The 72089-nt window shown below is 41.8% G+C and overlaps 5 protein-coding genes and 2 pseudogenes across 5 annotated transcripts; all 7 read right to left on the bottom strand.

The window, feature by feature from the left end:
- Positions 1-3761: 3761 nt before the first annotated feature.
- LOC6644965 lies at positions 3762-3934 on the bottom strand (annotated as a pseudogene).
- Positions 3935-14955: 11021 nt separating this feature from the next.
- LOC6644963 lies at positions 14956-17550 on the bottom strand (annotated as a pseudogene).
- Positions 17551-39138: 21588 nt separating this feature from the next.
- On the bottom strand, positions 39139-39858 carry LOC6651361 (serine/threonine-protein kinase DCLK1). Its single transcript, XM_002073393.3, has one exon. The coding sequence runs from the start codon at positions 39856-39858 to the stop codon at positions 39139-39141; it is 720 nt and encodes a 239-aa protein (XP_002073429.3).
- A 1501-nt stretch (positions 39859-41359) lies between these two features.
- LOC6651362 lies at positions 41360-43806 on the bottom strand. The gene is given in 8 exon segments (XM_002073394.3): positions 41360-41450; positions 41452-41584; positions 41643-41937; positions 41996-42173; positions 42214-42252; positions 43139-43268; positions 43334-43682; positions 43684-43806. Coding segments are annotated over 8 exon segments (1338 nt in total).
- A 2458-nt stretch (positions 43807-46264) lies between these two features.
- On the bottom strand, positions 46265-47173 carry LOC26529861. The gene is made up of 4 exons (XM_047013307.1): positions 46978-47173; positions 46644-46883; positions 46430-46592; positions 46265-46361 (listed from the first exon to the last, which is right to left on the bottom strand). Exons 1-4 carry the CDS (start codon positions 47171-47173, stop codon positions 46265-46267), a joined length of 696 nt encoding a protein of 231 aa, XP_046869263.1.
- Positions 47174-52717: 5544 nt separating this feature from the next.
- On the bottom strand, positions 52718-53578 carry LOC124461856 (serine/threonine-protein kinase DCLK1). Its single transcript, XM_047013306.1, has one exon. The coding sequence runs from the start codon at positions 53576-53578 to the stop codon at positions 52718-52720; it is 861 nt and encodes a 286-aa protein (XP_046869262.1).
- Positions 53579-54950: 1372 nt separating this feature from the next.
- On the bottom strand, positions 54951-56020 carry LOC6637670. Its single transcript, XM_023179101.2, has 4 exons — positions 55944-56020; positions 55703-55880; positions 55350-55644; positions 54951-55291 (listed from the first exon to the last, which is right to left on the bottom strand). Exons 1-4 carry the CDS (start codon positions 56018-56020, stop codon positions 54951-54953), a joined length of 891 nt encoding a protein of 296 aa, XP_023034869.2.
- Positions 56021-72089: the final 16069 nt, after the last annotated feature.

Here is a 72089-nt window from a genome sequence, read left to right as displayed (position 1 = left end):
TCTCAAATGCTTTGGGTATGGCAGACAATTTAGAAATACCCCTATAATTGGAGGCTTCGGACTTCTTCCACTTTTTATGAAGAGGAATAATATATGATTCCTTCCAGATAGGCGGGAAGGCGGAAGATGTGATGGACAGTGTAAACAACTTAAGTATTGGCTTACATAGGGCCTCCGCGCAAAACCTTAATACGCAGCCTGGTATTCCATCAGGGCCAGGTGCATATATTGGTTTGACGGAACTGAGCACGCTAAGAACCGAACTTTCATCAAACACAGGGTCTAAAATGCAATTAGACGATTGCAAGTGATGAGGATAAGGAGGATTTGCTTGATAAATCGAAGAGGAATAAGTTGTTTTGAAAAAATCAGCAAACATGTCGGCAATTGCCTGATCATTGTCAGCTTTATTATTTTCGAAAGACAAGTAAGACGGGTGCACTGATGTCTTACGTTTAACATTTACAAATTTATAAAATGGCTTAGGATCGCGGGAAAACCTGAGTTTACATCGCTGAAGACAATCCTTATAGCAATGTGAATTCAGCCCCATAAAATTTGATCGAGCAACTACATATAGGGAATCTAAGGAATGACCGTCTGTCACAATCTGAACGTCTATCACATAAATGTGATTCTGTCGGATTCCCACCAGGTCCTCCGGTTTATTTTTAAGCCCGAGTCGCATTGCAGACTTGGTTCGACATGGACAACGCAGCCTTTCCGTTCAAGTCCCCGCTTGACGGCATTTACTACGCTGTTGTGTCTAGCTACCCGCCTCCCGTGCGTACGATAGCATTTTTGCAAGATGTGAAAGAGAGTCATAGTTACTCCCGCCGTTGACCCGCGCTTACTTGAATTTCTTCACTTTGACATTCAGAGCACTGGGCAGAAATCACATTGTGTCATCACCCGCTAGGGCCATCACAATCCTTTGTTTTAATTAGACAGTCGGATTCCCCAAGTCCGTGCCAGTTCTGAATTGATTGTTAATTGATAATCGTTATAATTTAAAAGAACTAATTAAAAATTAGTATTCTTAAAAATTTTAGCAAGAAAGTTCCACAATTGGCTACGTAACTAACTATCCGGGGAACAAATAACTATCATAAATGATAGAAACTCTGTTTACCCAGAACGAGCACATAAACCATGTTATTGTTTCCCAATCAAGCCCGACTATCTCAATCTTCAGAGCCAATCCTCATCCCGAAGTTACGGGACTAATTTGCCAACTTTCCTTACCTACATTATTCTATCGACTAGAGACTCTTCACCTTGGAGACCAGCTGCGGATATTGGTACGGCCTGTTGAGAAGTTTGCGTATCCCCACCATAAATTTTCAAGGTCCGAGGAGAAAATATCGACACAAAAGTATATGTCATGCTCTTCTAGCCCATCTACCATATCTCTCTGCGAAAGACTTCCATGGTAGTAGGGCTATAAAACAGAAAAGAAAACTCTTCCGATACCTCTCGACGGCTTCTTTATGGTCGTTCCTGTTGCCAGGATGAGGACGAGGCCCATATTTAATAACAAACGGATACTCAACAGGTTACGGAATTGGAACCGTATTCCCTTTCGTTCAAAATTATTGAAGTGTTTTATTATTTATTATTTCATTTGACATTTTTAAAACTTGAAAATTTTCGGCTTTCGCCTTGAACTTAGGACCGACTAACTCGTGATCAACCACTGTTCACACGAAACCCTTCTCCACTTCAGTCCTCCAAGGTCTCATTCGATTATTTGCCACTACCACCAAGATCTGTACCAATGGCGGCTCCATGCAGGCTTACGCCAAACACTTCTAAGCACACCATTGTACCTTCCTACTCACTAAAGTTTCAAAATTTATATTATAAATAATATAAATCATCTACTTTAGCGGTAATTTATAGGTATACAACTTAAGCGCCATCCATTTTAAGGGCTAGTTGCTTCGGCAGGTGAGTTGTTACACACTCCTTAGCGGATTTCGACTTCCATGATCACCGTCCTGCTGTTTTAAGCAACCAACTCCTTTCATGGTTTCTGTATGAGTTGTTAATTTGGGCACCGTAACATTACGTTTGGTTCATCCCACAGCGCCAGTTCTGCTTACCAAAAGTGGCCCACTGGGCACAATATATCATAACCTTAAACTTCATATCAAGAAAGTTAAGGTTCTTACCCATTTAAAGTTTGAGAATAGGTTAAGATCGTTTCGACCCTAAGGCCTCTAATCATTCGCTTTACTCGATAAGATTATTTTATATAACATTTAAATGCACCAGCTATCCTGAGGGAAACTTCGGAAGGAAGTTGGCTACTAGATGGTTCGATTGGTCTTTCGCCCCTATACTCAATTCTGACAATCGATTTGCACGTCAGAACTGTTTCGGTCTTCCATCAGGGTTTCCCCTGACTTCAACCTGATCAAGTATAGTTCACCATCTTTCGGGTCACAGCATATATGCTCAAGGTACGTTCCAGTTAGAGGTATAAATAATATAAATATCATTATACATAACTATATAGAACGCCCCGGGATTGTGTTAATTATCTATAAATAGTTAAAAAACTAATCCCATTATTAGTCAAGTTAATTATGCTATTAGGTTTATATCCCAATAACTTGCACATATGTTAGACTCCTTGGTCCGTGTTTCAAGACGGGTCCCGAAGGTATCCTGACTCTTTCGCATTGTTAATCATACAAGTGCATATAATAAACACAGAAAATCAATAATAATCATGCTATTATATAATTCCGAAAAATTAACGCACTGTATTCATATAAATCTACCAACACTTTATCAAATTAATGACATTTATTCTATGTTAAAATGCAAGCAAAATAATTTAAATAAACTATAAGTCATATTTTATGATCAATTTGGTTTATGTTAATAGATTACAATGTCCTTATATGGAAAAAATGCACACTATTATTATAATATTATTAAAATATTAAAACTCTAATGATGAATTTTCCATAATGGATATTCAGGTTCATCGGGTTTAACCTCTAAGCAGTTTCACGTACTATTTAACTCTCTATTCAGAGTTCTTTTTAACTTTCCGTCACGGTACTTGTTTACTATCGGTCTCATGGTTATATTTAGTTTTAGATGGAGTTTACCACCCACTTAGTGCTGCACTATCAAGCAACACGACTCTTTAAAAACACCATCTAGTAATCATTAACGTTATACGGGCCTGGCACCCTCTATGGGTAAATGGCATCATCTAAGAAGGGCTTAAATCGTTAATTTCTCATACTAGAATATTGAAGCTCCATACACTGCATCTCACATTTGCCATAAAGACAAAGTGACCTAGTGAACTATTTTCTTTTCGCTCGCCGCTACTAAGAAAATCCTTGTTAGTTTCTTTTCCTCCCCTAATTAATATGCTTTAATTAAGGGGGTAGTCCCATATGAATTGAGATTGTATATACACACAAATATATTATTTAATATATTAAAACCATTGTATACTTTAAGTGAAGAATAATATTATGACACAATTATTTTTTCATTTCATATCATTAATAAGAGGCAATTCTAGATTAAAATTTAATATTTTTTATGCTAGACATTCCTCAGTATCATTTGATTTGAAAAAGAAAATTATACATCTTCGTTTTTCTCATACATATGTGAGCCAATGTGTTTCAATTATTATTAATATTATGAATATACATATATATCCAATAATATACCATATGCTTTAATATTTCGTAAAATATTAAAACAACTTATTTAGCATAGTCTTACAACCCTCAACCATATGTAGTCCAAGCCGCACTCTAAAATTAATTAAAGTACCATAACAGCATGGACTGCGATATGCGTTCAAAATGTCGATGTTCATGCAGTTCACACGATGACGCACAGTTTGCTGCGTTCTTCATCGACCCATGAGCCGAGTGATCCACCGCTTAGACTGATTATTAAATTGTTTGTTTATTTCATTACGTCAATAATATTTTATTGAAAGAAATTAAAAATACACCATTTTACTGGCATATATCAATTCCTTCAATAAAATCTTAACCCAAACGAATGCTGCGAAATGTCTTAGTTAACATAAGTGATTGAATACTGGACTTGATTTAAAAACTTGAAATTTAAACTATCAATTTATGTAAAACGTTAACCTTAAATGCAGGTACAACATTTTACATTTGGGATGTTGCTTTAACCAATGTATGCCCAAACCAACAATACACTACGCAACGCCTGTATATTATGGTACATATACACGCAGATAAATAAAGATATACAAAAATCATTTTCAATCTCCGATCGGAATACATAATTTAAGAAGAGTTCATATATTTTTTTCTACCGTCTATTGTTATATATGTGGGATTCAGCTTTTTCCCGGACGAGCCTCGCAAGCTGTGGATTTTCAACCTTCAACAAGTCGAAGAGATTTAATTCGCACACACTGGGTTTTATTTTCATCAGCTTTATTGTACTTTTGTATTATTAGTTTATTAGCTTAGAAGTAAAATTATTAATTACTTCACAATGTTTCTCTTTATTTTTTTGATTTCACTGCTGACACTTTGAGACGCAACTTTACCGTCTCACTCTATTCGACTGACTCTCTTCGGACTGACTGACCACTCCTCACCATCGTATATCGTTTTTAATCGATATTACATTGATACCCGTTCTCACTTGAAATCACCTCTACCATACCGCGATCCTACATTCGGCCATCCGACCTCCACATTCGCCCCGAATGATGGACACCATTTTTTCATATACTCTGCCACGGTGGTAGTACCTTTCGGACCTTCTCCATCTCCTACTTTCTCAACCGCATAGCGACCATGCCTCATTTTCCTAACAACCCGATAAGGTCCCAAATATTTGCCCTTGAGCTTAAGGCCAGAACCAAACTGCGTCCGCTTGACAGCCACCAACTCGTCAACCTCATATTCACTTGCAGATTTTCGACATTTATTAAACGTTTTACGGTTCTCTTCTTGCATTTTACTTATGTTCCTTTTCGCTGTGTCACGTATTTCGGGCTTATTGTTTTGTAACTCAATTAATAACTCTTCTTCCAACATACTCTTTAGTTCTAAATCGTAGCTAGTCCTCATCTCAGTACCAGTTAATATCTTAAAGGATGATATTTTCGTGCTTCTAGGTGGTGACGAGTTTATAAACTGTTGCACCCTACCTACGTGCTTATACCATGCTCCGGGATCATTGGCACACAGTTTCGTCAACAATGCTATAACAATCCGATTAACTCGCTCTACTTGCCCGTTTCCTCTCGGAACTCCTGTCGCAATCACTAAATGTTGTATCTTTTGCGACTCGCAATACTCTTCAAAAATGTGAGACGTAAAAGCGCTACCTCGATCACTAACGATCCTCTTTGGATTCCCGAACAACTCAGACTGTTTCTGCAATCTCTCAACAACCTCTTCCGAACCTGTACTTTTCGTCGGATATAACCATACCAATACCAATATGTGGTTATATCGTTTCTTGGTTAACTCCATCGGCCCGACATGGTCTACATGAAAAATCACTAAGGGCTCATCTCCTTTATCAATAACATTCAAGAAACCTTCCTTTCGACCCTGTTTCGATTCGCTCACGATACATTCCATACACGACCTCACTACTACCTCTACTTTGCTCCACAGACTAGGTATGTAATACTCTCTTTCCACTAGATCAACCGTTTTTTTACTCCGAAGTGCCCTTGTCGATGAGCAACCAATATTATCTCTTGCTCCATGCTAGTAGGTATTACAATAAGCTCCTTAACGGGATTTTTATACAATATTCCGTACTGCACGTAATAGTCGGCGTGCGCTCCCTTTTCTAACACTTTCAGAATCGTGCTGATCCATTCATCTTTTCTCTGTGCAAATTGTATTTTACTCTTCAAAGAATCTCCTGACAGTAAGCAATGTACTTTACTTAATGCGTCGACATGTTTCATCTTTACCCCTGATCTATGCTCAATTTCGAAATAAAATCTTGCAAGAATATAGCCCATCGGGCCACCCTTAGCGGAACGTCACGTTTCTTTATCGTCATCGCAAAAGCATTACAATCGGTTACTATCTTTATCTTGATGCCCATCACATATATTCTTCACTTCTTTAATGCTTGAATTATAGCCAGTACCTCTAACTCGTACGAGTGATATTTTTCCTCAGCTGGGGTAGTTCGTCTGCTCATGTACTCTACCGGATGGTATTGTTGATCCTCCGAATCTTTTTGAAGTAAAATCGCGCCGTACCCATACATACTCGCGTCACAATGAACTTCTGTCACACTTCTAGGATTAAAAAGGCGCAAAACCGGTGGATTACTCAATCCCGCTTTTAACTGTTCAAAAGAAGCTAGCTCTTCTATGCCCATTTTAAAAGGTACGTCAGCTCTCAACAAATTTGTCAACGGCCTAGCTATCGTAGCGAAATCCTTCATAAACCTGCGAAAATATGAAGTAAGACCCAAATAACGTTGGAGTCCTTTCACATCCCGAGGAACTGGAAAATTCTCAACGACACTTGTCTTCTCTTTTGACGGTTTGATGGTGCCATTTTCTATGATGTATCCCAAAAAATTTACCTTACGCTGAAGAAATTGACATTTTTTCCATTTTATCTTTAATCCCGACTCTTCTGCCAAACTTATAACTCTTTTCAATCTCTCAATACCCTCAAACTCATTTTTTGCTGGAATAATAATATCATCCATGTACAACATCAATATGCAAAAATATATCTAGTAAACACAGCTGCTGAATTATTAATGCCGAACGGTACAAAATTGAATTCGAATTGCCCATTTTGAGTAACGAACGAAGTAAGTTTCTTTGAGTTTTCTTCAACTGGCACATGGAAATAGCCATTACACAAATCAAGAGTTGTAAACACTCTACCTTCTTGTAGCTTATGTAATACATCATCAATCACTGCCGTCGGAAAATTATCTCTTATAATTTTCTGATTTACTCTTCTATAATCGCAACATAATCTCTTTTCTCCATCTTTCTTCGGTACTAATACAATTGGAGAAGAATACTCAGATACACTATGGCGGATTATTCCTTCTTCTAACCACTCTTTGACCTGTTGATCGACTCTTTTATGATCTTCATACGATAAGCGTCTTGGTTTGTGATATACCGGTACTTCATCAGTAAGTATAATCTTCATTTTCACTGGACAGTTAGCTGGTTTGACCGGAGTATAATCCGAAATGATTTCTAGGACTTTAGACTTCAACTCAATGCTCAAATGGGAAAGCTCTATCTCTGACGTTTTCGACTCTCGTAGTCAATATCTGGCCGAACGTGTTTTGCAACTCTTCTATGGGACTTACATCGCGTACTGGGGGTGGATCTTGTGGATTACCGTAACGAGTAATAACTTGATTTCCTCCAAATGATCGATTATTCCCGTAAAACACTAATCCTTGTTTTCCCATTGTAGCATTTACGACCTCAAATACGTAATTTCCGATTACCCCATCATATAATGTATCTCTATCTCTCACTACATGGAAACACATCTTAATAGGAACACCATCTAAAGCCGTATCTAACTCAAAAGATCCTTTGGTATAGATTTTCTTACTTCCTATTCCCAATAACTCTTTCACATCCGAACTCAAGGGAACTGCGTAAACTCGTTTGTACGCGCTCTCACTTATAGTCGAGATATCACTACCTGAATCAAAAAACGCTGATATAACCTCATTGCCAAAACGAACATCTTTAAAGACACGATTATATAATTTCTGAGTAAGTTGCTGCACTTTATGACTATCTTTTTCGAACATTTTTCCCTGCATGCTACACTGATTTGCCTTATGACCTGGCTTGTTCCATTTAAAACACTTAAACTCGCTCTCTTTACAGTTTTTCGCTATGTGATTTCTTCCTCCGCACTTGTAGCATCTTGGCTCATTTAAAGCAATATCCTGTTGCATCTTCTCGAATTTTGATGATCTAGACCATTTTGACTCTTTCTCAGTAGATATTTTCTCGTACATTTTCATGTTTTCTCGTAATTCTCTAAAATTCCTGGCTTGATACAACACAATCTTGTTTTGCTTCGAATCTGGTATACCCTCTATTATATATTCTATAACACTTTCTTCATCTAATGTGCTCTTTTCGCCAAACTTTTCATTTCATAAAAATATTCGATCAAACTTACACTCTGTTTTTTCTTTTTATTCTCGAGTAGCTTATGTACTTGTTTTGCGGACAACTTCTCCGAAAATTCTCTCTCTAAAGCTGACTTTAGACTAATCCAATCGGTAAGACCGTCTTCGCTACTGACAAACAATTTCGCAGCCTCTTTTAACAATTGTCTACTATAAATGAATTTCTGTAAATCGTTCCATTTGACTGTCTCTGCACAGTTCTCAAAATCTGCAAGCCAATTGTCGACATCTTGCTGCTGGCTGCCATCGAATACAGTTAACGAATCTTGTATATCTCTTAGTGTAAACGCCATTATACTCTGTACCTCTAGTTGATCGTTTACTACTTGTAAGCTACGCTCTAGTGAGTCCTCGTAGAAGGATGCTTCCTCAACTCCTGATTCGAAAAAAGATATTAGTCTTACTTGTAACTCTGCCTTGTTTCCCTTAATACTCAAGTTATTTTCTTTCAACTTTTCTTTAAGCTCAGATACCGTGAGTTGCAAGATTTCGTCGTGTAGCATAATTTAAATTCAAACAAATTATATAACAAATTTTGAACATGTATCTTAAGCTAACGTTAGTGAGTTAAGTTAATTGATATCAATCTACAATGTTATACAAATGTTTTGCTCTTTGGTTATGGCCCTTTCTTGCTCAGTTAATACTTGCTCTTGTATCTCGACTCTATACTACGCCTCTGTACTCACGTACGTCACACACACTTTTGGGGTTGATGCCGCCGGTGTGAGCGTTGCTCTCTGGAAACTCTTTGTCGTCGTTTGTATGAATACTGCTCTCTGGATACTCTTTGTGTCTTGTCGGCCTCAATAACGTACTCTACGTTTTACTACTTCCACTTGCGATGGTTGATGCCGTCGTCTGTGTGAGTGCTGCTCTCTTGAACACTCTTTGTGTCTTGCTGCCTCGTCACTGCTCTGCTCTCGATCGTCGCGTCACACACACTCTTGGGGTTGATGCCGCCGTCGGTGTGAGCGTCGCTCTCTCGTCTCGGTTTTGCACTCTGTGTGCCTCGTCGTTCGCACAGTCTGTAACTCGTTGTTCACACTCTCTGTGCCTCGTTGCCTCCTCTCTTAGGTTTTTCTCTTGTTGCTTCTTCGTTTTCCTGCTCTTCTCATCACGTCACGCACACTTCTGGGGATGATGCCGCCGTCGCTGAATTTCACAATTTTTCCCATGGATTTAACGTTTTTTGTACAACAATTTAATGACTGATGTACAATAACGAATCTCAGACTGCAACAATTTGATGATTGATGAATAGTGGGATTCAGCTTTTTCCCGGACGAGCCTCGCAAGCTGTGGATTTTCAACCTTCACCAAGTCGAAGAGATTTAATTCGCACACACTGGGTTTAATTTTCATCAGCTTTATTGTACTTTTGTATTTTTAGTTTATTAGCTTAGTAGTAAAATTATTAATTACTTCACAATGTTTCTCTTTATTTTTTTGATTTCACTGCTCACACTTTGAGACGCAACTTTACCGTCTCACTCTATTCGACTGACTCTCTTCGGACTGACTGACCACTCCTCACCATCGTATATCGTTTTTAATCGATATTACATCGATACCCGTTCTCACTCGAAATCACCTCTACCATACCGCGATTCTACATATATTTATACTCATTTTACTTTATTTAAATTTAATTTAATTTAATTTTTCAAATCAAATATTGTATTAAATCGACTTCCCCTGATCAGATTTAATAATAATAATAATAAATTTCATTTTCATTTTATGCTCTCATCTTCAATTTCATTTTCATTTTATATATCTTTATATTAATTTGGTATTTATTTATTTTAGTAACGGTTGGAAAATAAAATAATGATCCATCCGCAGGTTCACCTACGGAAACCTTGTTACGACTTTTACTTCCTCTAGGAACTGAGAACGGCTATTTACCACCACCCATAGATTCGAGAAAGAGCTATCAATCTGTCTTACACACTTATGTTCGGACCTGGTAAGTTTTCCCGTGTTGAGTCAAATTAAACCGCAGGCTCCACTCCTGGTGGTGCCCTTCCGTCAATTCCTTTAAGTTTCAGCTTTGAAACCATACTTCCCCCGGAGCCCAAAAGCTTTGGTTTCCCGGGAAGCGACTGAGGGAGCCATAAAAGTAGCTACACCCAATTGCTAGCTGGCATCGTTTAAAAATTTTTATAAATACTTTCAAATTTCATTATAATAAATAAATAAATAGACATTGCCGATTATAAATGCATAAGACATATGTATTTAAGAATTTTACCAATATTACATTTGACTGACCATGCTCGACATCGCACCGCCTAAGTAGGTTTTGTGCCACTCTAGAAATGGACCATTTATATATGAAGGTACCACTAAACAATAAATTTTCATATGTATTTTTAGAAATACCATCAAATTTCATAATAATAAATAAATAAATAGACATTGCCGATTATAAATGCATAAGACATATGTATATGAGAAATGTACCGATATTACATATGACTGACCATGCTCGATATCACACCACCTAAGTAGGTTTTGTGTCACATACTCTCGAAATGGACCATTTATATATGAACCACTAATTGACTAAACCACTTAGTGGCATCTAATGGCACTCCCCGCCCAACTCACTTACTCACCTGCAACTAGGCTGACGCTGGAAGGCTTTGCCATTTGTTGAGCTCAGGCCATAGAAACTGGTGAGACGATTTGACACTATGGTGATGGGATATGACTTTGGATTACTGACCACACTATCCAAAGAATCGGGATCTGTTTCGTTTGGCGGCCTCTTCAGAGGCTGTGTTGATGTGTCAGTGGGCGAGGCCACAGTTGTTGTTCCCATTGTTGTTGCTGTTGTCGGTGTTGGCGTTAAATTGAAATGCATCTGTGAATTGTCAGTGTGTGTCAGGAGGAGGCTCACTTGAATTACTCTACTTAAGGCTAAAATTGTATCTAAGCGGCCACTTGGCGTCAGCACAAACTTGTGATAAGTGCAACCCAAGTGCGAAAAAAATCTTCTATGTTTCTAATTTTGTTTTGTTTTCGTTTATAATAAACAAGCTATGAGAATTTATAGTTTCTCTTACACTAGGAGTATTCATTATTCATTATCAAAAGGTTTAAAATGAGTTTGAAAGATTTGGGAAAATAAACACTTTTCTTCAAGGTTTGAAATTTCATTCGTTAAATTGATTTTAGCAGCTTTTGCAATGACTTTTATCAGCTTATAAAAGTAAATCATAAATCCTTAATTAAGTAATTAACTTTCAAGTTTATCGAAAAGGTTTCTATTTGAACTTTCACTCAGTGAAAAAATTGGAAAAATATCGCTAGTCCTTCAATATTAAAGGATTAATTTGCCTATTAAAATTTTTATCGATGTGGACACAAGGAATTGAGAAATCGGACATAAAGGTACTCGTACTTGACTGAATTAGTGGCATTAAAAATTACATTTTAATTTTAATGGCCAGCCACAACGTTTCAATAACAAATGAAATGAAATTATAGTTATTTAATTTGTATAGATAAATCAATATTGTACATTCGCCTTTCTCATTTTAGCTACTGTTTGTTGCTTCATTGTTGTTATCTAATTTAAAGTCAAATTTAAACCCAATAAGCCAGTTAAAAATACATAAATAAAAACACCAACAACATCGTGGAGAAGAAGAAAAAAAAAACCAATCACACGCACCATTAAAGCCGAAAATCAATTTTTTTTGTCCACGTTTCAGATGAAAAAAAGTAATTTTTTAGCACCTTTTTATGAGCACTCAGATATCTTCAATTAATTGACACCTTAAAAATCCAAACATTTGTTTGTCGATTTTCTCGCTTTTATTTATTTGTTGTATGCAAAAACTAAAAGAACGATAACTTTAGCATATGTTTAACAATCTAAATAGTCATTTCGTTATATTTTTGTTTTGTATTTTTTTTTTCGGAAATAAATACAATTTATGTGAATATCATTTTACGAGAACTCGTGGAACATTATTGGCTTGGTTTTTGAATGCGCGTCGGATCAAAACTGAGACGACTGGCCGAGAGATCACAGGTCAAAATGATGCGAAAATGCCGACACAGAGTCCACACCGATGACACTTGCCACTCGAATGTCGACGATGGCACAGAAGTCAGTCAGACGCGGATCAAATGACCGCCGCTGAATCGAGTTCCTTGACAGCAAGAAAATACTTTTCAAACTAAGCAAAATGGGGAAAAATATGGAAAATAGTGAACAAGAAATAAAGGCGCTGCTGTAAATGAGCTCAGTTACACTCGGAGACACACAAACACACAATGGCAACTTTTGCCACATTGGCAGAGCTGCAGATTCTCACTCTCTCCCTTTCTCTCTCTCTCTATATATCTCTCGTGGCAGATACAAATTACAGTTACGCATACATTTATCTACTAATGCAATACAAATACAGATACAAAATATACAGATGCAGATCCAAGCTGAGCAGATAAAAATTGTTCAATTGAAATGATTTTTAAATTGAAAATAAAGCGGAAGATAAGCGCGATAAGCTGAGGAGCTGTTGTTTATCTGAACTTAATGCCTATATCACTTTTTTTTTTTTTTTTTTGATGTGGACACAAAGAATTGGGGAACCAGGCAGACTCTTTAAATGCAGGCGACCTTGAGTCTTTGTCAATATACAAGGGTGGCGTATACGTAATAAATAATATATGTAGGTGGTGTTTGTGTGTGTGTTGTGATTGAATGTGTGGGTGTGTGTTAAGGTCAGACTGTTTCAGTACGCTGATGAAATTTCTTTTGTTTGATAATAAAACAACGACAAAAAGATTTATTTATAGGAAGAATAATTTAATTATCATGTGTAAATGAGTATTTAAACTTTATTTTATCTTTTTTTATAGTATGTGGCCAGGCCAAAATCAGATATTTTCACCGCCGATATTTCAGGGCAAGTGCCATCAGAAGCTGATTTTTTCAATTGAACTACCAAATTCTCGGGCTTAATGTTACGATGAATAATTTTCGCGCGATGTAAATGCATCAGACCTGAGGTTACATCTCTTACGATCTGACGAGCCACTTTCTCCGTAAATGGTCCGTATTGTGACATTAGTTTCGAGACATCGGTATCCAGACACTCTTTAATTATATAGGCTTGCTTTGGTTGCTCAACGCTATAAATCAGTTGAACAATATTCGCATGACCCTGCAATTGACGTATTATCTGAAGCTCTTTGAACTCGCCGCTTCTTATCTGGTCCATATTGTGCTTCTCAACCATTTTTATCAAATACTTTTTGTCTCGCTTGACCTTGCCTTGGCCCTTGAATACGGTTGAATATCTCGTTCGCGATATTGGCTTACTTACATCGATAAAGAGGCGAATAGCCTGTGGTAAATTCTTTGGCCAATTGAGTTTGCCTGCTTAATATCTGTCCCAGCATTCTTAAATAGTTTTTATTCACCTTGTAGTTAATATTCATAAAAGCTTCATACATACAACAGCAGACAATGATGTCGCCGTTCTGAAAGTCGTTAGTAGTTGAAATCGAAGTGCCATCGGTACGAAAGAGATGGGTAATCCCCGAACTAAGTGGCACATGTGGCCACAAAGCATTCGTCAGAGCCTCTAACATAATATCATGAGTAGGATAAAAGGTGTTCGATACTGTCAGACAGACACCTTCAGAAAGGATATTACCATTACGTAATATACAGATGCGCACACATTGCTTGGATTGTTGCCCTTCAGTTGCATCCTTGGATATTGCCTTGGCACATTTAGTATATGGTGGTTTTTTGATTACACTCTTATTAAATTTAGGCATTGTTGTAAATAATTACTAAAAACTATGTAGTAACACGTGTAAATAGTAAAAGTGTGTATCTCAAAATAATGATAAGCAAATGAGCTATGAAGTGAGCTACTGAACTCTCAGCCTACTGTGGGTTCCTATGCGGTAGTATTTGCTACTTCTCTTCCGTCATACTTTTTGTAAGGGGTCACCAGCAAGATCATAATTTATGACGCACTCAATTGTGAATGACAGTGTGGCGGCTGCCAAAAGTAGCTGAGGTAATTGAATAATCGGCTCCAGTTGCTTCAGCTCGCTAGCCCGTGGACAATGTTGTGCGATCCATTCAGATACACAGAGCTGAATATTTATTATATACTAAATATCATCAAGACTGCTGCCGTCCCTGCTGGCCGTCAAGTGCAAATTTGTAGGCAATCATGAACCACTTTGTGTACCCGACACCACCTCAATCTTCCGGCTGGTGGGGTTTTGGGGTGTTAATTTGTTTTCAAATCAATTGATGCGTCTATTCTTATCATTCTAAATGATTTACTTTAGTAGTTAGCTTCTTAATGAGACTTTTATATGTTTTTTACTAAAATTAGGCAGAAACAAAAGCCTAACATATGTTTTATAAATCCTCTCGAGAATCTCATGGAATCTACATCATTTTGCCGAATTTGGAGTTTAAACAGGAACTTAGTGTGGAAGTTAGTCCTCCTCTTCACAGATGTTCATGGAAAGAGTCTTAGCTAGTTATGTATACAAACCGATTAAGAAATGAACCCGCTTTGATTTCAAATTGCAAAACATAAATTATCGACACAATATCTACGTGTATTTTACATGTTGTCTACGTATCTACACGAAAGCTTTAAAAAGCTTATTTTCAATTTAATTAAATAATCTAACGATTCAAATCAGAATTTATCTTGTTAATGGAAAACTAAATTAAGTCCTATTTTTGAAAAGTTTTTAATTAAACTGCACATTATTTTGCACAAGTTGCAGGAGCTGCTCTTCTGGGGCATTCCATTTGCAACGAGGATATTTATCCTGACAGTGTTGCTGTTTGGGGACTTTGCCTGCCTGTATCGCTTCACCTATGGGTGATTGCTCCAACCAGGCTAACAACCACGACCAATTGGTGGCTCCATCCAGAACATGCTCCACATCGGTAGCCAATCCCTTGCGCACCTGATTCCCAGCCTTGTAGGTCAACGAGTAAATAGCCTTGAGCATACAGACGAAAAGGTTTACATCATTTTCGGATAGAGTCTGCTCCACTGTATTCAAAGCACTCGGCAGACTGAGTTCTGCCAGGATGGAATTGAAATTAAGGATTAATTACTATTAAAAAGTGTCTAAATTTACCCATTCTTTGGCCAGTGTTATTGCGATAAACCAATTTAACTTGATCGAAGAGTTTGAAAAAGTTTTGTTCTTGGTCAAAAGAGCCACGAGTTGTCTCTGTCTCTGTTGTTGACAACATTTCTTCAGCAGACTGTGGTCTAGTAGTATTTCCATTCATATTGTTCATATGTTGTGGTGGTTTATCTGGTACAATGGACTCCAAGCCCATGCTTCGGATTAGATGACCCACCAAAAGATCACCGGCAGCAACCAAACCACAGCTTACCAAGGCAGCAGAGTTAATGACAAGTAAAGGCTTCGAATATTACAATAACTAATAAAGTCCATCTTTATATTCCTATTGGTTGACTTACCCTGGGAGGAGCATTGCGTTTGCGTTTGATGGGCACCTCAAGAAACGGCACTAGATAATCCAAACCCAGGGCTATATCTTTGTTAACCGCATCGAAGGATACCAATTTGAATCCTTGATTGTGATGATGTTGCTGAGGTCGCTGATGATGCTGTTGTTGTTGGTATTGCTGCTGGAGGCTAAGTCGCTGCCTCGAAGTTTTCAAAGATTCCTCTTCATACTCACCAGAGGCTGATTCTGACATCGATTCCTCTCCACTGGCTGCCCAAATCACAACACTACTGGCAAAAAGTGCACTCATCACATACAACAGCTTCATGTTTCCGCATTAACTGGTTGTTGTGCTTCGCTTTGAAGTTGACAAACATTTGAAATTTCTTTTTCACTGACTCAAATTTGTCACTTACTTCTGTCGCTTGGCGACGCTTGGCGACGCTTGGCTGCCTTTTGGCAATGATAATTTTTCTTCTTCTCTCGTGTAGTACAAAAAGGTAGCAAAATGTTGGCATGACATAACTAAATTCAGTCAGTCTTTTCTTTTGAAAGGTGTGAAAATAATGAAGTTAAAACAGACAGTTGAGTAAACAATGTAAAAAGGTGCAAGATCATTTTAATGACAAATTATCTAGCAGTTCCGGTAGTTTAAAAAGAAAGAGATCTAAATTCTTGGAGTGAAAGATAACTAATTGAATTTTCCGATAAAAGGTCATTAAAAGGTCTTTGTGCAATCTCAGCTGAAGAAGGAACTAAAAGTAGACCTTATCTAGTTGTTTTAGCCAACTGCGAATCTGAAATTTATTAAGAAAATTCACCGCAATTTATATGTTATTTGTTTATTTAATAAAAGTAGATACTTAATATAAGCCAATAAATAAATATGCATAGATGTAGTGACTGATAGCAATAACATAGTACTTAATTAACCATTAGAATATTCCAGAAAATGTGGCCACAATGATTTTAGCCAACTTCTCTCTTTCATCGTGTGGATTGCCATGGATGACCAGCGACAACTTCGATATATATAATCAGAATTTAGATTGCCTTGGGCCACCTTGATGGCATTATAAACAGCCGTGCCATTCATATAGACATTTAACCATTGTGAGCTGGATAAAAATATATTATGTAAGTCGATTTAAATTGTGTTTGAATCAAGAAAGAAAGTTGAACTCACTTGGCCAATACATGTATAAGCCTTACAGGAGTGGAGGATGAACTACTCTCTATATAACGCTGCATACAAGCTGTCATATCAATATTGTGCTCTTCCAACTGGGATTCCACTGCATCCGTCAAGCCTCGCACTGCAAAAAAATGAATACTTTTACTTTGCTGATTCGTGTAAAGGAATCATTCTCTATGTACTCACTTCCCTTTTGATAGTTTTATCCGATTTGAAGATATAGCCACCATTATTTAGAGAGGTAATCACCAGTGGAGCCAAAATCAAGCGTACTACTGCAGTTATGATGGCTCCTGCTGCCACAATAACTGCGGTATTAATAATAGCTCCAGTTCGGAGATTTAGTATACTTTGGAAAGCATTTCGGGCGAAATTCATGCTGCGCTTAACTGGGACTCTGAAGAATGGCACAATAAATTCCAGTTCCACACTAACATCCTGGCCACTAGCATGGAAATGGAATCCACGACCCTCACGCTCCTCACGGACTAATTGACGTTCGCTTTGATAGCGTGGCTCAAAATCACGAAAACCATTCAATGAGCTTCATGCTCGCATTGCCAAAATAATAGTCACTGTGGTTGGGACTCTCGCTTTCACCGCCATTTCCTAGTAGCAACAAAATGGCCAAAGAGCCAAAAATGTGCACGGAACACATGTTGCCGGCTGTACGATCGGATTGCGTCTGAGCGCGATGCCGACAATTGTCAAGTGCTTTGTAGCGTCTGGAGGCGGCATTGTGTGAATTACATACTCGATGCGTCTGCAATCAAGATATGATATTCATTTAATCAAAAAGCACTGAACACAACATAAGCACGACTTTAACGCTTCGCAAAATTCGACTGGGAAACAAATTGATTGAATTGTAACATACGAATCTACGCAAAAACCGCATTGGACCAACAGGATGTGTTCACTGAATCCTGTCTGAAGCGATGCAAAAATTACAATAAGGCCAAGTCAGCGGACCAAGACGAATGTCGTATTAGAAAAACATTTCCCAACGTCTGTGGCCCGTAAAATGTGCATATTTTTCTTGGAGAATTGGAGTGAGGTTTAGGTTATATCATCGTAGTTAACCAAAGTACTAAGGTTAGATAAACAAACAAGCCGGCAAAGTGACAAACATGAATTGAGTAATAAAGCTAGAGACATGCATATGGGAAACATCATGAAACTGGTTGGAAAATTTACGGCATTTATTAAAATATTCTAATTTTATGATATAGTCCATAAATAGGACTATGGAAGTTCATTCGAGTTGAACGAGTTGGCGGCAGCGAACCTAACTTGTCTCTGCTTTTGATGGCGTTGTGGATCAGTGGGTGGGTAAGCAGCTTGATCCAAACGTCTCATGCGTTCCTCACTTAGGGGATAATCGGAATGTGTGTCACAAACCAATGACACGCCTTTGGGAACGTCGTAAGCCACTGGTTGAAACTTCTCTGGCGAAACCACCTGCTTGACGTGCAGCCATCTTTTTCGATTCTTTCTTTTTCGGTTTGTTGCGCATCGGTCGAAGCTTTGGTTCCTCGTGTACGTTACACTTGCCATAGATCCAGTTGAATGGCTTGTTCCGCTCTCCAACCACTGTAAGGGTGCGCTGTTTCAAACATTAAATTATATATGTAAATCTGCTAGCTAGACGAATATATTTGGCATACACTATTTCTAAGGCGAATTGACCTTGAGCTTTTTTTTTTGAACCGAGCTTACACGATCCACTTCCATAGAAAAGCTCATACAAGACAAGTGCCCAAAAATTGAGCTTGAATAGTGTGCAGAGAGTCTAGAATGGTCTGAGCTAGAGTGCAGTTGTGCGAATAGGAGGAGGGAGAACGCGAAAAAAAACCGCAAGTGCAAGCAATGCACGTGGAGTGGACATACATACGTCCACGCCTCTTTTTTTCGAGTTCCAATTTTAATTAAGGAACGAAAATAAATCGCCACTGCCAGCGCTGCCTTGCCTCAATTAAATGCAAGCGCGTACTCATTGTGTTAGCCACCATACGGCAGAAGACGACCCCATCCATGGTTTCATGTCGGACTTTTGGGACTACGACCAAATAAATGTCGGCCCAGTCCATGAACTGACCATAGAATAAATTGTTGGAGAGCGTTTTGGCCATAAGTGCGCACACATATTGTTGTGTGGAGCGTACCCAGCCAGCCTAATTCCTAGGCGAACCCTCGTTGGAGTGGATGTTTCACCTTAGGACACGGGATAGCCCCTCGCAACAAAGACCGGAGATTACTGCTGGGAAGACGTTGCCGCAGATTCAAAAACCAGCTTTGATGACCCCAACCTCACCCCCAGGCCCTCAAACAGCCGTTTTTCTTTTTCTTTAAGTATAGTACAAACATGTGTTCAAATTTATAAGTATAATATTTAATATGAAATTTCTATATAGCAGGATCTGAAAATCAAAACGTTGGTAAAGAGAAGCAAGTTATATTTTTGTGCCCTTCTTAATAATTTGAACAGCCTCTAGTGCTCCACCCATCATCAGGCCTGCTGACTGGATTGGACTCTACAAACTGTAAGTACGGCATAGCCGCATAAAATCTATTGGCAAAATTAACTGCTTGCCGCGACCACAGAGTTAGTTTCTTTTATTTTTGAAATTGAAAATTGAAATAAATGCTTAACGTAAAATTTAGTTTAGATCAAAAAATTTGAATCCATGATTCGTGTTTACGAAATAGAATCGTCAAATTATCTTTAGTTGTTTTGTATCTTTCGTGATTACAAAAAATTGATACTTACCTTTAGTTTTCCAAAGTTTTTTTTAGTTTTAGTTTTGTTAAAGTATGGCCGTAAGACGAAGCCTAGACAACTTGGCTTCTGCTATGCCAAGTGAAAAAGCACTCGTATGCGTAATTTGCAATGATACCAGTGGACAGACAGAGATTGTAGAGACCCCATGTCGGCACACGTTTCATAAACATTGTCTCAAGATTTGGCTCGAGACCAATGAATCATGTCCAAATTGTAGGCAACCTTGTTTTAAAAGTCTATTAGTTAGCGATGATAGATTGACTACTAATGTTCAACCTCCACGAGCTTCTCTTGGAGCAGACAACTCTGCAGCCTCAGGAGCAATACCAAAAAGACCAAATACACGAGCAAATACTCGTGCCAATCCAAATCAGAATCCAAGAACTGGGGGACTACCGCGACATGAACAACCACGAAATTCAATTGTAAACCAGCCACCAGTAGTGTCACAAGAACGCATTCAACAACTTATTTCCAATTCATTAGAAACTTATCGAGTTAATATGGCATCGGTAATTACCGAGGAAATTCGTAACGCCATGAGAAATTAAGCATCACGGAGTTCGTGCGGAATCACTGATGAACCTCAATTAGAGTGGGACTTCCAACTCTCGACTCTCGTTAGAACTCGACCATTTAATATTCGGAGTAATCCAAATGCAATTGACCAAGAGATAGTACCAGAACGACCCGATCGAGTATCTAGTATAATTTTTAACTGGCATATACGATTCACAGGGTCCTCCAAAGATATAACTGTAGAAGATTTCATTTATCGAGTAAATTGTTTAACAACCCAAAGTTTGAATGGAGACTTTAACTTGCTTTATAAATTCGCTAATCTGCTCTTCTCGGGACCAGCCCTAACATTTTTCTGGCGATGTCATCGAACCTCGAACGAAATGAACTGGTTCGATCGATGCATTCGTTTAAGAGATAGGTATAAAGACCAAAGATCAGACAGAGACATTATGGATGCCCTTCGCAGACGCAAGCACGCCTCCAACGAAAATTTTGATGAATTTCTCGATTCTATGTTGGCTATTACAGATGCTTTGCGAGAACCTTTAAACGATTCAGAATTCATAGCTGAAGTGCGAAACAATTTAAGACCCGACTTATTTCATGAAATTTTGCATGTAGAGACACCAAACTTAGCCGCCTTGCGTAGGGAATGTCATAAGCATGAAGAATTTTTCCGCAGCTTTCGGTCAAGACAGCTAACGCGTCAAATAGGCAGTAAACATATGGTGAATGTGTTGTTGCATGATGAACCAGTAGTTGAACAGCTAGATGACGAAACAGATGACCCTATGGATGTGTGCGCATTGCGTGCACCAGAGAAAATAAAATGGAATGAAATGGAATTGTGACGAATTAGGACATGGTTATCAGAACTGTTTGCAACAACGTCGCATATTTTGTTATGGGTGTGGACTAGTAGATGTGTATAAACCAAATTATTTAAAATGTAATCCTCGTACGGGAAACCAGTCGCAGGATATCTGCCGATTAGTGAAGGGGGATGTCCGCCCGTAGTCTTGGATAAACCAAAGAATTTAATAATCAACTCAGACGTGACCTTACTTAATAACTCTGACTTACCTAATACTAAACAGTTCAAACCATATCAGGAGTATACCAAGCGAAGATCTGAAATATTTGACAAAGCGATGCCGCACTCGCGATCTAAGCGACGATTGCGAGCGTTCTGGACTAATAGACACAAGCTAAAGAAACTTACCATATCAACCATAATCAACCTGGATAACGACCTTTTATTGATTTATCAATAGATGGACAAATTTACACTGCTTTACTAGACAGCGGAGCTAACAAAAGTGTAGTAGGTGGAGAATTAGCAACAAAACTTATGACCACCAAGCAATATTGCCCCAAAACGCGCGGTAACGTTAGGACAGCCGATGGGCAATCGCAATAGGTGGTTGGTACGATTACAAGCAATCTCACTTATAACTCGAAAAGCGCCAATTTAGAATTTCTCATAGTACCGACTATTACTCAAAAGATAATTTGTGGCATGGACTTCTGGAGAACATTTGGTCTTTCAATTTCTCATATCCAATCAGACCCTAAAATTTCTGAAGTTTCTGTTGAGGAGGATAAATTTCCATTAACAGCTAGTCAGCATAGTCAATTACAAACTGTAATAACTGGATTTCCAACTTTTGAAAGAGATGGCTTAGGTTTTACGAGCCTTATAGAACATATTATTAACACCGAAAACGCCAAGCCAATTAAACAAAAATTTTACCCAATATCACCAGCGAAGGAAAACTTATTATGTCTGGAGATAGACAAAATGTTAAAGCTAGGAGTGATAGAAGAAGCGCCCGCGTCCTCGTGGTCTTCCCCTTGCGTCTTGTTAGTCAAACCAGGTAAGGTAAGATTCTGCCTTGATTCTCGAAAATTAAATGCGGTTACAGTAAAAGACGCATATCCAATACCTAATCTAGAAGGTCTATTAAGTAGACTTCCCCTGTACATTGTATTTCCAAAATTTATCTTAAAGATGCCTTTTGGCAAATCGGTATGGAAGAATCATCGAAAGGGAAAACAGCGTTTACAGTTCCCAATCGCCCATTGTATCAATTTAGGAGAATGCCTTTCGGACTGTGTAATGCCCCCCAAACGATGTGTCGTTTAATGGACCAAGTTATTCCGTATCAAAACTCAAGTATCAGTTTACCTTGACGACCTATTGATATTATCAAATCATTTCGATGAACATCTTGCTCATCTTAGTGAGGTATCTGCCCGTCTGAAGCAGGCAGGGCTAACCATTAACATCCAGAAGAGTCAATTTTGTCTGCGAAAATTAGAGTACCTAGGATATATAGTCGGAGAGGGCACGTTAAGAGTTAACCCAGACAAGGATAAAGCCATATCCGAGTTCCCAGTGCCGAAAACCAAGCGACAGCTTAAGAGATTTTTAGGAATGAGAACATCAAGTCTAAACTTAGCACTGCTCCGTTTTTAGCACACCCAAATTATAAGAAACCGTTTATAGTGCAATGTGATGCAAGCATGCTTGAGTAGGTGCGCTTTTAGCCCAGTTGATGAGTTCGGATTCGAACGACCATCACGTTTATGTCTAAAAACTTAACAAGCACAACGAAATATTCGGTCACCGACTCGAATGTCTTGCGGTAGTAGGTATATCGAAGCATGAGTTTAAAGTCGTGACTGATCACGCTAGTTTGCGGTGGCTTATGAACCAACAAGAACTAAGCGGTCGATTAGCCCGCTGGTCAATGAAGCTGCAGGGGTATAACTTCCAGATAGAACACCGGAAAGGTAGTGAAAATGTTGTTGCTGACGCTTTGTCGCGATCATTTGAAAATGAAATAGCTTCCCTGGAAATGGAATTATCTCCTGAAATCGACTTGTCCTCGTCGGCATTTGAATCCGAAGAATATAGATCTCTGAGAGACAAATATGTAAAGGCAAATCTTCCGGATTTTCAAGTTATTAATCAATATATATATCATCGCACTGACTTTATGACTGGGAATTCAGCGGATAACGATAAGATGTGGAAATTGCTGGTGCCCCAAGAACTCCGTGATAGTGTTATTAGAGCAGCCCACGATCCTCCCAACTCAGCCCATTGCGGCATAGCAAAATGTTTAGAGCGTATTCGGCGTAACTTTTTCTGGCCAGGACTAGTTGTAGACGTTAGGAAGTACATTCAACAGTGTGAGATATGTCAAACCTGCAAATACCCAACATGTAAACTAAAACCGCCTATGGGAAACCAAACCATAAGCGAACGACCAATCCAAAGACTATATGTGGATTTTATCGGTCCTTTCCCTCGCTCCAAACAGGGAAATATCGGAATTTTTATCATTCATTTTTATCATATCAAGTGATCTAACTTTAGTAAATTTACCTTCTTAAAACCTGTAAAGAAATTTAACTCGAATGTAATAATATCTATCTTAAGGGATGATATCTTTAGCTGCTTTGGTGTGCCACAGTGTATAGTCAGTGATAATGGCACTCAGTTTAAAAGCCAGGAGTTCACAACATTTATTAGGAATTACGGAGTGCAGCACGTATTTACCGCTGCGTATTCTCCACAGGCCAATGCGGCTGAAAGAGTAAACCGATCAATTAATGCGGCCTTACGGTCCTATCTCCGTTCGGATCAATGTCACTGGGATAAATTTCTCAGTAGTATAAACAGTGCCTTACGAAATCATATTCATCAATCAATTGGAATTTCACCCTATGTAGCGGTGTTTGGCCAAAACATGATAACCCACGGAAAAGACTACAAACTATTGACCAACCTCAATCTACTGAATGAAGCTACGGTTCGGCTAGATAGACTAGACAATTTCGTACGGATTAGATCTGATATTCAAAAATATTTAGATAAAGCTTATGATACAAATCAACGGACATATAACTTGAGGAGTAAAATACGCAAATTCGAAGTGGGCCAAACAGTCACTAAGCGTAACTTTAAACTCAGCAAGCTAGCCAATAATTTTAATGCTAAATTAGCACCAGTCGGAGTTAAAGTCAAGATCAAGAAAAAACTCGGAAATCATTTGTATGTAGTTGAAAACCTTTCAGGAAAAGAGCTTGGAACCTTCGATGCCAAGGACCTTTGGTAATCAGCTTAGCACCCTTTGATTTTTTTTCAGCTTTGATCCTCCTTGTCATTCAAATCTGTGGTGTAAGGGTGCGCTGTTTCAAACATTAAATTATATATGTAAATCTGCTAGCTAGACGAATATATTTGGCATACATGGACATACATACCCTCATGGACATACATAAGTCCACGCCTCTTTTTTTCGAGTTCCAATTTTAATTAAGGAACGAAAATAAATCGCCACTGCCAGCGCTGCCTTGCCTCAATTAAATGCAAGCGCGTACTCATTGTGTTAGCCACCATACGGCAGAAGACGACCCCATCCATGGTTTCATGTCGGACTTTTGGGACTACGACCAAATAAATGTCGGCCCAGTCCATGAACTGACCATAGGATAAATAAATTGAAAATATTGTTGTGTGGAGCGTACCCAGCCAGCCTAATTCCTAGGCGAACCCTCGTTGGAGTGGATGTTTCACCTTAGGACACGGGATAGCCCCTCGCAACAAAGACCGGAGATTTCTGCTGGGAAAACGTTGCCGCAGATTCAAAAACCAGCTTTGATGACCCCAACCTCACCCCCAAGCCCTCAAACAGCCGTTTTTCTTTTTCTTTAAGTATCGTACAAACATGTGTTCAAATTTATAAGTATAATATTTAATATGAAATTTCTATATAGCAGGATCTGAAAATCAAACGTTGGTAACGAGAAGCAAGTTATATTTTTGTGCCCTTCTTAATAATTTGAACAGCCTCTAGTGGACTCTAGGACTCTACAAACTGTAAGTACGGCATAGCCGCATAAAATCTATTGGCAAAATATAACCGCTTGCCGCGACCACAGAGTTAGTTTCTTTTATTTTTGAAATTGAAAATTGAAATAAATGCTTCACGTAAAATTTAGTTTAATCAAATTTATACATACAAAAGACATACATATAAAAGAACCCACATTTTTGTACGATTCCTCTCACCGAATTAGTTAGGAATTATCTATATTTGAAATTATTGTTAATGCTCCTATTATCCAAGTGGGATACGAAATCCGATGTTATCTTCTTATCTTAATGGCATATGCCAATTTTTTCTTTGAATTTGAATATATGTATGAAATGATGAATTGCTGAGTTAGTTTATTTGGGCACCTGACGTAAAAGATTTAACAGCCACAATATGGGTAATACTGAGTTTTCTTAGGTATTTCAAGGTTGGGTGGGTAAAGAGAAGGCAATGACATCTAGGTCCTTCGAATAATACCCATCACCTCTGCATAAAAATCCCTATTTAGGTGTAGTCGTTTATTCCTTATCTCTGTCTTCATTTTACTTATGTAGCGCATGTTTTGGGAGAGCACAAGAACCACCCCATTTTCCCTGAGCTCAGCCGAACCACTTGTTAGTAAGACAGAGAGTGCACTCCGACACCCGCGTGTTCGTTACACCACACAGTCTCCATACTGCATAAAGCGATTGGGTGGATGCGGAAACATCGACGGCGTAATCCAGTCATTCTCGTCGTATTGAGTAGCAGCGTTGCCAGCTGGCGGTGTCACACCGAATTCAAACTCAGCCTCACTGTCCGAGGTATCGGAGAGTACGAGTGCATTCTCGTCGCTTTCCATTTCCCGTTGCTCGCACTTTTCTTGCAGTTCATCAATCAATTGCTTCTTCTCAATGAAACTACGACAGAAGCACGCAATGACAGGCCTGTGGCAAGTGCATTTCTTGAAACCCATACCTTTCAGACAACGCTTCAGATCGCGAATTTCCTTTATCAACGGATTCTTAATAATACGGAACTGCATAGGTTTCATGTTCACATATGGATGAAGCGTGATGATATATTCATCATGTTTCTTCTCGATATACAGCGTCGGCTTCTGGACAAGCTCCTCTGCCTTCTCCTTAATGTCCGATGGAGGAGGCTGCTTTTGCTTATAGTATGATATGTATCTTGAAACTGGTATGGTGTCCATAGGGAAATCTCTAAAAAAGTAGCGCATCAGCTCCCAGGTGGAACGACATATGGACCCGGGACTTTTTTTGGCCAAGGGATTCGAAGTCCATAGCCAACCCATATGGGCTGGCACGGTGGGGCCATCAAAGTTAAGCTCATGATTGTTTTTGGAACATCTACCCGACCGGGGGATCATGGCATACACTTTCCATTTGAAATTTGGTTTTTTGCGCTGTCTTCTTTGTTTCTTTTTGTGCACAGAAGTCTCGCTTTGGGCGTGAGTCTTTGATCCTTTTTTCTGATGTGTCTTAGAGGAAAATTGTTGGCCTTGGCAAATTTCTTGTATCTTAGCCTGTGCGTCACCATCTTTTAGCTTAAACATATTTTTTAGTTCTGTAAAAACAGCAGCCATATTCTGTTGTTCTGCAGGTGCAGTCGGTCCCTTTTTAGAAGAGCTGGTAGTGGCATGAGGCTTCTTTTGCTCTCCATTCTCAGCCCTTTTAATACTCTGCTTAAGATGTTCATAGTTTCGCAATAAGTTCTGTAAAGCCTCTGAAGAATTGACTTCATGCATCGGATGTCCATGCACAGAGTCAGAGCTTAAGGCTCCTTCGCTTTGTTGTTGTTCTAAGCAGATATGCAATAGATCGTCGGCAGTTGCATTTTTATCATAAGGCTTCTCTTTGAACAGGGGCACCGGCTTGTAGCCGCAATGAGGACAAGCTGCTATCTGGAGGATGTCTCTTCCTCCTTACAGACATGACAGAAGCGACTCGTATTTACGCAAGTCTGTTTTAGTTGAGGCACCGATATTGTTTGATGCATCCGATTGGGTGAAAACTGTTGACTAGCTTCCATGGCCAGACATCCATCATCGGCATTTTGTGGTTCGTAATAACCATATGGCCCAGCCATATCCACAAGGTTATCAGGTTGTACCTATGAGAATGGTTTTAACTTAAAATTCAAAGAAAATGGAATGGAATGCTTAGATTTTCTGTATCAAAGTTGTCCCCCCTTCCAAAATCTCCAAATAATTCTTGACAACCGCTATCCGACCCCTCGGAGATAAAGTCCTCTTCGTTGGCCATGTAACCGCACACGGTCCGTTGATGAAGAAGGAAAGCTCATTGAGTACATGCATAGGTCCATGCCGCCTCGAACGAATCTCGGTCAACTCTTTTACTCTATTGATTTCAGGTGCTACCGCACTTAGGCAGCGGCATTCGAGCTCCATTATTGGCGATACTTACAATTTAAGTTCTTGACACCGCATATGGAGGCCAAGGTGGACAGTGCACTTGCCCACGGTGCATCCATGGCACGTGAGCTCCACATTGGCAGTATGAGTAACCTCACCAAGCGTATTCATTAACCGTAGTATACAGTATTCGGGTAGAACGAAAACAGAGGTAGAAGTAACGAGTAATAATGTCAGAAATGTTATGCTTACCAATCTCCCTGTTCCGGTAGATGACTGTCAACAAGATGCCCTCTTCAAGACGTTGTTGTAGACACTCGGCCTCCATTGCAAAACATTTGCTTGGCTCCTGGGGCAGGCAATTCACATTGATACGATCTGCCTTCAAAACGGGCTTGCAACCCTTGCAAATCGATTGCTGATCGATTTCAGTATAAACGAAGCCAACGTCAGAGCGAATAAAGTTTGAAGTTGTAATTAGAGCTAAACTAGCTAAATAATAACAATAACTTATTGACTAAACCACTTAGTGGCATCTAATGGCACTCCCCGTCCAACTCACTTACTCACCTGCAACTAGGCTGACGCTGGAAGGCTTTGCCATTTGTTGAGCTCAAGCCATAGAAACTGGTGGGACGATTTGGCACTATGGTGATGGGATATGACTTTGAATTACTGATCACACTATCCAAAGAATCGGGATCTGTTTCGATTGGCGGCCTCTTCAGAGGCTGTGTTGATGTGTCAGTGGGCGAGGCCACAGTTGTTGTTTCCATTGTTGTTGCTGTTGTCGGTGTTGGCGTTAAATTGAAATGCATCTGTGAATTGTCAGTGTGTGTCAGGAGGAGGCTCACTTGAATTACTCTACTTAAGGCTAAAATTGTATCTAAGCGGCCACTTGGCGTCAGCACAAACTTGTGATAAGTGCAACACAAGTGCGAAATAAAATCTTCTATGTTTCTAATTTTGTTTTGTTTTCGTTTATAATAAACAAGCTATGAGAATTTATAGTTTCTCTTACACTAGGAGTATATTCATTATCAAAAGGTTTAAAATGAGTTTGAAAGATTTGGGAAAATAAACACTTTTCTTCAAGGTTTGAAATTTCATTCGTTAAATTGATTTTAACAGCTTTTGCAATGACTTTTATCAGCTTATAAAAGTAAATCATAGATCCATAATTAAGTAATTAACTTTCAAGTTTATCGAAAAGGTTTCTATTTGAACTTTCACTCAGTGAAAAAATTGGAAAAATATCACTAGTCCTTCAATATTAAGGGATTAATTTGCCTATTAAAATTTTTATCGATGTGGACACAAGGATTGAGAAATCGGACATAAGGTACTCGTACTTGACTGAATTAGTGGCATTAAAAATTACATTTTAATTTTAATGGCCAGCCACAACGTTTCAATAACAAATGAAATGAAATTATAGTTATTTAATTTGTATAGATAAATCAATATTGTACATTCGCCTTTCTCATTTTAGCTACTGTTGGTGTTTAGATTATATAAAATAAGCTAACATTAAGCCAATTATAATATAGAACGAATGGAAATGTATGTCAATATTAAGTATGTAACCCGATTTAGATATCGATGGCTCATCAGTCATAAGTAGATCTGATATGGTCAGCAGTAAACAATAAAGACCTAGTTAATCAATAAAAACGTACTTTGCTGACCTAACACTATGCACTGGTGAGCTCGCTATTTTGTACTATAAAAGAAATGCATTATTCTTAGTAAGATCAGATACCAATTGTAGCTACATCGGGTGTGCATCGCTGTGTCTTTGGCCCCCATCTCTACCTTTGTAATCTCACTCCGAGGTCCACCCAATTTATGTGTTGGTTGCGACAACCTTTAGTCACTGGTTTATGTGCTAGTGCCTAGATATATATATAAATAAATAAACATTTAATAACGTCAAGAAACACTAACGTCTTTCATTGAACATTTTGGTGACCCCGACATTGGCGGCTCCAAGTTAAAAGAATAACAGACTTGGTGAAACCGTCATCAAGCGAGAACATTTGGTCAACTCAGGCGACCAATCTCTCAACAAAAAGGAAACTGGTCAACTAGGCGACTACTTTCTTTGCACGCTTTGGACACGACAATCCTAAGCGAGGGCACAAATTGATGAACATCTCACATCAATCTGGGGTCCCGACTAAAAACATCGCAATTGATTAACTTGGCAATCATTGCGGAGCCACCTTGGCAAATAAAAAAGATTTATTGGAAAACTAGGAGTTGGTTTTCCGCAACGGGGTAGCAGTGCATACCCATTGAATAAAAGTTGATCAACTAGGCGATCACTTTATAAAAAACATTTAACAACGATTTGTGTCAACGAGGCGACCAAATCATAAAAAGTTATTTTTATATAAAAAATAAAGTTTGATCAACTCAACTCTGTTGCATTCCCTGGCGTCAGCAATATCTGACCTAGTTAACTCGGTCAGTAACCCAGGTAGTACGCACGAGTACAGATTTTGGCATTGATCAGCAATTTTTTAAACAAAGAAAAGAAACTCAAAAATTGGTTTGACTCTCGTGGCAGTTATCAGTGTAAAAGAATAGGTATATTGGAAATAAAAATAAAACTATTGTTAAAACACTAATCAAAAGGCAACTTCGATTTATTTCTTATTCTTATTTGTGCTACACTTGACCAATTTTAGGAACGAGTCGGAGCGTTCCCTGTCTTTGACAAAATAAATAAACTCCCATCGGGTCAAGTACTAGTACAGATAAGCAATTACATAAGAATATAAAAGAACATGGAGGAGTTTTATAAACAGCAGACAGAACGAGGAGAGGCAATCCAGGCCTTTATTCGGAATACCAAAAAGATTCTTTCGCCAGGAAAACGAAGTCATCTTATTTCGAGGAGAAACTTGAGCTCCTGGAATACATGTGGGAGAACTTCGAGAAAAGTCATCAGGAGTTGATGGACAAATTAAATAACGTGCCAACTGAAGATGACTACTTTGTAACGGAGTATTTCAGCAAAATGAAGACGGTTGTATCTAATATAGTGGAAGATTGGAAGGACCATTTGGCAAAAATAAAGATAGAGAGACAAGCTCGCCAACGAGAGGAAGAGCGAGTCATGATCAAACCACTGGTTCGTAAGCAAAGTGCTCTGCTGGAGTCATTGTCCAGGACATTAAGACAAATTGTGCCTGAAGATAAAATGACTTACAAATCGGTAGTCGACAAATTATGGATGCAAATTGAAGAAATCCATTATGAGATTCATCGGCTAGCTGAAGATCCAGCCGAAGCCGGATATAATATAGCTACGTTTGTGGCCGCAGAAAATACAATGCTGAAATTCTGTGTGGCACCAGCAGAAAATGTAGTGATACAATCACCACCTGTATTGCAATCGATACAATCATTGCAACTACCCAAAATTCCCTTTCCAAAATTTGATGGGGATTATCTGAAATGGCAACAATTTCATGACATCTATAAAAAGGTGGTTCATGAGTCAAATGCATCCACGATAGAGAAAATGTGGTACTTAAAATCAAACCTTTCTGGAGAAGCAGAGAGATTGATACGGCACCTGGAATTAACAGAAGCCAATTACAACACTGCTTGGTCAGTGTTGCAGGAACGTTTTAATAACAAACGAGTTCTAGTAACAGCCATACTGGCAAAGCTGTTTGATCACCCAAATGTGGGAAATGACGCAGCTTCTATAAAGAATTTGCATGATAACATTTTTGAATCATTGCAAGCCTTAAAAATTGTAGGCGTCAATTTGGAATCGTCAGATGCTGTCATAATGTTTCATATGACAAGAAAATTGGATAGATTCAACCACGCACTATATGAGCAATCTCTTTCCAACACAAGGGATCTGCAGGAAGTAAAGGACTTCCTATCCTTCTTGGAACAGCGCTTCCTAACATTAGAGGCGATTGGGAAACCAAGAAACGAAAATCGCAGCATTGAAAACCAAGTCCAAGGAAGACATGCGCAACAGCATCTGGGACAAACAGTACCCTGTGTGCTTTCTGCGAAAGAGCAAAGCACAAACTCTTCCAATGTGAAAAGTTCAAAATCAAATCCGCAGCAGAGCGGCTTAATTGGGTGCAGAGACACAAATTGTGTGTCAATTGCTTCAAGCCGGACCATATGGCAAAAAATTGCTCTTGGAGGGGATGCTTTAAATGCGATAAAAAACATAACACAATGTTGCATTTAGAAACAGGCAACCAAATTGCTACATCTGCTTCTGCAGCTTCTACGTATGGAATTGGCAGAAAATGTACCCTGTTGGCAACGGCCAAGGTAGTGGTAAAAGGGATCAATGAAAGGAAAGGAGAATTTCGAGCACTCCTGGATAGCGGCTGTCAAGTAAATCTCGTCTCAGAGAGACTGGTAAAGAAGTTATCGTTAAAAATTAGCGAGACTCATGTGCATATAAATGGAGTGGGTGGTCAACCACAGATAAGCAAGGCGCGAGTAAGCTTGGTTGTAAGGTCAAGATACAACAAGTTCGCAATGCTAGTTGAGGCATTTGTATTGCCACACATAATAGGTGACCAACCCACAGAACAAATAACGCAGAAAGTCACATTACCAGACAACATTCAATTAGCGGACCCAACATTTGATAAACCCGGAAAAATTGATATGCTGTTGGGAGCTGATGATCACTATGCTATACTGCTACCAGAAAGGAGACGGGGCAATCGAAACCGTCCAACATTACAAAACTCAGAGTTTGGATGGATTGTTGCTGGCAGAATTAATATGACAACGTCAGCTTCAATCACATGTATGGTAGGCATGACGAATCCAGAGGAATCACTGGAAAGATTCTGGCAGCTAGACACACTAGAGCCAATAAAAAGGTACAGGAGTCCGGAGGAAGAGTATTGTGAAAAATTCTTCCTCGATAACCTACACACGGCGGCGGACAATCGACTAATTGTAAAGCTTCCATTTGCTGAAGAGGCGTCATCTCTTGGAGAATCTCGGGAAGTAGCCATAAGAAGATTCATGTCATTAGAGAGGCGAATGAACCCTGACATAAAAAAGGAGTATGTAAAATTTATGTCAGAATATGAACAGCTTGGACATATGAAGCAAGTAATGGTAGAACAAATTCCCAAGAACCATTACTTTATACCGCATCATTGTGTACTAAAACCAGAAAGTACCACCACCAAGCTTAGAGTGGTATTTGATGCATCATGCAAAACGTCATCAGGAAAATCACTGAACGATATTTTATATCCTGGACCAGTTGTACAGAGTCAACTCTTCTCAATTCTTCTGCGGTTCAGGACCCACAAATATGTGTTTACGGCAGATATTGAAAAAATGTATCGTCAAGTTTGGATAAACCCTGCCGATCAATTCAATCAGATGATTGTGTGGAGAGAGGATCCAAGTCAAGAACTAAAGTTTTATCGTTTAAAAACGGTGACTTATGGAACCACGTCAGCCCCATATTTAGCGACAAAGTGTCTGGAATATTTGGCACTGAAAAACATTGAAAAATTGTCGTCTGGAGCATCAGCATTAAAAAATGACTTTTATGTTGATGATTGTCTCACAGGAGCAGACAGATTACCAGAAGCCCTGCAAATAAGACAAGAGCTTCTAGAAATCTTGAAACCTAAGGGTTTCAACTTACGAAAATGGTGTTCAAATAGCAGTCAACTTCTAAAGGAAATTCCAAAGGAAGATACGATTGCCGACATCAATCTCGGTGACACACTGGAACAAACAAGTGTCAAAACATTGGGAATCATATGGGCACCCAAAGAAGACCAATTATGTGGAAAGGCTCAAAGACATACAAAAGGAATAACCAGACGAGTGGTGCTATCCGAAGTCGGTCAAATCTTTGATCCTCTAGGACTGGTCGCACCGGTAGTGGTAAGAGCGAAAATGTTTCTTCAACATGTTGCTACCGAACGAATTGAGATGGATGGTGACCTACCGCCGTATTTGGAGAAGCAATGGGAAGCTTATCGAGAGGATGTACAGGCACTAAACCACATGAAAATTCCAAGGCATATTTTTGATGGCAAGGTCCCCACTACAAAGGAATTGCATACATTTGTTGATGCATCAGAAAAGGCGTATGGTGCGGCAGTTTATGTCCGATCAACCTATAAAAATGGCCAAATTTCGGTCAGATTGTTGTGCGCCAAGTCGAGAGTGGCTCCCCTGGAAAAACAGACACTGCCCCGGCTGGAACTATGTGCAGCTGTACTTGGAGCTGAACTCACGGATAGAGTTCGACAGGATCTCCAATTCGGATCAGAAAGTGTGGAATCATTCCTCTGGTCAGACTCAACAGTAGTACTCTCGTGGATTAATTCACGGGCATCACATTTCCACACGTTTGTGGCTAATCGGTTGACAAAAATACAAGCAGTATCACATCCAAGGCAATGGCGGCATGTGTCATCAGCGCTCAACGCAGCTGATGTTCTGTCTCGAGGCATATCAGCAACTCAGCTTAGCACACATACATTATGGTTGTATGGACCACTATTTCTGCATGGACCACAACGTGGCTGGCCAGCACCATTTAAGCCTACAGAGCACACGATGGATACCGCTGAGAAGAAAACCAAGGTATTCAGCATGGTGACTGCCACGGCAAACAACAAGAGTGAATGGATATATACGGTAAATCACAGAAATTCGTTTTACCGGCTACAGCGAATAGTGGCGTATGTGCTACGGTTTTGTCACAAGCAGAACAGGAAACCAACGGCTCAGTTAGAGTTGGAAGAGTTGGACCAAGCACGGAGAGTGATCATTAAGCAAATTCAAGAAACAGGATTTGCATATGAATTACGGCACTTAAAGAAACGAGCTGATCAACCGCTAGATCGCAAAAGCACGGTGGCAACGTTGCCACTAATACTGGATGAAGATTCAATCATACGAGTAGCAACTAGGCTACAACAAGCACCAGTATCAACGGAAACAAGGAATCCATATCTCTTGCCGTATAATGATCCGGTGGTAAAAATGATGCTACGGAAACTTCATGAAGAGAATCTTCATTGTGGACATGAGGCACTACGCGGAATAGCTCGGCAACAGTACCACATCATTAAGGTGAAACCGATGGTCCGGAATGTGATCCAGGGCTGCGTAGTATGCACCAAGTACCGGCCGCAGTTCTTTAAACAAGTCATGGGTGACTTACCTGAGCATCGGGTATCTCAGAATAGACCCTTTCCCAATGCCGGAGTAGACTATTGTGGACCATTCTGGATCCACCATAAGGTTCGAGGAAAACGTCCCGACAAAGCCTACATTGCAGTATTTGTATGCTTTGCAACCAAGGCAGTACACTTGGAGTTGGTCGGAGACCTGTCCACCTCCTCATTTGTGGGCGCGCTTCAGCGCTTTATTGGGCGCAGAGGAAGATGCCAGACATTATACTGCGATAATGCAACAAACTTTGTTGGAGCAAACAACCAACTTAAGGAACTGACCGATACAATACACTCAGAAACGGCAGCAGGTAGTATCAAGGAATTTTGCAATCAAAAAGGAGTGCAATTTAAGTTCATACCACCACGGTCTCCACATTTCGGAGGATTATGGGAAGCTGCGGTAAAGTCCGCTAAGCATTTACTGTTGAAAAACGTATCGACAGCAAACTTAACGTTCGAACAACTGTCTACCATCATTGTCAATGTTGAAGCAGTGCTGAACTCTCGTCCGTTAACGCCAAACTCAGACGATCCCAACGACTTAACAGCTCTAACCCCAGGCCACCTATTGATCGGAGAACCATTAGTAGCCCAACCAGATGCAGAGCCAATAACACAGCGATCGATTCCAGAGCAATGGGAATTAGTGCAACGGCTTAAGCATACATTCTGGACACAATGGTCTCAAGAGTACCTACAAGAACTGCAGGGTACATCCAAGTGGAAAAAACCATATAACAATGTCAAAGAAGGCATGATGGTAATTCTAAAGGAAGATAATGTGCCAATTTTGCAGTGGCCAATTGGACGAATTGTTAAATTATATCCAGGCCTGGATGGATACGTCAGCGTGGTAGACGTTAAAACAGCCAGAGGCACCTACAAGAGGGCTATCCATAAATTGGCCCCCTTGCTTAGAGAGACGGCGACAAAACGTAAAATCGAGGCAGATGACACAGAATCGAATTCCCAAAAAGAACCTGGTATCGAGGACAACGCAGAACCAAAAACAAAAAGACGCTTATCGATCGGTCTGCCACCGTTGGCAATGACGATCTGCCTAATGCTGTTATTATTGCCTATAGCATTTGCTCAAAGAACTAATATAACTCGATTCAACCCCAAACCAGGCATATACTATGAAAGTATTGGCACAGGAAGGATGGCAACGTCTGACTGGACTATTGTGGCATTCTACGATCTCGAACCATATTGGGCCGACCTGAAGACATTTTCAGACGGAGTAGTAAAGGTTGGAGAAATATGCGTGTTAATGAAGGTTCCAGAGGCATGCACCGCAATGCAGAGGCACTTCGAGCATGTCAAATCAGAGCTACGGACAGGAAATGATCTCCTTCACATAGAACGCCAACGACGATCGCCCTTAGATATAGTTGGGAACATTGCGAACGGCTTATTTGGTGTGCTGGACTCAAAGTATGCAACAGAGATGTCAGGCACCATACGAAAGGTTAAATCAAATGAAGATTACTTATTGAACTTGCTGCAAAATCAGACATCTGTAATTGATTCAACGATAAATATCATAAAGCGAGATGAAGCCACAATTGAAAATCAGATGAAACTAATAGAACAACAAATGAACGACATGACCAAGGTCCAGGACAATGCAGTAAAGGCATTGCAATGGTATATCACGCTAACTACTCAGATGACAGTTATTGCAGGGAATTTGCAACGAATTCAAACCGAAATTTCCCGAGTATTTACAGATGCCCATCATAGCAAAATAAGCCCGTTACTACTATCACCAGGCCAGCTTCGGGAACATCTGAACCAACTGAAGAGACATCTTCCGTTTGGTTTGGATTTGCCAGTTCCAGATAACGACGTCTTGCAATTATATGGCTTAATGAAGGCACAAGGCACAATCGCAAACAATCATGTGATATTTAAGGTCACATTTCCATTAGTGGCAACGCAGGCAGTGCAACTGTATAACCTGGTACCCATTCCAGCAATTGGAACTCATGGGATTGTAATCATGAACATTAAAATTCCCATCATTGCTGTCAACAAGGAACAGAATCAATACATTGGGCTCTCAAGAGCCGATTTGGAACAATGCCATCAGCTCAACAACGAGCAATATATTTGTTTTGATAAACAAACGACGTTTTCGGCTAATAGCAACTGTGAGTTCCAGCTATTCAAAAACACAAAATCATCAACTTGCCAAATACAACACACAAACAGATCATTCGTGTGGTACGACATGTATCACAAAAATCAGTGGATTTTTGCCACCACAGCTAAGCTACGACGAACTAAGCAACATTCAAGGAAAACTGGAAATTAAGCAAAACTGGAAATTGCCAGAAGACCCCAGCCAGCCGGCTCACCATGTTATAGTCTCCTACGTAGCGCTAACAATACCATTGGTTCTTGTGATGGTATATGGAATAAAAAGATGCTCACAACCCCCAAGACACAATGGTCCAGAGCAGACAACCGTGAGGATCGTCAATCCCATACCGACTCCTGCTGCAGTAAGCCCAGCCCCCAGCAATTTTGCGGTCAACGTTGGATAACGTTGAACAGGTGTTCAACGGCCGGGAGTATGTTGGTGTTTAGATTATATAAAATAAGCTAACATTAAGCCAATTATAATATAGAACGAATGGAAATGTATGTCAATATTAAGTATGTAACCCGATTATAGATATCGATGGCTCATCAGTCATAAGTAGATCTGATATGGTCAGCAGTAAACAATAAATACCTAGTTAATCAATAAAAACGTACTTTGCTGACCTAACACTATGCACTGGTGAGCTCGCTATTTTGTACTATAAAAGAAATGCATTATTCTTAGTAAGATCAGATACCAATTGTAGCTACATCGGGTGTGCATCGCTGTGTCTTTGGCCCCCATCTCTACCTTTGTAATCTCACTCCGAGGTCCACCCAATTTATGTGTTGGTTGCGACAACCTTTAGTCACTGGTTTATGTGCTAGTGCCTAGATATATATATAAATAAATAAACATTTAATAACTTCAAGAAACACTAACGTCTTTCATTGAACAGCTACTGTTTGTTGCTTCATTGTTGTTATCTAATTTAAAGTCAAATTTAAACCCAATAATCCAGTTAAAAATACATAATAAAAAACACCAACAACATCGTGGAGAAGAAGAAAAAAAAAACCAATCACACGCACCATTAAAGCCGAAAATCAATTTTTTTTGTCCACGTTTCAGATGAAAAAAAAGTAATTTTTTAGCACCTTTTTATGAGCACTCAGATATCTTCAATTAATTGACACCTTAAAAATCCAAACATCTGTTTGTCGATTTTCTCGCTTTTGCTTATTTGTTGTATGCAAAAGGTAAAAGAACGATGAGTCGACTGGCCGAGAGATCACAGGTCAAAATGATGCGAAAATGCCGACACAGAGTCCACACCGATGACACTTGCCACTCGAATGTCGACGATGGCACAGAAGTCAGTCAGACGCGGATCAAATGACCGCCGCTTAATCGAGTTGCTTGAAAGCAAGAAAATACTTTTCAAATTAAACAAAATGGGGAAAAATATGGAAAATAGTGAACAAGAAATAAAAGCGCTGCTGTAAATGAGCTCAGTTACACTCGGAGACACACAAACACACAATGGCAACTTTTGCCACATTGGCAGAGCTGCAGATTCTCACTCTCTCCCTTTCTCTCTCTCTCTATATATCTCTCGTGGCAGATACAAATTACAGTTACGCATACATTTATCTACTAATGCAATACAAATACAGATACAAAATATACAGTGCAGATCCAAGCTGAGCAGATAAAAATTGTTCAATTGAAATGATTTTTAAATTGAAAATAAAGCGGAAGATAAGCGCGATAAGCTGAGGAGCTGTTGTTTATCTGAACTTAATGCCTATATCACTTTTTTTTTTTTTTTTTTGATGTGGACACAAAGAATTGGGGAACCAGGCAGACTCTTTAAATGCAGGCGACCTTGAGACTTTGTCAATATACAAGGGTGGCGTATACGTAATAAATAATATATGTAGGTGGTGTTTGTGTGTGTGTTGTGATTGAGTGTGTACGTGTGTGTTAAGGTCAGACTGTTTTAGTACGCTGATGAAATTTCTTTTGTTTGATAATAAAACAACGACAAAAAGATTTATTTGTAGGAAGAATAATTTAATTATCATGTATAAATGAGTATTTATACTTTATTTTATCTACTTTTACATCACTCCATTTTATACACATTTATAGTACGATGCGTCGTATACGTGATATCATTTTTTTTTGTTTACCACTTGCTCACGCGGTTTCTGGTTGCACTATGTAAATAATTGTCATCGTGTTTTTTTGTTGTGTGAAACCAACGCTATGCGTAATTAATTTTTATAACATTTTGCGCCAATTATTTTGAGAGAGGAAAACCATAAATTTTGTCCACAAAAGGTAAGCTCTATTTACTATTTATGTTTCGCGAAGAAAGGGATGCCTTGCTATATCTGCGACAGTTAGCCGAAATGCGGGTATCTTATTGAGCATTCCGTCTATACATAATTGGAGTTCGTTACTCAATTGAGATCTTTTAGACGACGGCAAACAAGTAGAGGAATGAAGGGTAGACATAAAAATCTCATCCGAATTAGTTAAGTTATTGCCAAAAGGATACTCATTGCAAACCATATAGAAGAGAGTTACACCCAAGCACCAAATGTCGATCCCAAAGTCATATCCACTGTGTTTGACCGTCTCTGGAGGCACAAAGTTTCCTGTGCCACAGCATTCATAGATTTTCTTTCCAGAATAGTATGTGGCCAGGCCAAAATCAGAAATTTTCACCGCCGATATTTCAGGGCAAGTGCCATCAGAAGTTGATTTTTTCAATTGAACTACCAAATTCTCGGGCTTAATGTTACGATGAATAATTTTCGCGCGATGTAAATGCATCAGACCTGAGGTTACATCTCTTACGATCTGACGAGCCACTTTCTCCGTAAATGGTCCGTATTGTGACATTAGTTTCGAGACATCGGTATCCAGACACTCTTTAATTATATAGGCTTGCTTTGGTTGCTCAACGCTATAAATCAGTTGAACAATATTCGCATGACCCTGCAATTGACGTATTATCTGAAGCTCTTTGAACTCGCCGCTTCTTATCTGGTCCATATTGTGCTTCTCAACCATTTTTATCAAATACTTTTTGTCTCGCTTGACCTTGCCTTGGCCCTTTAAGACGGTTGAATATCTCGTTCGCGATATTGGCTTACTTACATCGATAAAGAGCCGAATAGCCTGTGGTAAATTCTTTGGCAGTGGACTACCCATATTCGTTGGTTGAGTTTGCCTGCTTAATATCTGTCCTAGCATTCTTAAATAGTTTTTATTCACCTTGTAGTTAATATTCATAAAAGCTTCATACATACAACAGCAGAGAATGATGTCGCAGACAATGAAAGTCGTTAATAGTTGAAATCGAAGTGCCATCGGTACGAAAGAGATGGGTAATCCCCGAACTAAGTGGCACATGTGGCCACAAAGCATTCGTCAGAGCCTCTAACATAACATCATGAGTAGGATAAAAGGTGGTCGATACTGTCAGACAGACACCTTCAAAAAGGATATTACCATTACGTAATATACAGATGCGCACACATTGCTTGGATTGTTGCCCTTCAGTTGCATCCTTGGATATTGCCTTGGCACATTTAGTATATGGTGGTTTTTTGATTACACTTTGCATTGTTGTAAATAATTACTAAAAACTATGTAGTAACACGTGTAAATAGTAAAAGTGTGTATCTCAAAATAATGATAAGCAAATGAGCTATGAAGTGAACTACTGAACTCTCAGCCTACTGTGGGTTCCTATGCGGTAGTATTTGCTACTTCTCTTCCGTCATACTTTTTGTAAGGGGTCACCAGCAAGATCATAATTTATGACGCACTCAATTGTGAATGACAGTGTGGCGGCTGCCAAAAGTAGCTGAGGTAATTGAATAATCGGCTCCAGTTGCTTCAGCTCCCTAGCCCGTGGACAGTGTTGTGCGATCCATTCAGATACACAGAGCTGAATATTTATTATATACTAAATATCATCCAGACTGCTGCCGTCCCTGCTGGCCGTCAAGTGCAAATTTGTAGGCAATCATGAACCACTTTGTGTACCCGACACCACCTCAATCTTCCGGCTGGTGGCGTTTTGGGGTGTTAATTTGTTTTCAAATCAATTGATGCGTCTATTCTTATCATTCGAAATGATTTACGTTAGTAGTTAGCTTCTTAATGAGACTTTTATATGTTTTTTACTAAAATTAGGCAGAAACAAAAGCCGAACATATGTTTTATAAATCCTCTCGAGAATCTCATAGAATCTACATCATTTTGCCGAATTTGGAGTTTAAACAGGAACTTAGTGTGGAAGTTAGTCCTCCTCTTCACAGATGTTCATGGAAAGAGTCTTAGCTAGTTATGTATACAAACCGATTAAGAAATGAACGCGCTTTGATTTCAAATTGCAAAACATAAATTATCGACACAATATCTACGTGTATTTTACATGTTGTCTACGTATCTACACGAAAGCTCTAAAAAGCTTATTTTCAATTTAATTAAATAATCTAACGATTCAAATTAGAATTTATCTTGTTAATGGAAAACTAAATTTTGTCCTATTTTTGAAAAGTTTTTAATTAAACTGCACATTATTTTGCACAAGTTGCAGGAGCTGCTCTTCTGGGGCATTCCATTTGCAACGTGGATATTTATCCTGACAGTGTCGCTTCACCTATGGGTGATTGCTCCAACCAGGCTAACAACGAGCAAATAGCCTTGAGCATACAGACGAAAAGGTTTACATCATTTTCGGATAGAGTCTGCTCCACTGTATTCAAAGCACTCGGCAGACTGAGTTCTGCCAGGATGGAATTGAAATTAAGGATTAATTACTATTAAAAAGTGTCTAAATTTACCCATTCTTTGGCCAGTGTTATTGCGATAAACCAATTTAACTTGATCGAAGAGTTTGAAAAAGTTTTGTTCTTGGTCAAAAGAGCCACGAGTTGTCTCTGTCTCTGTTGTTGACAACATTTCTTCAGCAGACTGTGGTCTAGTAGTATTTCCATTCATATTGTTCATATGTTGTGGTGGTTTATCTGGTACAATGGACTCCAAGCCCATGCTTCGGATTAGATGACCCACCAAAAGACCACCGGCAGCAACCAAACCACAGCTTACCAAGGCAGCAGAGTTAATGACAAGTAAAGGCTTCAAATATTACAATAACTAATAAAGTCCATCTTTGTATTCCTATTGGTTGACTTACCCTGGGAGGAGCATTGCGTTTGCGTTTGATGGGCACCTCAAGAAACGGCACTAGATAATCCAAACCCAGGGCTATATCTTTGTTAACCGCATCGAAGGATACCAATTTGAATCGTTGATTGTGATGATGTTGCTGAGGTTTTTGATGATGCTGTTGTTGTTGGTATTGCTGCTGGAGGCTAAGATTCCTCTTCATACTCACCAGAGGCTGATTCTGACATCGATTCCTCTCCACTGGCTGCCCAAATCACAACACTACTGGCAAAAAGTGCACTCATCACATACAACAGCTTCATGTTTGCGCATTAACTGGTTGTTGTGCTTCGCTTTGGAGTTGACAAACATTTGAAATTTCTTTTTCACTGACTCAAATTTGTCACTTACTTCTGTCGCTTGGCACCGCTTGGCTGCCTTTTGGCAATGATAATTTTTCTTCTTCTCTCGTGTAGTACAAAAAGGTAGCAAAATGTTGGCATGACATAACTAAATTCAGTCAGTCTTTTCTTTTGAAAGGTGTGAAAATAATGAAGTTAAAACAGACAGTTGGGTAAACAATGTAAAAAGGTGCAAGATCATTTTAATGACAAATTAGCTAGCAGTTCCGGTAGTTTAAAAAGAAAGAGATCTAAATTCCTGGAGTGAAAGATAACTAATTGAATTTTCCGATAAAAGGTCTTTAAAAGGTCTTTGTGCAATCTCAGCTGAAGAAGGAACTAAAAGTAGACCTTATCTAGTTGTTTTAGCCAACTGCGAATCTGAAATTTATTAAGAAAATTCACCGCAATTTATATGTTATTTGTTTATTTAATAAAAGTAGATACTTAATATAAGCCAATAAATAAATATGCATAGATGTAGTGACTGATAGCAATAACATAGTACTTAATTAACCATTAGAATATTCCAGAAAATGTGGCCACAATGATTTTAGCCAACTTCTCTCTTTCATCGTGTGGATTGCCATGGATGACCAGCGACAACTTCGATATATATAATCAGAATTTAGATTGCCTTGGGCCACCTTGATGGCATTATAAACAGCCGTGCCATTCATATAGACATTTAACCATTGTGAGCTGGATAAAAATATATTATGTAAGTCGATTTAAATTGTGTTTGAATCAAGAAAGATAGTTGAACTCACTTGGCCAATACATGTATAAGCCTTACAGGAGTGGAGGATGAACTACTCTCTATATAACGCTGCATACAAGCTGTCATATCAATATTGTGCTCTTCCAACTGGGATTCCACTGCATCGGTCAAGCCTCGCACTGCAAAAAAATGAATACTTTTACTTTGCTGATTCGTGTAAAGGAATCATTCTCTATGTACTCACTTCCTCTTTTGATAGTTTTATCCGATTTGAAGATATAGCCACCATTATTTAGAGAGGTAATCACCAGTGGAGCCAAAATCAAGCGTACTACTGCAGTTATGATGGCTCCTGCTGCCACAATAACTGCGGTATTAATAATAGCTCCAGTTCGGAGATTTAGTATACTTTGGAAAGCATTTCGGGCGAAATTCATGCTGCGCTTAACTGGGACTCTGAAGAATGGCACAATAAATTCCAGTTCCACACTAACATCCTGGCCACTAGCATGGAAATGGAATCCACGACCCTCACGCTCCTCACGGACTAATTGACGTTCGCTTTGATAGCGTGGCTCAAAATCACGAAAACCATTCAATGAGCTTCATGCTCGCATTGCCAAAATAATAGTCACTGTGGTTGGGACTCTCGCTTTCACCGCCATTTCCTAGTAGCAACAAAATGGCCAAAGAGCCAAAAATGTGCACGGAACACATGTTGCCGGCTGTACGATCGGATTGCGTCTGAGCGCGATGCCGACAATTGTCAAGTGCTTTGTAGCGTCTGGAGGCGGCATTGTGTGAATTACATACTCGATGCGTCTGCAATCAAGATATGATATTCATTTAATCAAAAAGCACTGAACACAACATAAGCACGACTTTAACGCTTCGCAAAATTCGACTGGGAAACAAATTGATTGAATTGTAACATACGAATCTACGCAAAAACCGCATTGGACCAACAGGATGTGTTCACTGAATCCTGTCTGAAGCGATGCAAAAATTACAATAAGGCCAAGTCAGCGGACCAAGACGAATGTCGTATTAGAAAAACATTTCCCAACGTCTGTGGCCCGTAAAATGTGCATATTTTTCTTGGAGAATTGGAGTGAGGTTTAGGTTATATCATCGTAGTTAACCAAAGTACTAAGGTTAGATAAACAAACAAGCCGGCAAAGTGACAAACATGAATTGAGTAATAAAGCTAGAGACATGCATATGGGAAACATCATGAAACTGGTTGGAAAATTTACGGCATTTATTAACATATTCTAATTTTAGATTACATTTCAAAAGATAACTAAAATTTTTATGATATAGTCCATAAATAGGACTATGGAAGTTCATTCGAGTTGAACGAGTTGGCGGCAGCGAACCTAACTTGTCTCTGCTTTTGATGGCGTTGTGGATCAGTTGGTGGGTAAGCAGCTTGATCCAAACGTCTCATGCGTTCCTCACTTAGGGGATAATCGGAATGTGTGTCACAAACCAATGGCCTTTGGGAACGTCGTAAGCCACTGGTTGAAACTTCTCTGGCGAAACCACCTGCTTGACGTGCAGCCATCTTTTTCGATTCTTTCTTTTTCGGTTTGTTGCGCATCGGGGGAAGCTTTGGTTCCTCGTGTACGTTACCCTTGCCATAGATCCGGTTGAATTGCTTTTTCCGCTCTCCAACCACACAGGCTCCATACTGCATAAAGCGATTGGGTGGATGCGGAAACATCGACGGCGTAATCCAGTCATTCTCGTCGTATTGAGTAGCAGATGATGTGGTGCGTGGTCTTTTTCAGACGCTCGGGATGGATCAAACCAGCTGGCGGTGTCACACCGAATTCAAACTCAGCCTCACTGTCCGAGGTATCGGAGAGTACGAGTGCATTCTCGACGCTTTCCATTTCCCGTTGCTCGCACTCCTCTTGCAGTTCATCAATCAATTGCTTCTTCTCAATGAAACTACGGCAGAAGCACGCAATGACAGGCCTGTGGCAAGTGCATTTCTTGAAACCCATACATTTCAGACAACGCTTCAGATCGCGAATTTCCTTTAGCAGCGGATTCTTAATAATACGGAACTGCATAGGTTTCATGTTCACATATGGATGAAGCGTGATGATATATTCATCATGTTTCTTCTCGATATACAGCGTCGGCTTCTGGACAAGCTCCTCTGCCTTCTCCTTAATGTCCGATGGAGGAGGCTGCTTTTGCTTATAGTATGATATGTATCTTGAAACTGGTATGGTGTCCATAGGGAAATCTCTAAGAAAGTAGCGCATCAGCTCCCGGGTGGAACGACGTATGGACCCGGGACTTTTTTTGGCCAAGGGATTCGAAGTCCATAGCCAACCCATATGGGCTGGCACGGTGGGGCCATCAAAGTTAAGCTCATGATTGTTTTTGGAACATCTACCCGACCGGGGGATCATGGCATACACTTTCCATTTGAAATTTGGTTTTTTGCGCTGTCTTCTTTGTTTCTTTTTGTGCACAGAAGTCTCGCTTTGGGCGTGAGTCTTTGATCCTTTTTTCTGATGTGTCTTGGAGGAAAATTGTTGGGCCTCTTGGCAAATTTCTTGTATCTTAGCCTGTGCGTCACCATCTTTTAGCTTAAACATATTTTTTAGTTCTGTAAAAACAGCAGCCATATTCTGTTGTTCTGCAGGTGCAGTCGGTCCCTTTTTAGAAGAGCTGGTAGTGGCATGAGGCTTCTTTTGCTTTCTATTCTCAGCCCTTTTAATACTCTGCTTAAGATGTTCATAGTTTCGCAATAAGTTCTGTAAAGCCTCTGAAGAATTGACTTCATGCATCGGATGTCCATGCACAGAGTCAGAGCTTAAGGCTCCTTCGCTTTGTTGTTATTCTAAGCAGATATGCAATAGATCGTCGGCAGTTGCATTTTCATCATAAGGCTTCTCTTTGAACAGGGGCACCGGCTTGTAGCCGCAATGAGGACAAGCTGCTATCTGGAGGATGTCTCTTCCTCCTTACAGACATGACAGAAGCGACTCGTATTTACGCAGGTCTGTTTTAGTTGAGGCACCGATATTGTTTGATGCATCCGATTGGGTGAAAACTATTGACTCGCTTCCATGGCCAGACATCCATCATCGGCATTTTGTGGTTCGTAATAACCATATGGCCCAGCCATATCCACAAGGTTATCAGGTTGTACCTATGAGAATGGTTTTAACCTAAAATTCAAAGAAAATGGAATGGAATGCTTAATGGAACGGAACGGAATGGAACGAATCTCGGTCAACTCTTTTACTCTATTGAATTTCAGGTGCTATCGCATTTAGGCAGCGGCATTTCGAGCTCCATTATTGGCAATACTTACAATTTAAGTTCTTGACACCGCATCTGGAGGCCAAGGTGGACAGTGCACATGCCCACGGTGCATCCATGGCACGTGAGCTCCACATTGGCAGTATGAGTAACCTCACCAAGCGTATTCATTAACCGTAGTATACAGGATTCGGGTAGAACGTAGCAGCCATGACCTAAACAGAGGTAGAAGTAACGAGTAATAATGTCAGAAATGTTATGCTTACCAATCTCCCTGTTCTGGTAGATGACTGTCAACAAGATGCCCTCTTCAAGACGTTGTTGGAGACACTCGGCCTCCATTGCAAAACATTTGCTTGGCTCCTGGGGCAGGCAATTCACATTGATACGATCTGCCTTCAAAACGGGCTTGCAACCCTTGCAAATCGATTGCTGATCGATTTCAGTATAAACGAAGCCAACGTCAGAGCGAATAAAGTTTGAAGTTGTAATTAGAGCTAAACTAGCTAAATAATAACAATAACTTATTGACTAAACCACTTAGTGGCATCTAATGGCACTCCCCGTCCAACTCACTTACTCACCTGCAACTAGGCTGACGCTGGAAGGCTTTGCCATTTGTTGAGCTCAAGCCATAGAAACTGGTGGGACGATTTGGCACTATGGTGATGGGATATGACTTTGAATTACTGATCACACTATCCAAAGAATCGGGATCTGTTTCTATTGGCGGCCTCTTCAGAGGCTGTGTTGATGTGTCAGTGTCAGTGGGCGAGGCCACAGTTGTTGTTTCCATTGTTGTTGCTGTTGTCGGTGTTGGCGTTAAATTGAAATGCATCTGTGAATTGTCAGTGTGTGTCAGGAGGAGGCTCACTTGAATTACTCTAATTAAGGCTAAAATTGTATATAAGCGGCCACTTGGCGTCAGCACAAACTTGTGATAAGTGCAACCCAAGTGCGAAAAAAATCTTCTATGTTTCCAATTTTGTTTTGTTTTCGTTTATAATAAACAAGCTATGAGAATTTATAGTTTCTCTTACACTAGGAGTATATTCATTATCAAAAGGTTTAAAATGAGTTTGAAAGATTTGGGAAAATAAACACTTTTCTTCAAGGATTGAAATTTCATTCGTTAAATTGATTTTAGCAGCTTTTGCAATGACTTTTAGCAGCCTATAAAAGTAAATCATAAATCCATAATTAAGTAATTAACTTTCAAGTTTATCGAAAAGGTTTCTATTTGAACTTTCACTCAGTGAAAAAATTGGAAAAATATCACTAGTCCTTCAATATTAAGGGATTAATTTGCCTATTAAAATGTTTATCGATGTGGACACAAGGAATTGAGAAATCGGACATAAAGGTACTCGTACTTGACTGAATTAGTGGCATTAAAAATTACATTTTAATTTTAATGGCCAGCCACAACGTTTCAATAACAAATGAAATGAAATTTGTATAGATAAATTAATATTGTACATTCGCCTTTCTCATTTTAGCTACTGTTTGTTGCTTCATTGTTGTTATCTAATTTAAAGCCAAATTTAAACCCAATAAGCCAGTTAAAAATACATAAATAAAAACACCAACAACATCGTGGAGAAGAAGAAAAAAAAAAACAATCACACGCACCATTAAAACCGAAAATCAATTTTTTTTGTCCACGTTTCAGATGAAAAAAAAGTAATTTTTTAGCACCTTTTTATGAGCACTCAGATATCTTCAATTAATTGACACCTTAAAAATCCAAACATTTGTTTGTCGATTTTCTCGCTTTTGTTTATTTGTTGTATGCAAAAGGTAAAAGAACGATAACTTTAGCATATGTTTAACAATCTTGTTCACGCCACCGGGTGAACAGCAGAGAGTGAGGGGTAGGGTTTTTTCCAAAACCGAATTCGGTCATACTGAGGAGGGTGACGAAGGGTTCTCCTGTAAATCGCCATATTCAATCCAGTACGAGCATCTAACCCGAACACCAGTTCTTTCATTGCTTTCGATAATATACCTTTTTTCAACCCGAAACATTCTCGTGTGTGTCGGGACATCTAACATGTAACATAAATAGAAATAATCCAGAATTAATCTTAAACGAAGTTCTCGCGCGTTTTAATTGCATTACTCACTCACCAGACCCATGCAGAAATTGGCACCCGCCAATCACTTGAGGCTTATTCGGGTCCTTCCGCCCCTCCACAAACATTGTTCCTTCGAGCCGGATATCCTTCCGCTATTCCAGCTTGCATCGGCGGAATTCCTGATAAGTACAACATTTCTTATTATATCCTATTACAAACTTACAAAAGTGTGAGGTTTCCCGCTCTTCCATAGCGACCTACACACTTCTGTATACTTGTATGTACACCCCTGACCTGTTCCAAGGGTTACATGGTATTATATTTTTGTGTTTAGGAAGTGCATTTTTTTTTTCCATTCTTCGAAATTCTGAGTGTCCAAAAGTCCAATTGCATAGCAATTCATATGTATGTATATACACACATATATATACATACATGTAAAAACAGCTGTTTTCTAACCTGCAAGTAAAGGTGTTTAATCATCGAGAATGAATTTATAAAGTACCACTTACCTTTACTTAAAGTGTAAAGTACACTTCACGGGCTGATCATTAGTCCATCGGCATAAATTATTTATGTCGAATAATTTTTACATCCATACATACATATGTACATACAAATTTTGTTTTAATTTTTGCCGCGGTAACCACACTCATACGTACATACATACATATGTCCACATACAATTTGAATTCAACCACACAAAATTAATTGCAGCCACTCCGATTGGCTTTCCGCAATTTAATAATTCGAAACCTACATAATTAAAGCAGGAAATCGTGATTTTCGTTAAACAGTTTACAATTAATTAAATTCACAAAACATAAAACACGGCAGAACAACTGACTCCCGATCAGTGCTGACACTCAAGTCTCATCAGTGCTGACACTTCAGCCAAGCCGTGACTCGTTCACGACATCCATATTTTCCTTACTGATTTTCGTATTGTGCAAAAATATTTCAATCGACTGATTGAATTTAATTCGCAAAATATTTTCTAAAGAAAAATAAAAACCTTTTATTTATATGGAATTAATATTTTGGCTTGTCTTGGTGCATTTTGATCTTTTCCTCACAGATCCATGAAATTGATCTTGCCCGTTTAATGAATTAATTCCAAGTTTTTTTTTCCTTCGTTGAAAAGTTATCGACACTCCCAATCCTACTGATCTCAATTTTTCCATATTTTTAAATACTCTTATAAATTTTAACATTTTTCCACATTGTATAAATTTTAATATCCAAGTGATTATACATCCTTATAATTATTCCCACAACTGCGAGGAAAATTATAAATCCTTCTAATTTCATTTATGCGATCTTTGCTTATTCATTGTGGTCATTAAAAAGAGGAGACATTTCTCCTTCTCACTCCTTCTCTATCCTTAAATTATATAGTCCACTTACAGCTTCGTTTCGATCTCCTCGCTTGAGAGCTCTAAGTCCACGTTTGTTGCCATTCGATTCGTAATAGTTTAGAGGACACTCTACGATGTCTCTTTCCGACTTTGTTGCCGTGTGCGAGGCATTAACGGCGTTCGAGACTCGCGAGGCCCAGGCTTTAGCTGACGATGTGCCACTCGTCTCTATTAAAATACACTTAGACCAGCTTAAGTCACTTTGGGGCAAAATTCGAGGCAGAGTTTTCACGATGCTATAAAGCCTTAACGGTTCAAAAGAACGACGATAGTCCGAAGCACATAGCTACAATTAAAGCTAAACATGATTATTGTTATATGGTATATGTGCGAGGCGGGACTTTGTTTGGAGAGCGAATCGAGCAGTTGTCCACAAAAATGGCTCCCCCACCAGTCAGGCTCTCCGTCGATTCCACCCATCAAAGCCACACAGTTCCCCCGTGCGAAGTCGTAATCTTTAACGGAGACAGCCTGGCTTGGCCTACATTCCGTGATTTGTTTACCGCGATTTTTATCCATAATCCAAGCCTAATACAAGTGGAGAAACTTTACCACTTAAATTGCAAAACTCGCGGTGAAGCCAGAGCCATTGTTTCTAGGTCACCCTTGACCAATAAAGGGTTCCAGTCCGCGTGGGATAACCTCACTGCGCGATACGAAAATAATCGATTATTGATTATGAGCCAAGCCAAGCAGCTTCTACAGATCCAGCTGTAACACAAGAGTCTGGCAAAGCGTTGAGAGAACTGCAGACCTCAATTCAAGGTTGCTTAACCGGTCTTGAGCTTTCCGGAGCTCGTACAGACAATTGGGATATCCTTCTTATAGCAATCTGTACGAGCAAAATGCCCAAATCCACCCTTCTGTTGTGGGAACAGTCCGTTCCAAATAAGACCGCCGTCTCATCCTGGGACGACCTTAATCGATTCCTAACTGAACGCGGTGGTGTACTAGAGGCCACAGATGTCCTTCAACCAAGCTCTAGCGGTCAGACCTTTCCATCCGTAAGCCGAAAACCTACGGCACGAGCTCAGGCCTTTTCCGCTCAAGTGCAAGAGAGCTCAGCACCTGATGCTTGTATAATTTCGAATCGTGCGTCCTCCGATTCTTCCAGCAGCCTTCATGTAAACGTGGGAAGTTACTTCGCCTCCACTCGCAACACTGGCCTCCTGGGTACTGCGAGGGTAACTATTCATCATCGTGGCCAGCAGTTTCAAATCCGCGCTTTGATTGATATGGGAACCGAAGCGTCCTTTATTTCCCAAAGAATGTTTGAATTGATTAATCCTCCAAGCTGCAAAGTATCAACTAGCATTCGCGGCATTGGGCAATGCGATGCTGGTAGCGGCGACAAAGTGTGCCGCTTACAGATTTCTCCTCCTGACGAACCGCTGCGACGGTTCCAAGCAGTCGCCGTGGTGCTGCCTAGTGTAGCTGAAGCACTTCCGTCCCGCGCCGTCCCGAATAAGGTGAAGCAGGATTCGCTTGACCTTCCGCTCGCTGATCCGCAATTTCACCAAAGAGCTCCTGTGGATTTGGTGCTTGGAGCCGAGCTCCTTCCCACTATCCTTGGGGAACGATCCAGAACGCTGCCATCCCCCATCCTTAGACATGTCCAGCGAGGCAATTGCAACTTGTTGCAAGGGGTGCGGTATGTTCACGCCACCGGGTGAACAGCAGAGAGTGAGGGGTAGGGTTTTTTCCAAAACCGAATTCGGTCATACTGAGGAGGGTGACGAAGGGTTCTCCTGTAAATCGCCATATTCAATCCAGTATGAGCATCTAACCCGAACACCCGTTCTTTCATTGCTTTCGATAATATACCTTTTTTCAACCCGAAACATTCTCGTGTGTGTCGGGACATCTAACATGTCAGTCAGACGCGGATCAAATGACCGCCGCTGAATCGAGTTGCTTGACAGCAAGAAAATACTTTTCAAACTAAACAAAATGGGGAAAAATATGGAAAATAGTGAACAAGAAATAAAAGCGCTGCTGTAAATGAGCTCAGTTACACTCGGAGACACACAAACACACAATGGCAACTTTTGCCACATTGGCAGAGCTGCAGATTCTCACTCTCTCCCTTTCTCTCTCTCTCTATATATCTCTCGTGGCAGATACAAATTACAGTTACGCATACATTTATGTACTAAAGCAATACAAATACAGATACAAAATATACAGATGCAGATCCAAGTTGAGCAGATAAAAATTGTTCAATTGAAATGATTTTTAAATTGAAAATAAAGCGGAAGATAAGCGCGATAAGCTGAGGAGCTGTTATTTATCTGAACTTAATGCCTATATCACTTTTTTTTCTTTTTTTTTTTGATGTGGACACAAAGAATTGGGGAACCAGGCAGACTCTTTAAATGCAGGCGACCTTGAGACTGTCAATATACAAGGGTGGTGTATACGTAATAAATAATATATGTCGGTGGTGTTTGTGTGTGTGTTGTGATTGAGTGTGTGGGTGTGTGTTAAGGTCAGACTGTTTCAGTACGCTGATGAAATTTCTTTTGTTTGATAATAAAACAACGACAAAAAGATTTATTTATAGGAAGAATAATTTAATTTTTTAAACTTTATTTTATCTACTTTTACATCACTCCATTTTATACACATTTATAGTACGATGCGTCGTATACGTGATATCATTTTTTTTTGTTTACCACTTGCTCACGCGGTTTCTGATTGCACTATGTAAATAATTGTCATCGTGTTTCTTTGTTGTGTGAAACCAACGCTATGCGTAATTAATTTTTATAACATTTTGCGCCAATTATTTTGAGAGAGGAAAACCATAAATTTTGTCCACAAAAGGTAAGCTCTATTTACTATTTATGTTTCGCGAAGAAAGGGATGCCTTGCTATATCTGCGACAGTTAGCCGAAATGCGGGTATCTTGTTGAGCATTCCGTCTATACATAATTGGAGTTCGTTACTCAATTGAGATCTTTTAGACGACGGCAAACAAGGAGAGGAATGAAGGGTAGACATAAAAATCTCATCCGAATTAGTTAAGTTATTGCCAAAAGGATACTCATTGCAAACCATATAGAAGAGAGTTACACCCAAGCACCAAATATCGATCCCAAAGTCATATCCACTGTGTTTGACCGTCTCTGGAGGCACAAAGTTTCCTGTGCCACAGCATTCATAGATTTTCTTTCCAGAATAGTATGTGGCCAGGCCAAAATCAGATATTTTCACCGCCGATATTTCAGGGCAAGTGCCATCAGAAGTTGATTTTTTCAATTGAATTACCAAATTCTCGGGCTTAATGTTACGATGAATAATTTTTGAGCGATGTAAATGCATCAGACCTGAGGTTACATCTCTTACGATCTGACGAGCCACTTTCTCCGTAAATGGTCCGTATTGTGACATTAGTTTCGAGACATCGGTATCCAGACACTCTTTAATTATATAGGCTTGCTTTGGTTGCTCAACGCTATAAATCAGTTGAACAATATTCGCATGACCCTGCAATTGACGTATTATCTGAAGCTCTTTGAACTCGCCGCTTCTTATCTGGTCCATATTGTGCTTCTCAACCATTTTTATCAAATACTTTTTGTCTCGCTTGACCTTGCCTTGGCCCTTGAAGACGGTTGAATATCTCGTTCGCGATATTGGCTTACTTACATCGATAAAGAGCCGAATAGCCTGTGGTAAATCCTTTGGCAGTGGACTACCCATATTCGTTGGTTGAGTTTGCCTGCTTAATATCTGTCCCAGTATTCTTAAATAGTTTTTATTCACCTTGTAGTTAATATTCATGAAAGCTTCATACATACAACAGCAGACAATGATGTCGCCGTTCTGAAAGTCGTAATAGTTGAAATCGAAGTGCCATCGGTACGAAAGAGATGGGTAATCCCCGAACTAAGTGGCACATGTGGCCACAAAGCATTCGTCAGAGCCTCTAACATAACATCATGAGTAGGATAAAAGGTGGTCGATACTGTCAGACAGACACCTTCAAAAAGGATATTACCATTACGTAATATACAGATGCGCACACATTGCTTGGATTGTTGCCCTTCAGTTGCATCCTTGGGTATTGCCTTGGCATATTTAGTATATGGTGGTTTTTTGATTACACTCTTATTAACTTTAGGCATTGTTGTAAATAATTACTAAAAACTATGTAGTAACACGTGTAAATAGTAATAGTGTGTATCTCAAAATAATGATAAGCAAATGAGCTATGAAGTGAGCTACTGAACTGTCAGCCTACTGTGGGTTCCTATGCGGTAGTATTTGCTACTTCTCTTCCGTCATACTTTTTGTAAGGGGTCACCAGCAAGATCATAATTTATGACGCACTCAATTGTAAATGACAGTGTGGCGGCTGCCAAAAGTAGCTGAGGTAATTGAATAATCGGCTCCAGTTGCTTCAGCTCGCTAGCCCGTGGACAGTGTTGTGCGATCCATTCAGATACACAGAGCTGAATATTTATTATATACTAAATATCATCCAGACTGCTGCCGTCCCTGCTGGCCGTCAAGTGCAAATTTGTAGGCAATCATGAACCACTTTGTGTACCCGACACCACCTCAATCTTCCGGCTGGTGGGGTTTTGGGGTGTTAATTTGTTTTCAAATCAATTGATGCGTCTATTCTTATCATTCGAAATGATTTACGTTAGTAGTTAGCTTCTTAATGAGACTTTTATATGTTTTTACTAAAATTAGGCAGAAACAAAAGCCGAACATATGTTTTATAAATCCTCTCGAGAATCTCATAGAATCTACATCATTTTGCCGAATTTGGAGTTTAAACAGGAACTTAGTGTGGAAGTTAGTCCTCCTCTTCACAGATGTTCATGAAAAGAGTCTTAGCTAGTTATGTATACAAACCGATTAAGAAATGAACGCGCTTTGATTTCAAATTGCAAAACATAAATTATCTACACAATATCTACGTGTATTTTACATGTTGTCTACGTATCTACACGAAAGCTTTAAAAGCTTATTTTCAATTTAATTAAATAATCTAACGATTCAAATCAGAATTTATCTTGTTAATGGAGTAAAAACTAAATTTTGTCCTATTTTTGAAAAGTTTTTAATTAAACTGCACATTATTTTGCACAAGTTGCAGGAGCTGCTCTTCTGGGGCATTCCATTTGCAACGAGGATATTTATCCTGACAGTGTTGCTGTTTGGGGACTTTGCCTGCCTGTATCGCTTCACCTATGGGTGATTGCTCCAACCAGGCTAACAACCACGACCAATTGGTGGCTCCATCCAGAACATGCTCCACATCGGTAGCCAATCCCTTGCGCACCTGATTCCCAGCCTTGTAGGTCAACGAGCAAATAGCCTTGAGCATACAGACGAAAAGGTTTACATCATTTTCGGATAGAGTCTGCTCCACTGTATTCAAAGCACTCGGCAGACTGAGTTCTGCCAGGATGGAATTGAAATTAAGGATTAATTACTATTAAAAAGTGTCTAAATTTACCCATTCTTTGGCCAGTGTTATTGCGATAAACCAATTTAACTTGATCGAAGAGTTTGAAAAAGTTTTGTTCTTGGTCAAAAGAGCCACGAGTTGTCTCTGTCTCTGTTGTTGACAACATTTCTTCAGCAGACTGTGGTCTAGTAGTATTTCCATTCATATTGTTCATATGTTGTGGTGGTTTATCTGGTACAATGGACTCCAAGCCCATGCTTCGGATTAGATGACCCACCAAAAGACCACCGGCAGCAACCAAACCACAGCTTACCAAGGCAGCAGAGTTAATGACAAGTAAAGGCTTCAAATATTACAATAACTAATAAAGTCCATCTTTATATTCCTATTGGTTGACTTACCCTGGGAGGAGCATTGCGTTTGCGTTTGATGGGCACCTCAAGAAACGGCACTAGATAATCCAAACCCAGGGCTATATCTTTGTTAACCGCATCGAAGGATACCAATTGGAATCCTTGATTGTGATGATGTTGCTGAGATCGCTGATGATGCTGTTGTTGTTGGTATTGCTGCTGGAGGCTAAGTCGCTGCCTCGAAGTTTTCAAAGATTCCTCTTCATACTCACCAGAGACTGATCCTGACATCGATTCCTCTACACTGGCTGCCCAAATCACAACACTACTGGCAAAAAGTGCACTCAGCACATACAACAGCTTCATGTTTCCGCCTTAACTGGTTGTTGTGCTTCGCTTTAGAGTTGACAAACATTTGAAATTTCTTTTTCACTGACTCAAATTTGTCACTTACTTCTGTCGCTTGGCGACGCTTGGCTGCCTTTTGGCAATGATAGCCCTCACCGTCCTAAAGGCGCTTCACACCATGATTGCGCTCAGCCTGTAAGTCGCCTCGAGGTCGCTGCGGTATCTTTTTTTGTCCATTGCATCGGCCCAGATAGGAGCGGCGTAAAGAGCTATCGACCTTGTGACACTCGTCAGCAGTCTTCTACGTCCCTCCTTGGGGCCTCGCGTGTTCATCATTATTTTGAAAGTGACCTTACAGAGACAAGGGCCCTTCGATTCGCGTACTCAAGGTGTTCGCGAAAGCACAGACGGGTGTCCAGCATAACTCCCAGGTATTTGATGGCCCTTAGCGACAGAATCCGGGTGGTGCCGACCCATATCTCGGCCCGTTCAACTAGCTTCCTGCTGCTGATTAGGACCGCCTCGGACTTGTGGGCCGCCAGGTTTAGTCCAGCAGAGCTTAGCCATCGGTCCACACTGGCGACTGCATCTATGCACCACGCCTCTGCATCCTTCAACTCCTTCGCTACCACCACCACTGCTACGTCGTCAGCAAACCCGACGATTTGTGTGTGCGACGGCAGCTGCAGCTTCAGGATACCGAATGCATTGCGCACATCCAATGTAACCACTAGGCAGTATCCGCCCCTCCAACTGGTTGCAGAAATGGCATCCGCCGCAATATTTCCCACCCTGTTTATGGCGTCAGTAGTGGACCGTGCTTTCCTGAAGCCGAACTGCATTTCGGATAAGTCGCCATGTAGTTCGATTTCTTGCTGTATCCGAGCCCCTATGATAGATTCAAGGACCTTTCCTGCGGTATCTATCAGGCAGATAGGCCGGTATGAGGATGCCTCGCCCGGTTGTTTGTTCGGCTTAGGGAGAAGCAATAGGTTCTGGCGTTTCCAAATGCTCGGAAATTTTCGTTCTCGCAGGCACTGATTGTACATCTCCGTGAAGACTTCAGGGACAATGACTCTCCAGTAGAGTAGGACTCGCTTAGAAGAGCTACATCGATTGACTGCTCTCTGATCGTCTGTTGCAGTAGGTCCTGCGCCGCGATGCAGTGGCTCTTTGCTGTTGGAGAGGCCTTACTCCTACCTTATCGCTTAGTACCAGGGTGATATTTTCTCCGAGTGCCTTGATGTCAGTTGCTGGGTCTTTCCGGAGCTCCAGAATCAGCGCGTCGTTTGCAGCACGTCGAACTCTGGAGACGTGCTCGCGGACATGTTGCAGTTTGCCATCCGTGCGCCTGGTCACCATCTTGAGTACTTGGCTATAACAAAGCCCGTCGCTGGCCTCGATTAGAATTGCATCTGGTCTATGCTTGATTTTAGGTTTGGCCTGCATCGAGGAGGCTCCACGTCGAGGCTTTGCGGGGCCGACTGTTGTCCAACCTTGGTTGTCCTCAGTTCTTCCATGATCCACTATTGTATGGCGCGGTTTGTCACCTTGGGGAGTAGGTGGGGCCTGCTGCTGCTGCTGGGAATCCACGGGTTGCCGTTTTTTAGCACGCTGTTTGGGTGCGTGAACGCTCGTCTGCCGCGAGAGCTTTCCAGGCAGTTCAGATGATCCTGGTGCATTGTCTTCGCCTTCGCGCTTTGCCGATGGTGAAGTCTGCGTAGTTTGGGATAGCATGGTCACGGAGGACATTGCGTTAGTCTGCTGCCCACGACTGACACGCTCAGGTGGCGCCTTCGAACAATTGGGACATGCCTCTAAAGCCACTGACTCGATTGGGTGTCCACTGAGCCTGGAGCTGACTTCCGCCTGCAGCTCTTTAAGCCTCTCCACCTTTTCCCGAAGGGAGATAGTAATGGCCCGCTTGCCTCCTTCCTTCTCAGGCTTGATCCTCTCCGAGATCTCCTCCAACAGTACGCCCACTTCTGTTAATTCTTTGCAGACAGGCTGCAATTTTGACCTTTTTGGAGGGGCACAGTCATTTGCAGCTTCTCCATATGGACTCGTGGCGTCCCGCGATCTCTTTGGAGTATCCTCTTGCTGGCTAGCATGGATTGGAGGCGAGTGTAGCAACATTCTGCTACGCCCGAACACCATTAGCTCCTCACTTTCCATTTTCTTCGGCCTGATAACCAGGTATTTCCCCCTGGTAAGCGTTGGGAGTTATACCGCTCCGCTCGGCTTCCTTTTCGATAAATCCAGCAGGCAGCGGGAATATGGGCCACTCGGTGTGCAAAGGTAAAATAAAATTATAAAATAAAAAGAAAATAATTTTAGAATCCTAAATTACCCGCAGCGGATTTGAAGCCCTACCGTGCCAAGGAGTATCGCAGAATTGATTAAATTTCAAATAAAAAAAAAGAATATGAAATTTAATTTTAATTCCTCACAGTGGATTCGAACCGGGTATCAGGCGATAACAGGCAGCTCCGCTGCCAGGTAGACCACCGCCTACGTCACCAAGACTTAGGCTGGTGCGCAACTATGCTGTCAACTGGGTCGACTGTGTCGACTGGGTCGACTCCCAAATGATAGCCCTAGAGAGCTTTCAAAACCGGCTTGGCAGGTCCGCCAACAGCTGGTTATCGCACCAATTGTGTGTTTACTTACAGCGTGGGTGGTTGACAAAACTTATCAAGAGGTGCAACTGGCACCGCACTAACACAAAAACGGAGGAAAAAGTTGGGTGATGCAGAACGAAGGCGCCCCGCACCCCTCCGACAACCAAGAGACCGACGCGGCGGGAGGCCGGGAAAAAAATATGAGTTAAATTTTTCACTTGCGATGCAGACCGGCGGCCGGCGGAACGTGAGTAACACCAAGAGTGAACTGCTACACTAACAAACTATTTAGTTGCAGGACTACGAGATTTACGATCATTTACGATGTTGGTGTGTGTGTGTGTGTGTGTGTGTCTGTCTGCATCTGTTACTTGACTTTACTTTCTGTTGATTCTTTTGTCTCCTTTGTTTCCCTGGATAATATTCCCCTGGATAATATTCTGCTTGAATTTGCCCCTGCGGTCATCAATAAGACATATGTATGTATGTATAGCCTCATATGCATTTCGCAGTCCCGTCCAACTCAATTCTCCGCATCACTGAGCTAAACAAAATCATTGAAATTAGTTGATATGGGCCAGGCCAGTGACCTAGTCGATTGGATAAGCAGTGTGAGTTATTGATATACATATACATACATATATTTAGCATTCCAAAAGCCACTTTGGGTCTGCTTATGGAGCACATCTAAGCATTAGCATATTGTGAGTTTAATTAGCTTTGGCCCAAACGAATGAGCAAAGTACACTGTGAGAAACAATACAAGTAAACAACAACAAATACACACAATCAGTAGGTAAATGCACATTGAAGATTAGTTAGTTACTCCGTATATATATACATATATATATGTATGTAACGTGGTAATTTTGGTGTCTAATTAATTACTTTGGATTTAAATTAACTCCATTTTCATCACAGGGACAACAACCACAAACACAACGACGACGATGATGTCAATGGCAATCCTGTACAGATTGCCTGATTGAGGGGCGTGTCATGGTTCAGAGAATGAGGAATATTGGACGGCTATCACGTTATCTAATTTGTATTCAAAACACACACACACATAGAGAGAGAGAGACAGCAGTGTCAGTGGTTCAACTGATTGAATGATTCCCCATGCCACGCCTTCACAAACACACACACACACACACACATACAGAGACACAGAGTGAGCAAAGAGAGTAAGATAACAAAAAGGATTTTCATTTTCATTTAACTGTCTTAATGTAATTGGAAGTGACAAATGGATTAACAAATTAGATTCTTGGGAGTCAATATATCGAGAATCCTTCAGGATATTTATACTAATGCTTAAACAGATTTTCATTAAAAAATAGAACCAACCAAAACGCTATCTATTTATTTATTTTGTATTTTCAATTTGTATTTCTTCCAATTTGACTCCACCGCACTGGCATTTACTATCCATTTGCAACTGCCAAAACTAGTTCTTTGTTGTCATCGCCACTACCACCACGAAGCAGCACCACCACCTAACCACCACTAACAATGACAACAACATCAGCAACAGCACCAACAACAACAACAACAACTACAGTCATAAACCACAAACACATTTTCAGTTCTACTTCATATGCATAACAAATGAATAACTTTCGTATTATGCCAAAGCAAACACGAATAAACAATTGAAATGATACAAAAATAAATAACAATACAATTGTGCATAACAAAAATAGATTATAAAACAAGAGTACTAATAAAAAAAATTGTCCTCCAAGGATGAGGAGTGTAGTGTATACAAATAGCCAAACCAAATAGTTATTTAACCAAAAATAAAACGGGACCAACTTTTTAGCTTTCGGCTTTCCAAAAAAACAAACCAAAAAAAAAACTGAAAAAAATATAAATAAATAGAACTTGAAAAAAAGAAAGGTATGCAAAAATTTGTATAAAAATGCTGAGGAAAGTGTGCCGCACACACACACACTCACACACACAGCGAACCCTTGACATACGGAACAGTGTTTACAGTGCGGACGCGTCTTCGTCTCCGCTCCCAATTATTCATCTATATTGTGTTTCTACCTGTGAATAAAAGGCTTGAGTTGGTGGTGCAAGTGCCCGCGTTAAGTGTCTACTCGCCAGAATCCAAATCTCGTCCGGCGGTCGTCGAACACCCGGTGACCAGGGCCTGCCGCGTGCACCGGTCCATGAGCCTGCACTTTCCTTGGGTGACCAGGGGGGTGGGAGCTGCTCTGCCTCGTCCCGTTACTTGTGGATGCGTCAGTGTTGGTGTGTGTCGGGTTTGACATTTCTTTCGGTTCCCGCTTTTGTTCCTCTTTGCCCACACAAATTCGTTCCTGCGGGATAGAACCATCAGCTGATACCAGGTTTGCCAGATCAGTAGTTAACTAGCCGTTAACAGCGCCCACTGCGCTAACAGCACGCCTTTTACCACACGATCTGCCTCTGTTAACTGTGCACTCTGTAAACTGTTAACAGTTGGGCACTTTCGATTCTGCATTGCACTTAATCCGATACTCGAACCCGCTCGTAACATAGCTGAGTTCCAGCACCAAGCTACACATCTGCTCGGTGGCGTTGTACGAGTCGCGCAAGTCGCTGGCGCATGGGCCGCTGGTTCAACTCCGCGCTGGGGATTCGTGAATTTCTTGGATTATTTGTTATTTGCAATTGGAACAAAATATAATAAAATAAAATAAATACAACAAAACAAATTTATTTATATATAACAATAACAACTAGCTATTCAATTGTCACCCAATTGAATTCTCCCCCCCACTATACTATACACATATACATATATTCTTTTTTGTTGTTGCTTGCTGTTGCCGGCACCGGTAGGCCAAGGCTCAAATCCGCTGGAAGCATCTGGAAATTAAATATATTTTTTTTTTCCCTTTTGGTTGTTTTTGGTCTCTTATTTATTTTATTTTTTTTAAAATAAATAAAGATCCAGGAAGAAGTTCCCGAGTCGGAGCGGTATAACTCCCATCGCTAGGCAGGGGGAAATACTTGCCCGCCGAGGGAATGCCAGTAGAGCGGACGCCTCCGCCAACAGGGCAAGCGCCAGAACAGCAGGCTGCCTTAAGTCTCGTGGCTCAAAATGTGGCGCTGTCGGTGGCGACTGGTCAAGATGCGACCCCGAAGCGAACTAGAGACTCCCCAACGCATAGTCCTAACAGCGGCGGTAACGTACCCCCAAAAAAATCGAAGGTACAGCCAAAGGTCAAGGCACTGGACGAAATGAGTATCCTCCTGGACTCAATTGCTGTCCACTACTCCAAGGAGAAAGATGCTAGCGGCAAAATAAACCGCAGCATCACAAACACTTTTAGGGAAAAGGTCGCCAGACTGCAAGAACTAGTCGTGGTTGTCAGTGCGATGTTCCACGGTCGAGAACTCCCTGCCACAACAGAGCCGAGGTGCGTATCCTGTAGTAGACCGCCTCCCAAGCGCGTGAGTCGCTACCAGCAAACGGAAGAGGCAGTCCCTCCACTTAAACAGGACAAGCCGACGCAAGTGTCACCCAGAGTAAGGGTCATCAAAGATGCAAAAAAGAAGTCTGCACAGCAGCCTGCTGATAAGCGAGAGGAGCAACCCCACGACCCTGCCCAGAAGGACACCAGTACGTGGCAGCGGGTCGGTGCGTCATCGCGGGCGTCCCGTCACAAATCTGGGGTACCTCGCAGAGTCAAGCCGGAGGCTCTCTTGGTCCAGCCAGCATCGGGCCGCAGCTACAGCGAGGTCTTGGCCATGGTAACGAGGCGCAGTGATGACAAGCTCAAACGCGTATGTGAGCAAGTCGTCAAGGTTCGACGCACCGTCAAAGACGGGTTGTTACTCGAGCTAAAGGGGGCCCCTAAGGACAAGCAGTTCCTGAAGGACGAGCTGAAGCACGTCCTAGGGGATTCAGCCGGAGTACGTGTCCTTGCTCCAACCAAACACGCAATTATTCGCGAACTAGATGAATTGACTGAGCCTCGCGACCTTATTGTCGCACTGGCAAATCAAGCAAGTGTCGACGAGGACTGCTGTACTGTCAGGAGTCTACGCCGCGGGCTCTCCGGGTCCAAAGTCGCAGTCATAAGTGCAGCTGAGACGGTGATGAAGAAGATACTGGCATTAGGCAAAGTCCGTGTTGGATGGTCCTGTTGCCGTATAAAGGAGCTGGACGAGCTGCCTAAGCGTTGCTACCGCTGTCTCAGGGCTGGCCATATATCGGCGAAGTGCCCCAGCCAAGTGGATAGGTCCAACTGCTGCCTGAGGTGTGGAGCGGAAGGACACAAAGCCGCGAGCTGTGGATTAAAAGACCCCACCTGCTTCCTGTGCCAAGAGGAGGGCCTTCAGCCTACGAACCACTTTGCGGGCAGTCATCGGTGCCCCCTTAATGGAACAAAGAGGCAACCACGGGCCCATCAATGATGCGCCTAAAATTCATCCAAGTGAACCTTAATCACTGTGCCGTCGCGCAGGATCTCCTCCATCAGACGGTTCGGGAAGGCGGCTACGACTTGGCCCTAGTCAGTGAGCCGTATAGAACGGAGAGGAACGCCGACTGGGTATCCGACATCAACGGAAAGGCTGCTATTTGGTCCTGCGGGACTATCAGGCTCCCAATTGAGGAAGTCGCCCAGATGGAGGGCTTCGTCCGGGCAAAAATTGGAGGGTACTGGGTCTATAGCTGCTACCTGCCTCCCAGCTACACCCTAGAGAGGTTTGGATGTACCATCGACGCCATTTCTGTCGACGCCAGGGGCCGCCAAGGTGTCATCATTGGCGGTGACTTTAATGCTTGGGCAACTGAATGGGGTAGTACTCGCTCCGACGCACGGGGCCGCCTTTTGCTCGAGTGTTTCTGCAATCTCAGTGTCTCGCTGCTCAATTCCGGCTCAAGATTCACTTTCAGTAGAGCCGGTGCAGGATCCATTGTCGACCTTACGTTCGCCAGTGACTCCATAGCTTCACAGTCGAATTGGGAAGTTGGGCGTCACTACACCGGTAGCGACCACGAGGCCATTGTCTTCACCGTTGGGACAACCATGCCACGAGCTGAGCGAACGCCTCCCACCGGGAAAAGCTACAAGTTTGAGTCCTTAAACTTGTACACGTTTAGCAGAGTGTTGGAGAGTTTACGTGATGCACGCCTAGGAGATGCAGACACGGCAGCGAACTCTTTCATGTCGACACTGGAGAGGGCCTGTGATGAGAGTATGTCCCAGCGCAAGGCATACAGAAGGCACCACAAACCAGTCTGTTGGTGGAATGACAGTATCGCCGACGTTCGCCGCAGATGCTTCCGCGCGAGGCGCATGTACCAGCGTGCTAGAGGGACGCTAGCCTTCTCAGACCTATATCTGGAATACAAGCAGTGCTGCAAGGCTCTCAAAAAGGCGATCAAAGACAGCAAACGCGAGTGCTTCCTGGCCCTATGCGACTCCGCAGAGCAGGACCCATGGGGTAAGGCATACCAGACTGTCGTGAAGCGCTTGCATATAGACAAGACTCCGGCACCAAAGGACGCCCCGACTGTAAGGGGCATAGTAGACACCCTCTTCCCTCAAATCGTGGACGAATTGCCTGTCCTGCATCCCCCGCTTCACCCACAAATAGAAGAATGCACAGTGGACGAGGTACTCAACATAGTCCGGAATCTTAAACCTGCGAAGGCTCCGGGCCCCGACGGAATCACTAACCAAATGCTAAAGATCGCGGTGTCGTTACAGGCTGAGTCCTTTGTGGACTTGTACAACAAGTGCATGAGGGAAGGCGCGTTCCCATCCAGATGGAAAAAGCAGAACCTAATCTTGCTTACGAAACCAGGGAAAACTTCTCTCGATGCGTCTTCATTCAGGCCGATCTGCCTCCTGGACTCGGCAGGTAAAGTTCTAGAGTCTCTAATTTGCGCAAGGCTTAGCTCAGCCATCCAAGCCAACGGAGGACTTGCGGAGCAGCAGTTCGGTTTCCGGAAGGCTAGGTCCACAACTGATGCCATTGCACGCGTGGTTAATATTGCGGCGGACGCGATCGCCGGTGCTAGATGGAAAGGGGGGTCGAAAGAGTACTGTCTGGTAACCACCCTAGACATAAAAAACGCCTTCAACTCGGCCAGATGGAGCCGTATCCTAGTCGCATTAGCCGATTTTGGAGTCCCACACTACCTCCTCAGTTGTGTGCGACAATATTTCCAAGGAAGGACCATCTGCTACACCACAAATGATGGCCCAGTAGTGCGGACAGTGTCTGGAGGAGTGCCCCAAGGCTCGGTGCTGGGACCTTTACTCTGGAATACAATGTACGACGGAGTCTTACGCCTGCAGTTTCCGCCTGGCACCCACATCACAGGGTTCGCGGACGACATAGTCCTTGCCGTGGTCGCTAAGACCGTCAAGGAAGTTGAGGAACGCTCGAATGCCGCCATTAGAAGCGTCGAGCAGTGGCTCCAGGCCGCCGGCCTCCAGTTGGCAGCTCACAAGACGGAGGCAGTGCTTATCAGCAGCAGAAAGACTGTGGAATCCGCAAAAGTACGGGTGGGCAGCGCTGTGATTGAATCCAAGAGGGCTATCAAATATCTCGGCGTTCTACTGGACACAAGGCTCAGTTTTAGGGAGCATCTGCAACATGCTGGAGAAAAAGCAGCCAAATCCGCACACGCTTTATCGCGCATCCTCTTAAACACGCGCGGCCCGAGGCAGGGACGACGGCTACTGCTCTCGAGCGTCACCACATCGACGGCGCTTTACGCAGTACCAGCGTGGATCGACGGCATGAGAGTGAAAAGCTACCGACGAGGACTCGAAGCAACCCACCGGCTAAGCGCGATAAGAGTCTGCAGTGCATTCCGCACGATCTCGGATGACGCGGCGCTCGTTATCGCAGGAATGATGCCGATCGAAGATCAGGCAGCGATCATCGAAGCAGTCGCTAAGGCCAGACGAGGTAGCTCAGTAGGACCGGGAGAAACACGCAGTCTAGCGCGGCAACATAGTATACGGAGGTGGCAAGAGCGCTGGGACACCTCGACCAAGGGAAGGTGGACGCACACGCTCATCCCTGACATTAGCGCGTGGGTCCTGCGCAAACACGGCGAGGTAAACTATTACCTGACTCAACTGCTGAGTGGTCACGGCTGCTTCAGGACGTATCTGAAGAGATTCGGCCACGAAACTTCGGACGAATGCACCTGGTGCGGCAGCGGAATACCCGAAGACGCCGAGCATGTTTTGCTGCATTGTCCCAGATTTGAAGCGGCGAGAATCTCCATGGAGTGCGCAATGGGGCATCGCGCAACACTGGAAAATTTGACCAGGCTGATGGTCGCTAATCCCCGAGCCTGGGAGGCCGTCAGTACTTTCGCGTCGGTGGTGATGAAGGAGCTCAGGAGGCTCGAGCGTCAGAGGCACGAGGAATGATCGCCCAGGGCCCTGCGAAGCAGTACCCAAAAGTAGTCCCGTTTGACCCTGTATTCCTCCCCCCTCTAACTTCACGAGTGTACTGTATTGTTCTCTCCTTGATTTGTGATGCTTAAATTTATTGTTATTATATTCTTTTTTATATATGTTACGTTAATAAGTTGTTATGTACGAGTAATAAATGGAATTAAAAAAAAAAAAAAAAAAAAAAAAAAACACACAGCGAACCCGATATACAGTGATAGATAGTCTGAGTTCGCGGTTGTCTTTGCGGATGCTCCCAGTTTTGAGTGTAAAAATCGCCTCCAAAGAATCTGTGAATCGTGGAATCTGTTTAGGACTTGCTTCGGAGTGTCTAGCTACGTACCACTGTTGTGTCTGCGCCTCAACGCGGTGCTGGCCAAATCATTCGTTGTATCCCCATAAGTTTGGACCGTCATTGGCCAAGGGGGGCGGCGTTTCTCTCTTGCTTACTGGTTTTCCCGCCTCTCATCCTCTGGACTCCTGCCTGTGTGAGTGTGTCGTGGAATTATCCGCAAATTTCCCCAGGCCGTTCCACATTTCTTGTTGCTGCAAGAGGTGCTTCTTCTTCTCCGATCGTTTGTCAGCTGACCAAGGCCAGTGTTGGGAAACGCAGGGGTCGGGCCCTTGTATCTGACAGAGGGCGCCAGGGAGTTTTTGGGCGCCAATTTGAAAATTCAAATTCAAATTTTAAAGTAACGGATAGCGCCTGACTGTTAAACCTTGTCTCAGTAGTGCCAATCTAGTATGGTTGGTGCGAATTCTGCTGAGGCAACGGAAGAGGCTGCTTTCAGGAAGAGCTCACGTCTGGGCCGGACTCCGCCCCGGGTTACAGCTCCTCAAGAGAATGGCCAGCAACTAATTGTGTCACCAGCGTCAACGCAAAGAGTCGAGTGCTCGGATGCGGCACCGGTAGCTCCACTGGCATCGAATATCCCTGAGCTCGACGAATTGGGTAAGCTCCTCGGGGATTTAGTAGAGGTGTTCATGACAAAGGCCGTCCGACACGTCAATGTCAACACCAAACAAGCCATCACGAGAATGAAGGAGCTGCAAGAACTCCTGTGCCAAAAGGTGTTCGACGGCCAGCTGACCGTCTGCAATGAGAGAAAGTCTGCTGAGTCAGATCAAGCGCCCGGCGTGGCCATGGCCGTGAGTAGACTCCGTGGTAAGCCCCCAATCGGCGATTCTCCTAAACGCCCAAGGGATGAAGTGGTGACTCAAAGCTATGTGCCAGCAAAAAAGCAAAAAAGTGCACATATTGGTGAGATCAGTACTGCAAAAGAGCCTGCTGCTGGCGGTGCCGAATGGCACGTAGTAGCTCCAAAACCGAGAAGGCATACAAAGCAGAGGCAGCGACCAAATGCTATCATCGTCGAAAAGAAGGGCGACATGTCATATAGTGACATCCTAAAACTGGTGACACGGAGCGAGGATGCAAAGCTCAAAGCCGTTGGCGAATGTGTCCAAAAAGTGAGAAAAACAGCAAGGGGCGACCTTCTTCTAGAGATCAAGGGTAGTGCCGATAATTTGCAGCGGATTAAAGGAGATATCGATGTGGCACTGAATGGCAAGGCAGAAGCCCATACCCTCACCCACCGTACCCGGCTGGAGATTCTAGACATGGACGATGAAACTACCGTAGACGAGATAATCAATGCGATTTCTGCCGAACTGAGCATAAATCTACCCCATGATGCTGTAAAGAGTCTGCGTCCGCTGCGCTCGGGGACTCAGAAAGCCATTCTGTGTATCCCAGCACACGTGGCGGAGATTTTGCTTAAAGCTGGTACCGTTAAAGTAGTTTTTAACGTATGCAGGATCCGCATAAATGAGACCCCAGTGAGGTGCTATAAGTGCCTGGAAATTGGGCATATCGCAGCCAGATGCAATAGGCGAGTCGACAGAAGCAAGTGGTGCCTGAGATGTGGGCAGAACGACCACAAGATAAAAGAGTGCCACAACAAGGCTAAATGTTTTTTGTGCCTAGAAAAGGGCCTTGACCAATTGGACCACGTTTCCGGCGGCCAGAATTGCCCTGCATGGACCAAGAAAAGTCCCAAGACGGTGTCCCACCACAAAGAAGATTAGATTTTTACAGATAAATCTAAATCATTGCGAGGCGGCGCAAGCATTGCTAACGCAAACAGTGCTTGAGTTAAACACAGACGCGGTGTTAATTAGCGAACCTTATAGGTGTAGCGAGGACAGCAACTGGAGCAGGAGCCTCTCATCCAAGGCGGCTATCTGGACGTGCAACGTGCGGTCGCAGCGTTGCTCGCAGTATTCTGTGTGGGCAGCTGAGCATTTTGTGCGTGCTCATATAAATGACTTCTGGGTCTACAGCTGCTATTTGCCACCAAGCCTCTCGCTGGAAGGCTATAGTAAGTCATTGGACGATCTGATTACGGATATAAGAAACCACAACCGCGTTATTGTTGGCGGCGACTTCAACGCGTGGGCGGTAGAGTGGGGCAGCCCCTTTACCAATGCAAGAGGGCGTGTACTTTTAGAGACGTTTGCTGCCGCAGACGTTGTCCTATTAAACAGCGGCTCCCAATTTACGTTCAGGCGCGCAGGAATGGGATCAATTATAGATCTCACTTTCACCAGCAGCGGCCTTTATCCATCGTCGTCATGGAAAATAAGCGATACTTATACTGCAAGTGACCACGAGGCCATCGTTTTTGCAGTGGAAGAACCTGGCCGCCCACCAAATGCTAATGATACTCAAGATAAAAAATATAAGATAAACACGCTTAACTTGCAGGAATTTACAGCGGCACTCAATAGCTGCGACTGGGAACAGGATGAAGCAGAGGTTATGGCTCACCGTATCTCCAAAATGGTCGAGAGAGCATGCGATGCGGGCATGCAGCAATGTGGTGCATACACAAGGCACCACAAGTCTGTATATTGGTGGAATCAAAACATCAGCGATTTGCGAAAAATGTGTCTTGCAGCCAGGAGACGATACCAAAGGGCTAGACGCCGTGATGCTGAAAACTGGCCGCAGCTGCAGCACGAATTTAGCTCGGCAAGGACGACATTAAAGCACACTATTTGGGCAACTAAGAGGGAAATTTTCTAAGACTATGTGACTCAGCAGAGCAAGACCCCTGGGGAAGGCGTATAAAATCGTCGTAAAGCGCATATATGCAAATAGAAATCACACACCTTTAGAAGCGGAGCAACTTAGCTCCATAGTCACAGAATTATTCCCGCGTAAGGATAACTCACTCCATAGTAGACGTCCCGCCACACCAGCTGCAGGAAGTTATGTCACTGAACCTGTGTCAATACAGGAAATCGTGGCCGCAACAAGCCAACTAAAGCCGAGTAAGGCACCAGGACCAGATGCCATCCCCAACCGGGCCCTCAAACTGGCAATGGCGCTGCGCCCAGACTCATTTTTGGAGACATACAATAAATGTCTAGATGAAGGAGTTTTCCCCACGATCTGGAAACGGCAAAAATTGTTCTGATCCCGAAACCAGGGAAACCCGCAGGAACGGCCTCATCTTACAGGCCCATCTGCCTGGTGGATACTATGGGGAAAGTTCTAGAGGGTCTTATATGTACCCGGCTTCACAGAGCTATAAGTGCCGGAGGGGACCTATCATCCAATCAATTTGGATTTCGCAAAGCCAAATCGACGGTCGACGCCATTGGCAAGGTTGTCAGTATAGCCGCGGCAGCCATAGAAGGCACTCGATGGAAGCTTGGGACGAAGGAGTACTGTCTGATTGTCACGCTAGATGTTAAAAATGCTTTCAATACTGCAGACTGGGATGTATTTTGGATGCATTATATAACTTTGGAGTCCAGAGTATCTACGCGCAATTATCTGGAGCTACTTCGAGGACAGGCAACTGTGCTTCAGCACAACAAACGGCCAATCATCATACTCGGTTTCCGCAGGGGTACCCCAAGGCTCCGTTTTGGGGCCGCTGTTGTGGAACATTATGTATGACGGGATCCTTCGCTTGAACCTGCCGGCTGGCTGCGAAACCGTTGGATATGCTGACGATGTAGCTCTGGTCATAGTGGCAAAAGAAGTCGCGAAAGCGGAGGCGTTGGCGAACGAGGCGATCTTGCTCATCACAGAGTGGCTGCGTTCGGTGGGCCTACAACTAGCAGCTCACAAAACGGAGCTTGTCCTAATAAGCAGCAGGAAACGGGTCGAGACGGCATCGGTCAGTGTACAGGGCTCTATCATATGCTCGAAGCGGGCTATTCGGTACCTTGGAGTTTGGCTGGATACGCGGCTATGCTTTCGAGAACATCTGGAGCATGTGCACGCAAAGGCTCTGGAGTCAGCGAGGGCTTTAGCGAGAATCATGCTGAACACCCGCGGCCCCAGACAAGAAAGAAGACTGCTACTCTCTAGCGTTACAACATCCATCATTCTCTACGCGGCACAGGTATGGGCAGATGCAGTAAAGACAGAGAGCTATACCAGAGGTATCCGGGCAGCATATCGTCTCAGCGCGCTCAGGGTATGTTGCGGTTTCAGGACCATCTCCGACGACGCCGCACTGGTTATTGCGGGAATGGTTCCGATCGAGCTACAGATAGAGAAGCTCGACTAGTAGCATCTTCGCTTGAGGATGGGCCATCTAGGAGGGAGAAGAGGGCTGACGCTAGAAGGAGAAGTATAGCCACCTGGCAGCAGAGTGGGATCAATCCTCCAAGGGGCGTTGGACCCACAGAATGATTTCAGATGTACGTGCGTGGATTGGTAGGCAACACGGTGCCGTAAATTTCCATCTTACGCAATTCATCAGTGGGCATGGATGTTTTAGGTATTACCTACACCGTTTGGGACACGACGCATCCCCCTTCTGCCCGTCCTGCGGGGACGCGTCATTGAAGATGCAGAGCATGTAATGTTGAATGCAATCGCTTCTCTGGCGAACGGGAAGTGCTATTCCAAGAAGTGGGTACCACCCTTACAGTTGATAACCTGATAGAGGAGATGATCTCGAGTCCACGTAAGTGGGACGCGGTAAACTCCTTCGCAGCTAACGCGATGCGCGATCTGCGATTAGCCGAACGCCGGAGGGCAGGGGTGGAGGTACGGCATTAAAAACAACTCGACTGCTGTGAAGCATTACCTTTCGGCCGTCCCGCAGCAGTTCTTGTCATTTTTCTTGTATATTACTGTAGTGTACGTATTGTATCTTAATGTATTGTACGTATACTGTATGTTGCCTCACTGTTATATGTAATTAATTTGTTAAATAAATAGAATTAAAAAAAAAACACACAGCGAACCCAAGTGCAACAATAAAGTGCCAGGAGAAGCTAGCTTGAGGCGGAGGTCGCCACATTTTGGGTAATGCAAAATTACATTATAACGGCATAAATTTAAATAAATGCCGGTCTCGGATTTTTATGCATTTTTATCGCATAACAAATACTTTTGTTACTCCTTGCCACCAACGATCCAACCAGGAACGGAGAGAGAGAGAGAGAGAGAGTGAACCTCTAATGATCCACATAACGCCCCCCAAATCTGTAGTGCGGCTGCTGCAGCAGTCAGCTAGTGAAATTTCCTTCCGTTTTATTTTTTTTTTTGGTTCCTTTGCTAGAACGCGAAAGCTTTCATTGGCATGCCAGACAATGTAGACCCACGTATGAGTTGTGAGTGGGTGAGTGTGAATCCCCCGGTTTTATTTGTATGCCCCTAAAATTATGCAAAGTAATCCTGTCTGGCGCTTCTCCTACGCCTACACCAATACCAACTTGAAATTCTATCCGAGAGCCATGTAAGTAAGCAAAATCCGAGCCGATATTTGCAATTGTTAACGTAATAAGCGTTTAAGTGCAAGCTACACCTGTCCTGGCCCTGGCTCTGGATCGTTGCTAGCAATCCACAGTCTGGGGCGTCTGTGTTGCATGAGCAAATATTTGGGTACCTTTTTTCCTCTGCTTCCTCTTCTTCATTCGTCTTTCGCTCTGGCGTTTTTCTTCTGGCTGCATGTGCCTTTGTTCCACTATTTGGGTTATGGTTTGAGTCTGAGGATGGAGACGCTGCTT

Source organism: Drosophila willistoni, unplaced genomic scaffold, assembly GCF_018902025.1.
Source record: "Drosophila willistoni isolate 14030-0811.24 unplaced genomic scaffold, UCI_dwil_1.1 Seg701, whole genome shotgun sequence".
NCBI classification, from domain to species: Eukaryota; Metazoa; Arthropoda; class Insecta; order Diptera; family Drosophilidae; genus Drosophila; species Drosophila willistoni.
This window is presented reverse-complemented; position numbering and strand designations above follow the sequence as displayed.

Coding starts and splice junctions, on each gene's coding strand:
- LOC6651361 (XM_002073393.3), bottom strand. CDS start 39,858: ATGGTTGAGAAGCACAATATGGACCAGATAAGAAGCGGCGAGTTCAAA.
- LOC26529861 (XM_047013307.1), bottom strand. CDS start 47,173: ATGGAAACAACAACTGTGGCCTCGCCCACTGACACTGACACATCAACA. Junction 46,884..46,977: donor AAATGGCAAAGCCTTCCAGC/GTCAGCCTAGTT, acceptor GTTATTATTTAG/CTAGTTTAGCTCTAATTACA. Junction 46,362..46,429: donor CGGTGTCAAGAACTTAAATT/GTAAGTATTGCC, acceptor GAAATTCAATAG/AGTAAAAGAGTTGACCGAGA.
- LOC124461856 (XM_047013306.1), bottom strand. CDS start 53,578: ATGGGTAGTCCACTGCCAAAGGATTTACCACAGGCTATTCGGCTCTTT.
- LOC6637670 (XM_023179101.2), bottom strand. CDS start 56,020: ATGAAGCTGTTGTATGTGCTGAGTGCACTTTTTGCCAGTAGTGTTGTG. Junction 55,881..55,943: donor GCCAGTGTAGAGGAATCGAT/GTCAGGATCAGT, acceptor GCAGCGACTTAG/CCTCCAGCAGCAATACCAAC. Junction 55,645..55,702: donor AACGCAATGCTCCTCCCAGG/GTAAGTCAACCA, acceptor TAATATTTGAAG/CCTTTACTTGTCATTAACTC.